At 37.2% G+C, this 72089-nt stretch overlaps 3 protein-coding genes across 6 annotated transcripts; 1 reads left to right on the top strand and 2 right to left on the bottom strand.

Moving 5' to 3' along the window:
* Window positions 1–15177: 15177 nt before the first annotated feature.
* LOC140145935 (chymotrypsin-like protease CTRL-1) lies at window positions 15178–28025 on the bottom strand. 4 transcript variants are annotated; one of them, XM_072167671.1, is made up of 7 exons: window positions 26149–26298; window positions 23119–23374; window positions 22589–22861; window positions 22038–22215; window positions 19866–20164; window positions 18926–19068; window positions 15178–17398 (listed from the first exon to the last, which is right to left on the bottom strand). In XM_072167671.1, exons 1-7 carry the CDS (start codon window positions 26269–26271, stop codon window positions 17228–17230), a joined length of 1443 nt encoding a protein of 480 aa, XP_072023772.1. In that variant the 5' UTR covers window positions 26272–26298; the 3' UTR covers window positions 15178–17227. The 4 variants fall into 4 exon arrangements, with proteins under 4 accessions (XP_072023772.1, XP_072023773.1, XP_072023775.1 ...); XM_072167672.1 differs by lacking the exon at window positions 26149–26298 and adding an exon at window positions 27784–28025 and having other exon boundaries at window positions 15179–17398; XM_072167674.1 differs by lacking the exon at window positions 26149–26298 and adding an exon at window positions 26363–26495 and having other exon boundaries at window positions 15180–17398.
* Window positions 28026–28345: 320 nt separating this feature from the next.
* On the top strand, window positions 28346–45917 carry LOC140145933 (testisin-like). Its single transcript, XM_072167670.1, has 7 exons — window positions 28346–28539; window positions 29236–29488; window positions 30093–30287; window positions 31917–32094; window positions 33846–34147; window positions 39813–39961; window positions 42360–45917. Exons 1-7 carry the CDS (start codon window positions 28504–28506, stop codon window positions 42528–42530), a joined length of 1284 nt encoding a protein of 427 aa, XP_072023771.1. The 5' UTR covers window positions 28346–28503; the 3' UTR covers window positions 42531–45917.
* Window positions 45918–46287: 370 nt separating this feature from the next.
* On the bottom strand, window positions 46288–54220 carry LOC140138464 (pancreatic triacylglycerol lipase-like). Its single transcript, XM_072160354.1, has 7 exons — window positions 54166–54220; window positions 53336–53471; window positions 51641–51797; window positions 50693–50921; window positions 49579–49715; window positions 48981–49056; window positions 46288–46550 (listed from the first exon to the last, which is right to left on the bottom strand). The coding sequence occupies exons 1-7, from the start codon at window positions 54218–54220 to the stop codon at window positions 46288–46290; spliced, it is 1053 nt and encodes a 350-aa protein (XP_072016455.1).
* Window positions 54221–72089: the final 17869 nt, after the last annotated feature.

The following is a 72089-nucleotide window of genomic DNA, read 5'->3' as shown; positions in this document are numbered from 1 at the left end:
AAGCTCTATACTTTCCCATTTAAAGACCAATTACAAAACTACCATTATTTCAAAAAAATTAGCATCGCCTTAATCATTATCGACGACAACGAATGATGATATGTGACGTGGTGTGTGTATCAAAAAGAGACAATTTTTGTTTTGGTAGGTTATGAATTTTGAGTGTTTTACATATCTTAAATATAGAGATATTTTAACATAGTAAAGACGATACGTGTACTGTATACTAACTCACAAATCGTCGTAATGGTAGATGGCAACATCTCGGATCCCTTCCTTTTGCCTACTGGAGTATTGCGGCGGGATGTTCTAGCTTCATCCCTATTCATTGCTCTCATAGACTATTTAATGAAGATGCCTGCTGAGGAGACTGTTGAAACACATCCGCGTCATTCCAGGCGATATCCTGCCAAAGTTTTGAACGACTGGGATTTCACTGACATTATTGCCTTACTTGAATCTTCCATCCCGCGGGTACAGGCACAGCTGACCAGAACAGCAGCTGCTGACTCTCATCATCAGTGTTCCTAAAACCAAGTGCATGACCATCAATTGTAATCCACAGCCACTGCTCCAAGTATGTCACCGATATGTCACCGGTTCTAGTACCAGTGACCTCTCCCGACAAAAGGCACATGCATGGTATGCATTTTGGAAACTGGAGCATCTGTGGAGAAGTCAAACAATCACTGTTGCAACAAAAGTCAACCCTTTTCACACGACATGTGTTACAGTATTGGTCTATGGCTGTGAGTCCTGGGTGATATATCTACTGACATTGAAAATCAGATCAACGCTTTTGGTACATCACCAACACTGTGCCACTTATCAACTCTTGTCAAATCACGACAACTACGATTCCTAGGACATATCCTGAAGATGCATGAAAATAAACCATGCAGAAGATATGCTCTCTACACTCCCATTACATGGTAAAAGAAGACCTGGAAGGCAAAGAACATCCTACTTGTCTTATGTGCAAAAATTGTGTATTGCCATATGCCATTATTACCACTTTGGCTACAAATCGTAGTACACGGAGAAACTTTGTAGAAAGCTTTGCAACCGAATGAAATGAATGAACGTAGCATAAGACTATAAATGACAAAGTGTTGCCTTCTTCGTATCCCGAATATCTACCCATTGTTCAGTTTTCAGTGCTGTATTCTGAGCCTTGATGTTGGTGATATTTTCAGTACTAGTGGTGGGTGCCATTTCAGCAATTTGTTCCATGGTCCCAAATTGATCTTGTTGCCATCTCGAACTGGTTTTTTTTCATGCACCAAATTCTAATTAATTTAATAGAAATAACTGGAAAGCTGCGATACTCGAGTAATGATGAGTATTATACATAGCCGCGCTTGGATCATGGGGAAAGGATACTCCCCTGTCAAAGATTCCCTGGGTAAAATTAACAGAAACAACGCAGTAAATAACGCAGTCCAAATGAATATAATTTTAATTAGTTTCTATCTCTAATAAAATATGCTGTGTCGATTAAGACATATCACGAGAATGGTAAATACGGATCCGTAAAGACAGAAATGAGTCAAGAAATTGACCACATGGCATGGTATGTAACCAAAAACCAATTGTTGGCGCATGATTGAAAGAGAAGTATAAAATATCATGTTGACAATACCAACTGAAAAGTCAACAACGGAGATGCTAACCATGAACAATTTGACATAAATTGGAAGTTGTGGTTGAAGAATGAAGCTGAGAAGAATCACCGCATTTGCAAAAGATTGTCAAGAAAGTAACCATAGAGAAGATGATACTTTCAGCGATGTAGATACTCTCTGTTTTACCACCATGCCCAATTGCCCATTGTCGCTAGTGTTTAAACTGTCCGTTAGGGGCCGGGTGATATCTGAACCACTTTGTGAGGTATTATTTCAAAACTTGTGGAACTGGTTATAGAGGCATTTCCGTTATTTTACCCCCTAGAAATGGGGGGTCTGAAGATATCGAGTTTCCTTGCATTTTTCGGCATAAGACTATTTATAGCAATACAACAAGGTTAACCATATATTCTTTCCATGATATTTTTGTAACATCACATATCATTAAATCTTTTACAAAATTGTATCAATGCTCCTATATCAGCGAGCATTGTCATTCCTTTGATATTGTTACGAGTCGTACTTGACTCAAGGCCAAAATCACGTTTTACCCGAACTCACACGAATGCACAACACAAATACACTGTTCGTTTAAGCTAACAAAATCTAAGTCTTTAATTGAAAGCAAGTTTCGTTTGGTACAATATAATGACTACAAATGCACATATACATTAATCAAATATAATCACTCTTTATCTATTTTGTACTTAGCCAGCATTCTTCTTCTTGGTGATCATAAAGTTCCTGTAATGTTCTGGACGACTGATGTAATATATCCCTATTCACTTGTCCTGCGACAATCAGCGAAGTCCTTTGTACACTTGCATTGATAACTCCTTGCGTATAAAATCCTTACACGAAAATGGTGTTCTCCAAACACGTTTACAACTCCTTGCGCAATTATCCTATACTAAACTCCTTGCGTCGTCCTCCTATGCTAAACTCCTTGCGCCGTTCTCCTATGCTAAACTCCTTGCACAGTTCTCCAAATTTAACTCCTTGCGCTGCTTTCTCCAAACTTGGTGCTATTTCCTCCTTTCACACAATATCTTCAGGAAGCAAGACTGCGATGCAGCTGTCCCCACTTATTTTGACAGTTGCGTTGAATCAAAATACCAGACTTCAGCAAGTCGACAGAAGAATATATTTCCTTTCTTGGAAGAATAACGTTCTTTGACGTATTCTAGATCTTCTCCGACAACACTGGTAAATAGTAGTACTTTGACTACATAAAATATTTCTGGTTTGTAATTTCCTTTCTTTCAAGGAATTGGACTGTAAGCATAGCCCAGATCAACACTATCAACTGTGACAATAATTGTGTTTACATTTCTTATATATCAAGCATGGGAAAAACCCCATTCTATTATGGGCCATTTACTACCTTCACATTATGCTCAATCTGGGAAATTCCAAAGTCTTAATTATAACATTAACCTTTCACATGACATCACTTCCTGAGGGGAATCCCAATCTGAAGGGGGGTTTCCAAATATTCCAAATTAGATATGATTCAACTTGTTTTGCTCAATTTGAGAGGGGAATTCCCCAAAATGTCATCACTCATGTAACTTTGTAAAAAAAGATAAATCATCAAATTAAATTACTCAGGGCACATCACAATATCAAAAACAAGCTTTTAACAAAATATTTTAGCGCATGAGCGCACAGCGAAGCGCGATACAGTATAAGCGCCGTCACACATTATACGCTAAGCATTACGCTTGGTTAAGCGTACAATGTTTCTGCAATACGGGCTGGCACTTACGCTTTGGATACGCGTACGCACTCCAACTTGAAGTAAACATCTTAAAATATTGGGGGGGGGGAGTGACATTTTATCTATAAATCTCGCTATTTTGTGGTAATAGAATAGAAATAAAGGGTGTAGCGTTATTGTTTAACGTTTAAACAAAAGTGAACAATTTAGTGATCGTATTTGTATTGACCTTTAAATGGTCATTTATATAGGAATAATTACTTATTAACAAACTCAATCAATACTTAATACTTTCCTTGATGATGATAATCGTGATTATTAATATCTAGTTGGTTTTAAAGCAATAATCATCAATCATCATGATCATTAAAAATAGGTGCATCAGTGCAAGAGTAATGAATATAATAGCCCTAGTGTATATTCAGTCTTAATTACTACGTTTATTAGCAATATATCAGCAACTTTTTCATGTTTATGACTCTCATTATCACAACCGTCGCCATTGAAACGGTGGCTTTAATGGTATTTTGGGTATTCTTTCCAAAAACTATTTTTAGGTATCAAATTTTTGTCTCATTAAAGGAGAGCAGAGGGAATAGCAAACAAAAGTCTGTACGGGTACGTTACGATGCGTCGAAATTCAAATTGGCAAATTGGCAAATTTGATAATTTTGTTGGTTCGTTTCCATGATTACTATAGATATTTCTCCAAATTTCCTTCCGTATTTTTAGTTACACTGCCTAATATAAAATCAAGCGGAAACACTCTATACCAAGAAAATGTTTATTTACAAATAGATATCTGGCCCAACAAGACAAATTAGGCAGCACTTATGCGTATTAGATATTAAAACATATATTACCGGCAACAGTAACATTACTTTTTCTATTCAATATACACATACATATTGAACTGATGTGTAATGTTGATCCTTAATTTCCTACACTGTCGTCCCTTGAAAACAATGCATAATAAATTACTTTACGTATTTCTTATATTATGAAAAAAGAAACTCCTATACTCTTTTAATTTAGAAAACACTAAAATGGTTAAATCACACTATTTCACAAAATTGTCCACTTTAACATCGCCTTAGTCATTACCCATTTTGTTAATGATATATTAACATTAATTAATTAATTAATCTATGAGACAAATTAATAATAATTAAGTGACATTGAGGTAACATAACCGTAGCGTAGATCAGTATGACCTTACCCTAATATTCTGTGATCCTGGCACATTATACGAAAACTTTAATTTTGGGCTTCTTCTTTTTGCAAAGTCAGTAGTTCTGTTATCCAGTCCCTCTCATTTGATATGAAACAGAAGTAGATGCCATCATGTCATAAACAAGTGTCTAAGGTTTGCGTTATAATAAACCCAGACCGATCGAGTTATTTACTTCAAGGGGTTTCATTTATCTGCGAAACACTTGTTTTAGTCTTAGCTTCTTTAAATTTCAACATCAAAATGTTCTTAACGGTTTTCTTGATCAACGGCTGGGCCAATGCATAACACCATGGGTTCAAAAGACTCTGCGATATGATAAGCCAATTTATTACTACAAAAATCCAATCAGGAAATTCAATAATCTGTCCGTGTTCGGTGCAAAGGCTTATTATGGGCGTGAGAACACCATACGGTAACCAACAGATCACGTAACATACAACTATAAATGACAGAGTAAGTGTCGCCTTCTTAGTATCTCGAACATTTTCCCGTTGTTCAGTTTCCAGTGCCGTATTCTGAGCCTTGGTGTTGGTAATATCTTCAGTACCACTGATGGTTGCCACTTCAGCAATTCGTTCCGTGGTTCCGAATTGATCGTTTCGCCATTTCGAACTGTTTTTTATCATGCACCAGATTCTAATTGATGTAATAGCAATAATTGGAAAGGGTATCCAAAATCCAAGGATTATAGCTGCAATACTTGAATAATGATGAGTATTATACATAGCCGTGCATGTATTATGGGGTAAGGATACTCCCCTGTCAATGATTCCCCAGATGAAATTAAACGGAAACCACACAGCAAATGACGCAGTCCAAATGAATGCAATTTTAGTTAGAGCCCATCTCTTGCTCCGCTGTTTAAAATATGCCAGCGGTCGAAATGTAGCTCTGTGTCGATCAAGGCATATCGCGAGAAGGGTAAATACGGATCCATAAAGACAGAAATGAGTCGAGAAATTGACCACATGACATGGTATGTAACCAAAAACCCATTGTTGGCGCATGATTGCGAGATAAGTATAAAATATCATATTGATAAAACCAACAGAAAAGTCGGCAAGGGAAAGACTAATCACGAAGTAATTGACATAAATTCGGAGCCGTGGTTGAAGAATGAAGCTGAGAAGAATCACCGCATTGCAAAAGACTGTCAAGAAAGTAATTATAGAAAAGATGATACTTTCAGCGATGTAGAGACTCTCTGTTATACCATCATGTCCATTGTCGCTAGTGTTCAAATTGTCCGTTATATCGTCGATATTCGGAATTTGGTGCACGCCGTGATGTTTATGATGAGACATTTTGCTACTAAATGCGACAGTAAATGCGAGGATATCTTTGATTATTGTTGCTTCAATGTACATATATGCGCATGCGCAGCATCTATGTAAGTGGCAAAATAATAGTATAAAACGTCTTTTTAATCTTCGTCATGGTTGTATTAGCACCATACAGCAAATGGAGTTAAGCATGTAATAAAAAAAGTCATATCTTCCTCATTTTTATCTTTATATGACCAACTTTCCTGGTATAAAAATTTTTGGGATATTAACATGGTCTACTAACATAATAGTTCATCGGTGTTCTGAGTTGGGTGACTCCGTAATTAATTATTTTAAAAAATTGCCAGTTGCTAGTCTCCTGATGAGGGTTAAAGCTGTGACCGAGACATTGGGGTATGTCTTAAATTTGTATCAAGACAATCAGTTTAAATAATTAATTATCAACATGGTCATTAAGTCGGTGATAGACATACCTAGCTTCCCTGCAAACAAAAAATGTTTTCGACATTTTTCGTAGAAGGTTAGAAAAGATTGTCAGAAAACGTTTAAATGTCGGGTTATACAAAAGGTATATAAATGATACAAAACGCTTTCATAACATAACATTTAAAACCATTTTTGATAACTTTAATAATTGAAATATTATAAAATAAATTTATTTGTAAACAAAACATTTGTCAAAAATGTTTGTAAAAAACATTTTACAATATATTTTGACAGATTGTTGTATACGTTCTAGAAATGTTTTCATGACCTGTATGTAACTCGACATTTAAGGTTTACCAAAACCAAAACTAAAAATATAACCTGATTAAAGTATTTGAAAAGCGTGTTGTGTTTGTTCTGGCTTTTGTGCTGGGTTTCTGCCCTCCTAAGTAACAGCGTAATGGCAAATAAATGTAATAGCAGATACTGCTTGTTGCATCGTGAGTAGAGCATAGTGATTCAAACACACATAAAAGCCTATATCTACAACGTTATTTACTTGAAGATACGTCATTTTAACATGACGAGCAAACTAATTCAAAAACACCTGTCTAGCATGTAAGAAGGTAGTATCTGTCTTGTAACATTAGAAAAACACAACACAAAAAGAAAGTCCTCACTTATGTAACCCGTCATAAATCTGAATCTGCTTATGTTGTGACGATTTGATTGACACAGTCGTGTGCAGCATCTGGTTAGCTCTAATTTGATACCACAGTGGCAGTTGCTACCAAAACCGCTAAGTTGATAAACATTTATAACAATACAGCCTGTCTAAAAAAAATTGTGCAAGTGAAAAGCGCCCTCTATGGCAATTAGAAAAAACCGTTGTGACATGATGCTTACATCAACGTCAAGGGCGTAGTCTTAGCTCTCAAATGCCGTTTGTTCTGTTCAATTTGCTTGTTTTAATCGCGAGATATGTTTAGTTAATAACGAAAGGGTAAAATCACAATTGTGCCACTTTTACTAGGGAAGATCAAGAGGACTGTACATGTAAATCAATGATAGCATCAAGTTTTTTAAGAGTTCCTTCGTGAAATCAAAAGAACGCATCAATTATACAACAATAAAAATAGTTTTTACTGTTTTTACTGTTTTATCATGACACAGGTATTATATGATTTTCTTTTTCCACTTAAAAAAGGTTAAAAGAGAAATAAATATTTCACATTCTGCTGTAAAATTAATACATGCTTGTCAATGATTGATTTTATCATGGTAAATACTGTTTTCTTTGTCACTCAAGACATGTTAAAAGACAAACAAATATTGCAAACTTATACATAACATTTAAAACCATTTTTGATACTTTAATAATTTAATGAACGCGTATTATTTGTTGGGAGAGAAATTAGACAAAATAATGCAAGCGCGCTGATGTTGATGCGTCTTATGCACGAGCCCCGAAGGGGGAGTGCATTGGACGCATCAACATCTGCTATCATTGATTTACTTGTACAGCCCTCTTCCCTATTAAAAGTGGCACAATTGTGATTTTACCCTTTCCTTGTTTACTAAACATATCTCGAGATTAAAACAAGCAAATTGAACAGAACAAACGGCATTTGAGAGCTAAGACTGCGCCCTTGACGTTGATGTAAGCATCATGTCACAACTGTATTTTATAATTGCCATAGAGGGCGCTTTTCACTTGCACAACTTTTTTTTGAGACAGGCTGTATATGAAATTTGGTGCATTTGTAACAGTTGACATGTCAGTACGCGACCATTGACATAGCCCGAAATAACCGCTAGGTCGTAACGATCGTATCATGCCCCAGTATTCATAAGTAAAGCATTGTAACAACCCATGGGTTGTAAATAAACGATTGAATAAACCAGGCTTTTGGGATAGTTCACAGGTTCTGTTCGTGATCAAACGAGTTTGACCATGCATAGAATTCAAACTGCGTGATTATTTTGATGTGCAACTTTTGACAATGTACCAGATGTCATTACACTGGTAATCTTTGTCAATTTAGAGCTTTTGGTAGCAAATGCGGTATCAAATGGGAGCTAATTAGATGCTGCACACGACCGTGTTATCAAATTGTCATAACACGAGCAGGTTTAATTTATGACAGGTTATGTAAGTGGGGAGTTCCTTTTTGTGTTGTGTTTACTTGGAGCTAATGTATTGTTTACTTGTAAGCGCAGTTTTATTGTTAGGATTCTCGTTACTATTTTCATAGTAAAACGGTTAATTCCTTGCTAATATTCCTGCGCCAGCGAGGAATATTTTCTCCCCTGTTCTAGTGGGCGGATGAATTTAATATGGTTAATAACATTGTATGGAATTCACGAATGAAAGAATTTTGCGATTAGCCCTTTTTTGAGCATTTCTTTAGAATATTAATTAGATTTGATACATATCTCGTCTAGCTTGCACACAACATCACATATAAAGGGAACGTTGTTGACATGTAGTACTTCAGAAATATGTCGAAGCAATATTGTTCAGAGTTTGGTACACATAGACCAATATCTTAAAATATTAAACTACTTTGTAATGATATCAAAAACATTGTTTTACATAATTAATATGTTAACAGAGAAAGCAGATGGTTTGAGAGAGGGGTCAAAGAAGCGATTTACGTGAAACGGGAGGAGCCTTCACTTAACAGGGGAGGCGGCCTACGTCACAACAGGAAGATACCTCTCAGGTTGAACTCAAAGGTGGTGACCTGTGATACTACAACATCCGTTTCACAGGTCAATGAACTTTTGCCGCCACAAAATCAGTAGGGCTGATGATGCGTTCAGGATTGGACGTGAAAATTTCCCACTCAAAAATAGTAAGTCCAGTTGACTAGATTATAGTTTAATATTAATACTGTTTACTACCTGGATGAATGATAATCTTCACAAACGTAATATGTTAACAAGGCAAGTCCTATTACGGCATGAATTACATTGAAACAATGTATGTATCCAGTGCCAGTTATTTGCGTGCGCTTAAAATGATTGGACTTTATGCGTCTGCTAATAGAACAGGTAATTTTTAGGCTACATGTCCTTATTGATGGTATGTAGAACTGTATTCATTTTAACAAATTTAACAAAGTTGAACACTGATGGCGCTATTTATCTTGAACATTGTTTACATCTATATATTACAAGGGGCAGACACTAATATAATGACATTGAAATATCAGAAAAATTAGTAACAAAGTTTCTTTAAAACAATTGTCATGAAATGAATTATATGTAAATAGCGCCCTTAATTTGCACACAAATTTACAATTGTGATGCGATCAAGCAAAATCAGTCGGAACTCGAAAATATTGATTTTGAGATATAGCCAAAGAAAGGAAATATTTGCTTTTTTGTTTTCTGTTGTTTTGGAAGCTCTTTAATTGCTCATATCTTTGGAACTGGTTGTTCAATTTCGATTGGGTTTTCTGCAAAATGCAACTTTGTAAATGCTTGTTACTATCCTATAAGTCCTGATATTACCACCAAAAAGTGGATAAAGAGGGAAAAATCTATGTTTAAAATAGCAAAAAAATGTATGTGTATATTAGTATGATAGCTGTTGGTAGTGTCCAGGTCTAGAGTTGAAAATTATATACTATTTTGTACTGGTAATGAAGGGTGTCTCTATAGGTGTTTCTTATACTGTCTTTTCTAGTAATTGACTAGTAATTCACCTCATGGTATAATTATTATGAATCAAATGTCAAGAATCTTTATATGGGTTATATAATTTTCTTAATCCTTGTGACAATATAGATTAAACTCAAAATAGAGCCCTAGACACACACATTAACCAATACCAGATATCGTCGCTGTAATGTCAAAACCTTTTAACTCAAGGAGGGCAAAAAAACCCCATTACAGTCTTGATATTCTAGCACCAAAGACTGCCTTCCTTTGTAAAGAAACGATGTTTTGTATTCTCTTTGCTACAGTCGTGACTATAATAACTCCAAACAGAAAGAAAGGTACACAAATGGAGTTTCGTGCTTTTGAAATTACAAGGTTTTTGCACACTATAGTTTTAATAACATTCCTTTCGCTATTGGCTGAAATGTGTAATGACAAAACCTCGTAGCTTCGTATTAAATCTTATATAATTAGATAAGAGGTTTTGTCACTTCAACTTTGAAAATCAGGTTAATGTGGGTTTATTGTTACAGATAGATGGGTGGTTTTGCCAGTATAAAGCCTGGCTTGATAGTTACAAAATCAGTACAAAATTTCACTTTCACCGAAAAGTGAGATACGAGGTTTTGCCATTACAGCGACGTTATTTTTGTATTTATTTTTAATGTGTGTGTCATGTCATTTGCTAGATTGTTTTTTAACCCTGTTTAACAAATGGCATATAATTATTTTAAGTTGTAGCACAGTAAAAACAATATAACATTTATATTATGTCATAGATGGCGCTGTTGACGGCTGCATCGTCTTTTATTTCGCTCGTATTTTGTGGTCTATATTTTCTAATTTTCTACGGTTTTGCATCATTATTATAATATTACATGGACTTTGTGAGTACATACAAACATTTTGAAAGACTCGTTTGATCAAAGAATCGTCTTAAATTGCCTGTCTTAGTCAAAACAAGGACTTGCTTCATGTACTTTGCTATTATCGTTGTTGTGTATGGCAGTGAATTCGACAGTCATAAACTCAGTACTTTGTAAAAATTTTTATCATGTGTCGTCTGACTTACTCCAAGGACATGCTGATGGATATTGGCAGAGGTGTGATCAACACTTTTGTTCAGCGCCCATTCACAACTGAAGTATGGGACCGACTCAAAGAATGGAAAATCGCTAGACCCACAAAGAGAGGATACCGCGGAGGTAGGATGCGCAAAACTTTTATTATCCCTACACGCACCACCAGCTCCAGAATCGGATTAACTTCGACTAGATCGGTCAACGAACTGAATCTTACCCGTGTTCCGATATCTAATAACATCACTACACGCATCACCAGCTCCAGAATCGATTCAACCTTGACTAGATCGGTCAACGAACTGAATTTCACCCGTGTTCCGATAAATAACACCACTAAAACAAAGAAAGGTTATCCATCATCACGCCTTGCTCATTGGAACGCTGGTTCGATGAAAAGAAAACAACATCAGTATCTGACTTCGTTATTGACCACAAGATCGATATTCTTGCAATTACAGAATCTTGGTTAGAAGGGGATGGTCGCGATGGCCGTCCACTTGCGGACTTGAGCAACACATTGCCTAATTTTCGCATGCACCATTTACCACGTAAACATAAGAAAGGTGGAGGATTTTCCTTCTTTCACACAAAGGACTTGATGTCAAGGAAAATCACCTCATGGTGTTTAAATCCTTTGAGTACATGGACTGTTGCGTCTCTGAAACAAAGTCTCCGCCATTAAGACTTGTCGCTATCTACCGGCCGCCCCCGTCAAAGGAAAACAAACTTACTGTGACGGCTTTCTTCAGGGAATTCTCCACCCTCCTTGAGGTACTGTCCATTGACCCGGCTAGATTGATTCTAGTTGGCGATTTTAATTTCCATCTGGACGAAGACGGTGATCACTACGCCAACGTCATGAAGAACATGCTGGACTCTGCTGGGCTCCAACAACACGTCACGGGTGCTACCCATCGTCGTGGACATACACTTGACCTACTTATCTCAAGGAAGTTTGATGATCTTGTATCTGATGTTGAAGTCGTAACTGGCATGCCATCTGATCATCACTTAGTCAAGTGTCTTATTGACATTGCACGTCCAAAACCAGTGAAGCAAGTGGTCAACTACCGCGATCTTAAGAAGATCAATGTCGATCTTTTCAAGTACGACATCGAGACATCAGTGTTGTCCACAGATCCGGCTGACGATCTTTCGCAGAGTGTTAATCAATATGAGCACGTTCTTCGCGAAGTATTAGACCGGCATGCTCCTTTGAAGTCTAAATCTATGACTCTGCGGCCCAACGCGCCGTGGTACACAGATGAACTACGTGCTGCGAAGCAGACTAAGCGTCGTCTTGAGCGGAAGTGGAAGAAGTCTCAACTTGAAGTTGATAGACAAATTCACGTTGATCAATGTAAGAGCTACACTCGCATGTTGGAACAGGCGAAATGTGACCACCATCGCGCAGAAATATCTGAGTGTAATGACCGCCAGCTATTTCGTGTCGTCGATAAAATGAGTCGTCCAGCTGCTGCTTCAACACCTGCGCTTCCATCCCACGATGATGCAAAGTCTCTCGCTAACAGATTCGCCGATTTCTTCTGCACAAAGATCAAGAAGCTTCGGGAAGAAATGGATAAATCTACGTGTCCAGAGATATCTGTTGACATTCGCGATACATGTAATAGTGAGTTTAGCGCTTTCAGCCCGGTTTCGGAAGAGACAGTACGGAAGATTATTCTCGAATCAGCCGCAAAATCATGCCCTCTTGACCCGATTCCATCTTCGCTGCTCAAGGACTGCCTAGATGTCATTCTTCCGTGTATTACTAGCGTAGTCAACAAATCTCTGACGACGGGCGAAATGCCATCTGAGCTGAAAGTCGCGAGGGTAGTTCCACTGCTGAAAAAGCCTGGTATTGATCCGGAAAAATTGAAAAACTACAGACCCATATCAAATCTAAAGTTCTTGTTTAAGACCATCGAAAGGGTAGCATCATCACAGATCAATGCTTATTTGCAAGATAAAGGTCTATTTGCACCAATGCAGTCAGCATACCGCAAGTATCATAGCACTGAGACGGCCCTGTTGCGTGTTCAAAATGATCTCCTGCGGGCAGTTGATCAGCATCAAGAAGCCGTGCTGATCCTGCTCGATTTCTCGGCAGCGTTTGACACGATTTCCAACAAGCTTATGCTAAACGACTCAAAGACGGAGGTCGTTCACATGAGTTCCCGATATGTTCAGTCATCACCTCTCCCACCTTTGACGATCGGTGATTCTGTCATTAATGCATCTGAGTCAGCACGCGATCTTGGTGTAATTTTTGATAGCAGACTTGATATGAAGCAACATATTAAGAGCATCACCAAATCTGCATCATTTGCCATCTACAGAATAGGTCAGATACGCAAGTACCTTGATTCCAACGCAACAGAACGCCTTGTTCACGCATTTGTGTCATCACGCCTGGATTGCTGCAACAGTTTACTCTTCGGCCTCCCTGATTGTGATATCGCCAAGTTACAGCGTCTCCAGAATTCAGCTGCAAGGTTGGTTTCGCGGTGCAAATATCGCGACCATATCACACCAGTTCTGGAAGAACTACACTGGCTGCCAGTTCAATACCGTATCGAGTACAAGATACTTCTACTTACATACAAATCTTTGTGTGATTTGGCACCAGCATACATTAAAGACCTCGTCTGCTCATATCACCCGAGTCGCTCTCTTCGCTCATCATCAAAGAACCTTCTTCGTCCGCCGTCAAAAGGAAACACTATTTATTATAGTGACCGTGCCTTTTGTGCTTCCGCTCCTCATCTATGGAATCAACTTCCGGATCACATCAGGCTAGCGTCTTCTGTCACCAACTTCAAAACGTTGCTTAAGACCCATTTATTTAAGAAGGCATACAATTGTTAAACAATTTTTATGTCATTTTGATGTTTGCTGTTATCTTGAGTCATATTTGTTTTTGCATGTGTAATTTATTATGTATAGTTTATGTTAATTTTCGCATAATGCATGTTGCAGGGCTTCTTGCTTTTCTGATCTCGATTTTTATTGTTGCTTTTATGTTGTGCAATATGTATTGTGTGCATTGTTTGCTATTTTAGTGGTTTTATAATATTTCACAGTTAATTGCATTTTGATCATTCTCGCCTTTTTGGGCTTACGCTGTGCAATATATATATATATTGCTTGTCTTTTTAAACTGGTTTTAATATTTTGGTTTTTGTATGTTTTTATGATAGTAAATTCAAATATTGTTCATAAATCTTATTGTATGATTTGTGAAATGTAATTGCAATCGCATTCCAAGGCATTTATTGTTTCCTTGCGCTGTAGCCTATTCACTTGTGAGTGCGTATTGCGGTAACATTTCTCTTATTATTTTTTGCATAATGCATATTGCATGGCTTCTTGCTTTTGTTCTCGATATTACTGTTGCATTTATGTTGTGCAATATGTATTGTGTGCATTGTTTGCTATTTTGTGTGTTTTATAATGTAGGTTAATTGCAGATTGATCAATCGTGCCTTTTTAGGCTAACACGGTGCAATATATATATTGCTTGTCTTTTTAAACTTGTTTTAATATATTGTTTTAAGATTGTAAATTTAAATATTGTTCATATATCTTGTTGTATGATTTTTGTGAAATGTAATTGCAATCGCATTCCAAGGGTTTTTTTTTGTTTCCGTGCGCTGTGTTTACTTGTGAATGCGTATTGCGGTAACATTTCTCTTATTTCATTTTTGCATAATGCATGTTGCATGGCTTCTTGCTTTTCTTGATCTCGAAATTGCTGTTGCATTTATGTTGTGCAATATGTATTGTGTGCATTGTTTGCTATTTGTCGTTTTATAATGTATATTTCACAGTCAATTGCATTTTGTTCGATCTTGCCTTTTTAGGCTCATGCTGTGCAATATCTTGCTTGTCTTTTTCAAACTGGTTTTTAATATTTTGGTTTCCTCAAACTATTTGTATGTTTTAAAATTGTAAATTCAAATATTGTTCTCATATTTTACAAATGTATGTGCTTTTAATGTCGTGTTTTGTAAAGCGCCTTGAGTTCTTTTGATGTAATTGCGCTATATAAGAAATAAATATTATTATTATTATTATTATAACAATTAAAATGCAAAACAACCTTACCAGTTTGTCAAATTGATAATGAAGACAATGTCCATTGTGATATTTCGATCAGTTTCATTTTTAGGAAACCTGGTGTGTATCTTGTGTTGAGTCACATCTTAAGCTTATTATATCAATTTTTACAAACCAGACTGTAAAACGAGCTGAAATGTTACTTTAGTAAAGCATGGCAACTTTGGATGCTTGCATTAAATGTGACGTGTCATGTCAAAAACAGACACAGGTTAATAGTTATCAATTTTGAGATTTTTACATTATCTTAAATAAAGCGATATTTTGCTACGCAACGCCGTTTTCCCCCAATGAAATCGGACATTCCTAAGCGAGGGTATTGAGTTCGTAAGTTTAATGGTATTATAAAATTGGAAATTGAGAATATTAAAATTAACAATATTATTGACAATGTTGAGAGTAGGAATTACCTTGAAAAATGTCTCAAAAAATACAAGACGCCAGTTATATTCCGGTCTGAAACTATCAGACAATATTTTATAACATTAATAACATCACAAATTCGCAACAAACACACATTGTGAAAAAATCACTCCGGGCAGATTTTGTGGCTATTTCTCCATTTACGATCCTGCCCAAAAGTGTCTGTCTGCTTTCGATATACCACGTCACAAATGTTAATATGATCCACTCTACTAATTCAACGCTTACAAACTAACGGCCTTGGTTTCAATCTCACTAAACAGACCGTTTTCCTATTTATTTTTTGCGGAAACCTTTTTTTTAACTGTGTGTATTAACTCGAAAACAGATGTCTGTCATTTATGACAATCCGCAACCATTCTCATGATTATATCTGATCCATTATCACTTCATAATCCCCAATGTCAAAGAGAAATCTACATGTTCTTCACACAGAAGGCATTGTATTTAGTTTGGCTTACTATCGAATACTTTATTTAAAGGGATAATCGGGGTAATGGAGATGTAAAAGGTTGGAGGCATACAACTCATATGGGTGTGTAATGTGGGGGTGTAGGGGTGTATTCATCGGGGTATTCATACAAATGTATAGTTGTGGGTGGGTGTGTGTCAGTACATGAATCCTCGTAACTAAAGAAATATTTAAAAAATATATATTTTTATTTATATGAACAGACACATTTATGTGTTTTAAATTTTCTACCCGATAAATACACAATATTGAGGTAAAAAAGTATATGGCGTACCACTATGTCAGTTTCGACGGATGCTCGTTTTGATTACAATGCTAAACTAATTCGATACCTAAATGGCATTGGGAATTCAGATACAATAACTAGTGAGGCCACATGATGACTATGCAAAATTGTCACACCAGCGATATTATAAGATTTATACTATACTGTATTCGCCACAGAACGAAACGTCCAATGACGTCATTCGACGATTCAACCATCTCGGAAAGGGTTTACTGTAAAACTGCTCATGATCAAGTTGTTAGATGATGAGAAAGAAGCCACCCATTATCACGGGCACACAGAGCATGGTATATTTCCACTGGGAAAAATACGAAAATTCGTTAACAATCACAAGAACCTGGAAACCATGAGAGAACCGTGCCAGTGCATAGATTGGTCACCCCAGGTTAAATAAGAAATAAATAAACAAAATATAAATAAATAAGTGGCCTACAATAATTATGCAAATTATCCAGCAGCTGAAAAGCACATACTTCCAAACGAACTTGACAAATCTGACATAATGTTCAGAAAAATTCAAATTCAATTTGTCAACGTTTTGTGGTTATATTGTTATTGTACAGGAATACGCTTTTCACACATAATATTCAACTGACCAAGTTCTTTTTCTTAAGTTTAGTTTATTTATACCTTTTTTATCTTCCATCTAAATACACCCGTTTATAACCTCACCGATGCGTTCTCTTTATAGGCTAGACTTGCTCCGTGTATTAACATGCAGTGTACCATCGCATTGGTTAATATGTAATCCCATTTGACCCACTTAGCAAATTGCAAATTTTCGATTTGGACATTTTTTGGATATTTTGCCCTGATAAATTCCAGCCGGGAGGGCCTATTATGGTGATAAGAGTCCAGGAATGCCCACCCGACTTTCAACTCTCAGTTATACTGAGCTACATTTGTCTGAATCCACGAAATAAACTGGGATACACGTGTGAAAATGCTAGGCACATTTGGACGACCACATCCTTCTCCGGTACTAGTTATGCCTACGAGATGCCACTGATTATCACGCGTACTCTCACAGGCTAATGGACCACCGCTATCACCCTAAAAGCAAACATTCAAACAAAGAAATTTAAAATAAGTATAGAAACACCAGAAACTTTATAGGTATACTTTAAACCTCGGCCTACGAAGGTGATGACTTTTTCAGGGGGTGCAAGGGGAAAAGATAAATTTCCAGGGTGTAAATTGTCATAAAAAGGCCTCCCTCAGGGGGCAGAGGGGACATAATTCTCACAGGGTGTCGACTACAGACGACAAGTTTCACAGTTGGTTTTTTTATTCCAAAATTTCAAAATTGTACATTTTCATGACGATATTTAGAATCAGCATGAAAATTTACTACAAAGAGTACAAACACGCCTAGTATTGGTTCAGTGGACCTTAAGATAGCTCTTGATATTTTGAGAAAATGTCTCCAAACATGGACTCTTTATGTTGAAGCCTATGGCTAGCACACAAGAGCATTAAGGTTTTTTATCCATCATGGGGTTATTAATTAGCGCTCATATCAATACCGAAATCATAATTGTACAACTATCCTTTACGCTTCCTTTAGTGATCGTAACTCCAACCATTTGAAACACCGAGTCCATGTGTAAGTCCTAGGAATACATATTCTTAACTTGTTGATTAAAATAAGAATTTCCTTTTATATCTTATACCTTTTATAAATATCTGGTGTAAATTGCATGTTCGTAGAATTTTAGCCGAAAATTAAATTTGGCCAATAATTTAGTGTAGGCCTATATCTATGATTTTCCAATTTCGTGAAGGCGCATCGACTTTATGACATCATAACGACATTACGTGGGGGATGTTAATTATCCTTCACGGTACCATTAGAGAATGAATTTGGAGAAAACCTTCTGATAATAAATTACAAACACTCGCTGAGCAGCAAGACCTTCCTCTAAGCTTTTAATCCGATAAGCTGATTATCTATTTGTTTTCATGAATTGGAAGACATTCTTTGATGTATTACTGAGCTCAATCATCTGAAATTACTGGAGCGTGAGTCACCCAGGCTGGTGGCTCAGCATAGTATTTTATTAACAGAAGGTTTTCTCCAAATTCATGTCCTAATGGAATGAAGAGAGACAAGAGTGAGAACGAATGAATGAACAAATGTGACGTACCATGTCAAAAGGAGACACTTTTGGGCAGGATCGTAAATAGAGAAATAGCCAAAAATCTGCCCGGGTGATTTTTTCACAATTTCGGTTTGATGCGAATTTTTGATGTTATTAATGTTTAAAATATTGTCTGATAGTTTCAGAACGGAATATAAGTGGTATTTTGTATATTTTGAGACATTTTTCAAGGTAATTCCTACTCTCAGCATTGTCAATAATATTTTCAAAGGCCGATATCTCAATTTCTAATTATAATATACCGTAAGTTATGAACTCAATATCTTCGCTTAGGAATGTCCGATGTCATTGGGGAGCAAAATAATTCTATATTTAAGATATGTAAAAACTTAAAAATTGATAACCTGCCTTAAAGTGTCTCCTTTTAACATGGCACGTCACAAATGTCATGTCGCAATGTATTTTGGTACAGCATTACCTGACAAGTATCGAATCCCCCTTGAGTAGTTGCGGCAGCACATATATGGTTATCAGTTAGAGTGTCATCAATGGATTGACAAGAAGACGAACCGATCAGGGGAAGATCGACCTCTTGTAAAATATCGGGATATTCAGCAGGATCTAATGAATGGAAGCAAAATAAATAAATTGACCTTTTCGGTAAATCCCAAGCCTTCGCGAGTACACCTGAGATGTCGTTATTTGACGTCACGCCGACTTGCAATGCGCAGTAACGATGTTCGATAAACGTTGTGCGCATAGAAGAGTAAATATATTTTGGAGGATCAGCACTAAAAACATGTGCATTAAATTTAAGGTCGAAATGTTTATGTATAAACATGAAGAGGCAGTAGATTACGTAACGTTTTTTCCTTTTCATACCGAAAAGTGGTACCATTGTTTCGAACAGGGTTCCGCTTTTTAATATATAGACATACTGACCCGACAGCAAACGCTTTACACATCAAGCGAGTATAAGCATAGATTATCTATGGTATAAGTGGCCACAACAAAGTCATGTGTAAGCGCACTACAATATAGCTGAAAAAATGGTACAATTGTTCTTTACACAGCCCAAGCTTGAGTTGCCTCAATGTGGTCGCAAGTACACATACGGTTTATGCGGCTAATTTTAATTAAATGAATGAATACGCAAAACATGACGATACAGTTCGATAAGCCTAATGTATGAACAAAAACACGACTTCATGAACATTGATGGGCAACATTTTCCAATATATCAACGCTCAAAACGGACCAAAATAGATGATTAAAAGCTGCAGTCCATTGATTGAAACAGCTTAGCTACATCAAAGGACTCAAGAACGGGAACACAAAGATCATAATTTATTGGTAAACCAATTTCCTTAGATGGCGCATACTTGATAATATATTTAAATATATATACATAAAGATACCTGCGGATGAAGAATAAGTTGGTTCAGAAAGAGCTCCCCAGCCAATCGCTTTGCAGTTTTGGTATACCGATGTTTCTTGTTCAAGAGTCGCCAGGCAGAGTGGTCTTACGTAGCTGGTAAACTCAATGGTCTCAGATAGGTAAAGAAGACTTATATCATATTCGGCATTTGCACTTTGTGGGTCGTACATGTCATGGTTTATCATAGCAAGTATTCCAGTTTCTTGGCTACTAGAACCTGGATTGGTGAGATCTGTAAACCCGAAAACAACTGTATCTGGTACCTGGTCGTCATCAACTCTAAAAAAAGTAAAGTTCATTCTTCATGACTCTCAGTACTCCATTACTTGCATCCGCGTACCTGTCTTTGTTTTTGCGTCTTTTACATTCACACTCGGGGTGCAATTTTACCATGCACTCCTCTCGATAACACATTTTACGCAACAATTTTTCCTTTGATTGTTTTCAGGTACTCCGATCGCAGCTCACACTTGACATGCATATATATCGTGAATAAATGTGCGAAATTGTTTGAGGTGCACGAAACAATTATGATAACATTTTAAAACCTTTACAGGTATTATAAAGAAGGAGAAAAAACTTCAAAAGTGAACTCGCCGGGAATCGAACCCGAGTAACTAGCGTACGCTGGACACCATAACCTCCAGTTATTTGTCCTGCTGGCGGACCTCGAATTAAACACAAGAGAAGCGAGCTAGTGGAATATCTTACGGGTCATCATACAGGTATCGGAGCCTGAGCCAGGTTTAAGGGAAGACCCTCATCAAAATCACTTTTTCTTTAATAAAGGTGCTATGATTACCAAATTTGGTCTGTAGGACCTTTGCTCATTAAAAGGGAAAACAATGATTTTTACCTAATTTGCATATTTGATTGGCCGCCATCATGGATTTGAAGGTGTCAAATTTCACATTAGTTTATGGACCCAGGGAAATGAGCTAGGAACTTGGTTTTTATTTTAGATGAAAGAGAAAAGTCATATTAAAAAAATGTCGGAGTCAGTTTTTTTTTAACCTTTATTTTGATCAAAAATTGCAAAAAGTTCCAAAACATTAAAAAAAAGCATTTTGGGGGGACAAAAAGGCCCAAGATAAAAAAAAAGGGGGGAGGCAAAATCAGGAAATCTGACACCAACATTTTTTGACAAATGACCTGACGTACATTCTGTCCAAATTTCGTTGAAATTTATTAAAATGTGGGTCCACTGACTATTTTGAAGGTTTAAAAAGCGCAGTACAGTGATTTATAGTGTGCTACGCACAGGCACAACGCCTAGACCTTGATCCACAAGTTAAAAATCATCATTTGAAAAACAATAAAATACATAATAAATATCACTGCTTGAAAACAATAACATACAAAAATAATACATTTGAACGTGCAAGATGCATCACTTCAAGTTGCAATTTCTTGGGAACCATAAGTGCGATTTTTGTGGAATAAAAAGTATGCGAAAGACAAAATGTCTGCTCTTTTACCTGGAGTGACAATGAAATATGACCATACATGGGCGTTTTTGATGAGGGTCTTTTAACAGCATGAAATTAGATGCGAAATCCAATACCGGGTAAAGCAAGTTCAAAACACTGAATCTGTGCAAACAAGATTGCATGTGCAGGTATAGATAATGGTGTAGGTAAAGGTAATTTTTAGCTCCTCAATACTTCTGTGTCACCCTTTTATCAAAGAATTTTAATTCCAACAAACGGGAAATAATTAGGCTACTGTTTTCGGCATCGACGTTATAATAGGAACACTAAATGAACACTAAAAAAAGACCCATTGTCAAAGCACTGTTAATTAACACGTATTTTCCATTGTAAGGCCTATGTAATAACCCTAAGGATATAAAATATTACCAACTCTTACAAGGAAAACCACTGCGCGTGCATGCATGCCACATGATGCCATTGCGCAATCACCCTAAGTCATATATACCCACCAAATCGCTGACCGGTCCAGCGTAACTCCCGTGGCATGAGGTCGGTGATCGTGTGCGTGGCATCTGAGGGGACCCAGGTTCAATTCTCGAAGGTACCAAGTGAAATCTGTGTTCATCTTCTCTCTTTTTTTCGTTCCTTCTCTGCCTTCCGATAGCAAAAAAACCATGGTCCTTGTTAGGGTCAGTGTATAAATGTGTGGCACTACTTACATACAATGTGCAGCTGTAACAGCCCAACGACTATTGATAAGCGTTACTCCGCAGCCATGACTTGAGTCCGTCTGCAGACTACCTATCCAGGGCCCGTGTCCAAGTTCTGCGTCGGTGCCTCCTAAAATGCGATTATTTAGAACGGGACGAGTTCCGCATATACCCGTATTAAATATATCTGTGGATGTTTAAAATAAGGAACACAGGACTCGGTTAATATAGCATTGGTCAAGATAGGGCAGAGGAAGAGGTAATAGAGGCACAAGGAATCTCACCCTCTCAACTCCCCGTTGACTTTCCTAACCGTCTCCACGCAGGTGTCGACTGCAGTTTATCAGCATGAAAAATGCATTAAAATGAGTACAAACAAGCCTAGTATTGGTTCAACGGTTCTTGAGACACCTCTTGATATTTTGAGAAAATATTTAAATTTCATCCATTATCATTCATTCAATCATTCATTCATATTTCATATTTCATATTGCATTCAGTACATGCTGGTAATGAAATAAGCAGATGCTGCATTTTACTTGAGAGGGCAGTGTACTTACCACCTTCCACCACTGGCGGTGTCGTTATTAGTGGTTGTGGTGTTTGTGAGGCCGGACGCTGTGGTTGTTGAGTTGTTTGAGGTCGGGGTGATTGAGTCGTATGCGGTGGCTGAGGTGGTATTTGTGGTGTTGTCGGCTGTGCTTGTTGAGTTGTTTGAGGTCGGGGTGCTTGAGTCGTAGGCGGTGGCTGAGGTGGCAGAGTTGATTGTGGAGCAATCGTTGGTACTGGAGCCCTGGTTGTGCCTTGACTGGTTGTATTAGTATTTCTGGTGCCTAGTAAACGATGCCATCAAGTTGGATGTTGGTAATTAAAAATAACAAACGATTTAAATGCACCTGCTTTTTTTCCTATGGCACATCTTATTTTTATTATTATTATTATTATTATTATTATTATTATTATTATTATTATTATTATTATTATTATTATTATTATTATTATTATTATTATTATTGTATCATCACCAATTCTAGAAACAACAAGATATGATTCTTAACCAAGTTATATTCTTGTATCAAATAAAATTTACCTAGTACTATCGCAATCACTGCTCCGACAACTAATATCAACGCTAAAACACCAATCACGGATACCATTGTACACAGAAGTAGATTTCGACGTGACTTAAGTGGGGTCACAGGTCGTGGTCCGTACGAAGCAGAAGTTCTGGATGTCTGAGTACCGTGGAATCCCTGGTTAACGTGTCCTTCGGGGGCCCTGTGAGCTCCGGTGCTCCTAGGATAGTAGGAACTTCTAACATGATTCCCGGAAAGGTTGTATACTATCTGAAAGAACATGAAACAACATTTAGATAGAAACAACAACACCGGATAGAAGAAGTACAATTTTGCAGGGCTGATATTACGTCATGCATGCGGTTCCCTATATTTTTCTACTCAAATAATTATATAAGCCAAAGGATGTTTAACACAAAGTATAAAAAACAAACCTGTTTACCTCTAAATTAAAAGGGGACTTTATCTGATAGTAAAAAAATAACATTGTATACCAAAACACATTTTTTTTAGATTAGTCGGGGTTAGCTGTATTACTAATAGTAAATAATGGTATTAATTTACTATACACTCAAGTGTACTAAAATACCACATGAAATACTAAGTCTGAAGTACTTTCATCACAGTAAAATGTAAGTTTTTATATTAAATCCGGAGATCTCCGGTTTTATTCCGCTTTCACCGATCGAGTGTTGGCTAAACACATCGTGTGCGTGTGCCACGATTGTTTGATGGCATGTAAAACTACGTCATTTTTAAGAAAAAGTAAACACTGATGACGAAATGTTAAAAATAGCTTAAAATATATGTAAATATTAGTGTGACAGTTGTTGGTATTGTATTACTCAGGTCTAATGAACATTATTATAAAGTTTTGTTAGAAAGTTTAATAAATGATCACATCAAACAACCGTGGTGTATCATTGAATCATTGAATGCTTATCGATATTCGTGTTCACGTATGAACGGTGTGCATATCGCTATTCGTCTTACGTCCTGTTTGTACATCCCAGCTGCGTGAGGCTCCGCCAATATTCATGATTATAATAGGATCGATACACACATTGTAGGGGCTAGAATGAAATAGCAAGTTTCTTCGTTTAACCACATTTAATCAGTAGCTATCAGTGAAAACTAACTTAATAGGAATCTATTTTTATGCAAATCTCACATGTCTTTAAAGAATATGAACTGACCTTATGCTTAATATAATCAAATAATGAACTTGACTATTACTAGATAAAGCCAATAACGATGCTATTGCGTTCTGTGAAATGTTACGTTTCCATGCAGTAATTCTGTAATTAAGGGTAGACGCGGTATTGTTGGTCGAAGCAGCCAAAATATCGATTTTCATTATCTAAATCAATATATTATTGAACAATAACACTTAATGTTTTACAAAAGTTCATTGTACTGAATCATATACTTTGAAAACTTGCTTGATTTATTGTTGTTAATGAGTAATATGTACGTTTCAAAAAAGTGTTGTTATTTCAGCGCTCTTTACAACATAACTCAAGAACCACAGCACCTACAAAAGAATATCTGTAATATTTGAATTCTTCACAGTCGCTATGAAATGATTATTGATTATTGCAATTTTGCCAAAGACCACTACCATTCGCAAGATGCTGTGAACTACCAAATCACAACAGTTAAAAAAATGGCTAACCTTAAGTACAAAATATCGTACAATACGTCCATAAACTTACTGGTTGTTGTCTTCTCCCGTAGTTATATGCCATCATTCAAACCCATCCATTTACTCAAACAATAATGTATAATGAAGTTTCATAAGCTTACAGTATTCCTTTCACCACACCGATGGAATTCTTTTTTTTTTTTTATTTAAAAGTTGAATAATATTGAGTGCAGTATTGCCAGAAGATTCCACTACCATAACATGACAACCCATAACAACAAATGCGCCCACAACCTCGTTTTATCTTAAGGTTAGCAACTATTTTAAACTATTGCGATTTGGTAGTTCACAGCATCTTGCGAATGGTAGAGAGCTTTGGCAAAAAATGCATTGATCATTTTATAGCAGGCGTGTAGAAAAATTTAAATATCACAGATATAATTTTGTAGGTTCTTGAGTTATGTTGTAAAAAGGGATGAAACAACAACAATTTTGTAAAACGTACATAACTCATTAACAATAAAGCAAAAACGCTTTCAAAGTATCCGATTTGTAGAATGAACTTTTGAAAAACATCAAAGTATTATTTTTAAATAATATATTGATTTAAATAATGAAAATCAATTTTTTTTTGCTGCTTCGACCAACAATACGTCGTGTACCCTTCAAACGCGGCTTCTGTAATGTTGGAATATTCCGTTCGACAAATAGCAGTAAGCACCGACAAATATTTTACATAAACCATTACGTTTGTTAGACCAAACGTATTGTACAATTAAGCAACAGTCGATGTAAAAGAGCCCAATGTGGCGTTTTATGAATAGCGTTGGTAAAAGATGTTTTGTAAACTTGAACTTTGTGTAAATTTTACACTACGCCTCTACACACTGGTAGTTCTTTCTTATCCTTACAAACATGCTTCGTTGACTCACAAAGGCAAGTCAAACTGGACAAATAAATGCTTGCCTCAAACGCCTCTCGCAAGTCTGATTACGTGAAACGTCGCATCCGAGCCCTTAATATATGCCAAGAAAAGGCAATAACCATCGTGTCACGTGATAATGCCATCTCCAAAATATTAATCTTTTCTCTTGATCAATGGATTTCATCAATGGATTGTTTCAGTTTAGGAACAAACCAAAAGATCGATGACGTCCTATATAAACGTAACTGGTTTCGTATGGGGGGGGGGGAGGGGGTAAAAATACTCGATTACGTTTGTTGTACAAAAACATCGGTCTGAAAAAATGTGTCATTATTATTATTATGTCAAAATTTTCAAAATTTTATTATTACGTTTCTGGCAGGGAGGGAGGGGGTCGGCTGAGAAACGAAACCAGTTACATTTAAAGGACGTCATCGATCTTTTGGTTTGTTCTCTTACTTTGTATTAATTTACCTTCTGTCTGTATGATAAAAGCCGTTTCGGGTACGCTATGGTGATTACCGAGCGCGTAAAACAGACGAAGTCTCCAGCCTTTCTACGCGTTTGATGACAACAGGTCAATCGTCTTGTTACCATGATAGTTGATCTGGCAATCAGCGTGATTATTTACCCATTTACACACTCGACGTACGGCACACAACTCTGAACATTTATTAAATTTACTTACTAAATCAGTCTTAGAGGTTTCAGTGTGATTTTCAGTCTCGAAATTTCATATTTCTACTGGTCACTTTTTGACCAGATTGGTCTTATTAAATAACCTTAACACTCTGAGGGGCCTTTAGTAGGGTGTTCCATGTCAGTTATCCATCCCTTCTCATGGAGGGCGAAACACCCAGCCGGTGTGATCTTGGGGTATTGGAATACGATTGGGTTAAATAGTTGTAAATACTGCGTTGTTACTTTGAGCGTAAGTAAACTGGTTAGAATTTCTTTTTGTTGAAGTAAAACAAATCACAGTTTTGGATATGCGTTTGTACTTGGTAGATCAAGAGAATATATCTTCCCAGAATCCTTTGCAACATGATGCATCACTTCATTACAGCCAATGAAGTGCACACTATACTAGGAAAATGGGTTTCGATGGTGACAATGTTGATGTTTTGCCAACGACTATTCCCCAACGACACTTTCCCAGGGTGGACCGTTGCAACGGTGTGGCACTTGTTAGTGTAACAAGCTGTGATTTTTCCAATTTTGTCATCTTCCAAGAGAGAACTACACCAGGAGTGCTCATCTAAAGAAGGGTGAAATTAGACTCCGAAGACGACCGCGCTGGTGATCTACCAATGAACTACCCCCTATTTAATATTTTGTACAGGTTCCCATTGTTTTCATGTAAACATGCTTTGCAAGATCTACATGTACTCTGTCCATTAAGGTACTTGTGTCACTATCGACAGATGTTTCATGATGACATGATCCTTACATCAACGTCAAGGGAACAGTCCTAACTTTCAAATATCAAAATACCTGTACAGTACATTAATAAAAGAACATTCATTTGTAGGATGAGAAGTGATTATGTAACAATTGCTCAGTATGTAAATGTATTGAAGACGATGGCAGCAAAATGCATTGCTATAAGCGGCGGTCACATAGAAGGAAGGGGGCTCTGAGTGACCCATATACAAGAACAATGATGCTAAAGACAAACTGTAAAATGGACTTAAAGTTAAAACTGTTGATTTCAAACAATGTCGGATACAGCTGCTGCACACTCGGAAATATTATAATTTGTACTTCAAACGTATGTGCAATATTTCGTTGACATGATTTAATTTGACAACAGATTGTGCAATATTTGTTTGTCTTTTGGAAAAAATAATACCTGTATCATGAAAAAACAGTAAAAAATAGTAAAAACTATTTTGTTTTATTGTGTAATCGATGCATTCTTTTGATTTCACGAAGGAACTCTAGATAAACTTGATGGTATCATCATGATCATTGATTTACATGCACAGCCCTCTTCCCTAGTAAAAGTGGCGCAATTGTGATTTTACCCATTCTTTGTTTACTAAACATATCTCGAGATTGAAACAAGCATTACAACGGCATTTGAGAGCTAAGAAGAGTAATACTAACAAACTTTTTTGAGACAGGCTGTAGATAACAAATCAGTATATGAAAGAAATGCATTGTGGGAAGTGTACGATATATTCGCTAGGGTAGGTAACATGTATCTTTCGCACAAATTTGCCCAGTGACTGCACATAACACAACAGAACATAATATTTAAAGTTGACCTAAGTGAATGCGCAGATGAATTCAGGTGTACCATTTATTTGATGTGCTTTATCATGACTCAATGAACCTGATCTGTATGAATGAGAAGAAGTAACGATTGTGAGGCGTAACTCGCAATTTACACAAAGTTCAAGTTTACATGACAACTTTTGCCGATACTGTTCATAAAACGCCCCATTGGGCCCATTACACCAACTGCTATGTTTCAAGGAAACACGTTTGTCTATCAAAACAAATGGTTTCAGTAAAGTCACAGTTGGTGATGTTGTCCTACAGAATGCTGGTACTATGGAAGCGCCTCTTAAAGATAAACGTAGTCTTGAACACTAATTATAACTTATAGTTTTAATGATTGGGCGCATTTCTTGTCATGTGTTGCCACATTTTGCCGTTGCAATGCTCGGGAAACAGGCGACTCAATATAAAAATATCATTGAATAACATTGTTGGTGATAAAAAAAATAGAAATTTACGAAGATGGTGTAAAATTAGTGTTGCATGCTTGTAAGACATCAATATTTACATAATATATATGTTTGAGTAGATAGGTGGGTTTGAATGATGGCATATAACTACGGAAGAAGACCACAACCAGTAAGTTCAACATTTTATTGTATTAAACAACTCTATCTATACCTTTGTACAGAAGGCACCTGTTGTTAATCCGTGATGAATCCACCTTTTTACAGCAGTTGATACGCGAACGCAAATTAACGTAAGCGAGCATACGCGTTATTGCGTAATAATTTGCCATTCCTGGAACTTGTGTGCGTTTATATACGCTTACATTAACTAATTATTTCGGAGGAAGCGGCTAAACATTGCCATTTTATCATGTAGTTGTATTGCTGATATCAACTGAGAAATCACTGAAATTTTAATATTGAGTGGCAATGACTAAACTGAACCAGAGCTGAAACGTGACATTCCTCGGGAAATTTTCATATGAATTTGACGTTCGTTAGCTTGTTTTCGTTGTTTAATAATCATGTTTCACCATTTTTCACCACCGTTTAACAACTCTCGTCCGGCGCGTCTGCGTGGTTTACATGACTCGGCAGCTGTCCTCGCGAAGTAAGCCACGCAGACGATGCGGACGCATTGTTGTTAAAGGGTGATGAACAACGGTAAAACATGATTGAATCCCTAAATAATATTTTGTACATAGTTACATAATTGATGCATGCGTATTACATAACGCAATGACCAAGATAGGGCTATATTTAGTAGTTGAAATGTTAGCAACTGTTCTTGCATACCGTAGTGTTATTTTGTTTCTTGTATTTTCAGAGAGTATACAACCTTTCTGGGAATTATGTTGGAAGTTCCTACTATCCTAGGAGCACCGTAGTTCCTAGGTCTGCCGGAGCATATGTTAACCAGGGATTCTACGGTGCTCAGACACCCCCAACTTCGGCTTCGTACGGGCCTCGACCGGTAAACCCGCTAACGTCACGCCGTAATCTTCTGTGTATATTAGCATCTGTGCTTGGTATTTTGTTCTTGATATTAGTTGTCGGAGCAGTGCTTGCTACAGTACTAGGTAAGATTTAATTGAAACATTATAATGTTACTGACAGAATTGGTGACGAATCCCGACCAGACCTGAACCACCATCGATTTCAAATTCAGTTGTTGATGACTTTATATGAGTTATGCTATGATCTGCTTGTAATAGGCAAGAATTATTCTGTTTTTGTTACTGCGAGAGTCAATATAGTCACAACTTACGCCCGCGTAAATTCACCAAAGCGCGCGACAGTCACTGAATACGCAAATCGCAGTTCGCGCAGGTGCTGCGCCCTGCGCTGTGTGTACGACATTACCAACTGATTAGAGTATAGTTGATTTGCCGTGAATTAATGCACATCAACGGGTGTTTAAATAATGTTTTTCGACTATATTGTACATGTTTCGTGTTCAAAAATACATCATCTATTATTGTGAAAGAGAATATCAAGTAATATTCATTTGTCTAAACTTCATGTTTTGCGCCACGGAATGCTGCCATTCTGAAATTGGGTAACATTGTAACCTTGACCTTTATACCCCACAGAGGTGAAGGAATCAACTTTGTAATATTAAGTGGGCAAAACAAATAAAAATACATAAATACACTTGATCTCGTCTAATTTGTGGTTGTATAGGCTCCAGAAATACTGGTACAACCAGTCAAGGCACAACCAGGGCACCAGTACCGACGTTTGCTCCGCCAATTACTCAGCCACCATTGCCACTGCCTGTGACTCAAGCACCTCAACCTCAAACAACCCAAGCACCACAACGTCCTACAACGCCAACACCACAACCACAAACTACGTCTCCGCCAGTGGTAGAGGGTGGTAAGTACACAGTTACTGCTCTTTCTGGTAAAAGGCAGTAACTGCTTTAATATATTACTAGCCGATACTACCGTTTTCTTTGGGAGTAAACAGACAGTGAAAAGGTTGCGATTCTCGGTGCCCGGTTTGATACCGATGACTCTTTCTCTTACCATGATGATGTAATAAATTGCATCAAACATAATAATTGTCATTTGCATAGTGTTCTCATATTTTATTTAAATACGGTACGGTAAAGAGCGATCGGTATACTGTTGGGCCACCGATAGCGCTATAGGACCAAATTTGATGTTGTGCCTTGCCCCTTGGCATACTTAAGCCAGTCTTTAAAACTATTAAAGAGAATTAGGGAGTACGGTGGATTAACGCTTAACTGATGATTATAAAGTTGTGGGTTCGAGTCACATTCCGGCCAAATTCTTGTGTCCTTCAACCATGTGTGGATAGGTATGGCTTAAAATCTGGGAAGGTAAATAGACTCGTTGTGCGGGAGCAATAGCAGATCCACCACCAGACAAATTGTACACAAAGAGGTCTGGCCCAAAATTGGTTTGAAAGAGATAGACATTATCTTTTTTTAACTATTCAAAATCACGTGATTTCTAATAGTTATACTGCTACTGATTTTCAACTAACCTCTAGGTTGAAATCAGCTTGAAATCATGTTGAAGTCCATCAAGTTGAAATCCATTTGCAAATACAACGTGATTTCAACCTGATTTCAACGTCGAAATTGATTTTGATTTCGAAATTTCAACGTGATTTTAACGTGATTTCAACGTCAGGTGTGCCCACTGGGTAAGTACCAAGGCGTTAGTAATCCACCCCAAAAGTATCTGATATTTTATTTACATACTACATATAATAAGGAAGAGAAGTAAACCATTACCGGATGTATAATGAAAGACAGAGATAAAAAAAAAGACTTTATCGCGTCTGACGTCACTGTCAATTATTACGATCATTGATTGATTAATGGCGCGTAATACGAAGGCCAAATTATCTGTTGCCGATCTGAGAAAAGGAATAGTAAAAGATTCCTACTATAAAGACCTAACTTTTGAGATAGTTTGTATGTTTGAAGCTGCAAAATAAACAATAAGGCGCCCGGTTATACCGCCGCGTTCAGCAAGTCATCATCACGATACTTGTTAACAAACCGTGCTCGAGTTTGATTGACAGATGACGTCAGACGCGATAAAGTCTTTTTATCTCTGTCTTTCATTAGATGTGCTTTTATCAGGTGTTGTCCATTGTAAGGCAAGCCGACAGGGCGACACTTGGGAAGCAATAACGAGAGAACCATGCATTATGGGGAGTGTGTCTCACTGCATGGGCTTCAAAAGTAACGAATAAACCATGTATGTCTCACTGCATGGGCAACGAAACTTGGCTTCCCGGCTTGGCTCTCGTTAGTCCTACCTACAAAAAGAAATAGTTACCCTACCTAAATTGCTGAAATAGTATTAATAATAACGAAGGGCTCTGCATTTTACCGCATTAAGAAAGTAAACGGACAGTTGAGAGTGTGCGATTCCTTGTACTTAACTCTATCATCTCTTCCTATCCCACTCTCTTGACCAACGATTGTTAACCGTCCTTCGTTCCCTTATTCAAAAACATCCACAGATATATTTAATACCGGTGTGTGTGGAACTCGTCCTGTGCTGAATAATCGTATTTTAGGAGGCATCGACGCGGAGCTTGGACACTGGCCCTGGATAGGTAGTCTGCAGTCGGACTCAGGTCATCAGTGCGGAGTAACGCTTATCAATAGTCGTTGGGCTGTTACAGCTGCACATTGTGTGTAAGTACGAGGGGCAGTCTGAAGGTTCGTATAACAAGGTATGCTACTTTGTCACACGGTATTAGATTTGGTCTCATTTGAAAGCTTGTTCCTCAAAATATTATCGCAAAAATATTATATTTTTGCATCACTGTTTATGGGCAGGACACTCTTGAGAGGAAGCCTATCTCCATGAATTCATAGGTACTACCAGAAGTGAACACATGGTCATCATGGAAATTTCTCCCGACGGCGATGAAAACTCAAATGAAATTAAACAATGTACAGTTGTTGTAAATGGTGATGAAGTCCTTGGTGGTCCTAAATGTTCCAGGATGGAATGAGCGTCCTTGAAGATCATCCACGGTCCAAAAGACTTGCTGACGTCACCACTAATGATATACGTGCTGGTAGAGTGGCACCGATAATAAATAAAGAACTGAACAAGAAAGATGACAAAATATGACATATCTAATGAAAGTGTTTTCAACATAAATCAATTATAATTTGGGTATTCCAGTGCGTCTTCTATATGGGAGTCCCCGAATCTTGATGCACAAAATTGATACCAGTTGACATATTCAGGTCCACACCCTCCATACACTTAGAACGAGGACCGATATAAGTTTAATCTATATTTGGCTAAAGGTGATAAGATATACATTAATCAATGGAATTATGAGTCCAATCAGTGGAAGCACCTGGATCTCATACCCATAAGAAGATCATCACTCGGTCACCATAGTGGAAGGTCTTCATCGCTGTTTTCTTAGATTCAGGGAGAGTCTTGATAACGATTCATTTGCCAAATGAAAGTCCAATCATAGGTATATATCATTTTTTTGATAGCAAAATTGAGGCAAGCCATCAAGTAAACAAGGTTGGAGGTAGGAATGGGGCTGTTCTCGAATTGTGCCCTGTGCCCTTTTCCCAGTTTGTCAAGCTGCCAATCATGACAGAGGGGCCAGTTAACTAAATCAACCATATTGTGGTCCAGCCATGGCCTCTAGTTAGTGAAGCCCATTTTAGAATTTTAAGTCCTACCTTCATAGTATCAGGGTTGGTGGTGATCAATGCTCGTGAGCCTTCACTGATGAGTGGCTCATGGAGCAGTCGGAAGACCATGTTCAAAAGTGAGATGGAAAGAATTTAGCTAGTCCTCTTTCAGGTTCCTTGTTCTACGAACTTATTGACCGCCCCTCGTAGTTATAGTCTTTCCTCATTCTGAAAAGCTTGCTCGACAAGCTTGCTCGATTGCTTCTCTATGCTGACATCAGGACTCCAGTGGCAAAATGGAAGACCTGAATTAGGTAAAATATAACTGTAGATGGCATAATCAGTCACTAATTACTTTCAAGTGTCTGAAACAAATAGTCAAACTCTGAATACCCTGATTGTTCATGCGTGGAATATTTTTACTGGTAGAACAACCTTTCATTATAATAGAGCTGCGGTCCTCTGGAATAAACTTCCGCTGAACATTCGTTTAAATTTTGGTCACCAGTATATGTGTATTTAAAATTAGCATACGGTCTCGTGCACCTAAGTTCATTCAAACATTTCTGCACGATGTTTAGGCCATTTTCAATTATGAGCTGCGATGCGGTAACTGAAAACAAAGAACAAATATGGTGTGAAATGCGTGTGCGTGAGGCGTGCATGGCAAGTGCCCGGAGCGTGAATGTAAAAGACGTAAAAACAAAGACAGGTACGCGGGTTCAACTCCAAGCCAACTGAGAGACATGAATAATGAAATTTACTTCTTTTTTTAGAGTTGAAGTCGAACAGGTACCAGTTACAGTTGTCTTCGGGTTTACAGATCTCACCAATCCAGGAGCTAATAGCCAGGATACTGGAATACGTGATATTATAAACCATGACATGTACGACCCACAAAGTGATAATCTCGAATATGACATAAGTCTTCTTTATCTATCTGAGACCATTGAGTTTACCAGCTACGTAAGGCCACTCTGCCTGGCGACTATTGAACAAGAAACATCGGTGTACCAAAACTGCAAAGCGACAGGCTGGGGAGCCCTTTCTGAACCACCCGGGTCTTCTGCTTCAAGCGGTATGTATTTTTTCTACCTAAAAAGTAGGTCATTTCATGAGATTGGTTTTTGAATCTGAGTTTAAAATAACTGGAAATGGATTATATAACGAAAACTAGTTGCAGCAAAAATTCAACGTCATATAAAACATATCAAACTCTGTACCAACTGCCTGTACCGAATCTGAGTACTAGAACTGTGTAATAGTCTGCGTCACAAACAGTGCAGGTCAGAGGACAGTTGGCGGCTGTGCAGCGCCCTCCACGTAATAATAGTCTGGTAATCACCTTTTTGTACCGCCGACATGCAGCTGTCAATCACCATGCACAACGGAGATTTAATGGGTTAAATCGGTAATAAAATTATAAAAACAACATTTTGTTTTAAAAGGTAATTAGATAATCTATGAAAGAGAAAATAAGTCAGAAAACGTCAGAAAAGATGACAAAAGACGTTTTTATTGCGGCGTTATAGATGGCGGATAACTTCAAAATACGCCCAAGATAATACGCCTAACCTTAGACGTCTAAGATGCATTCTTAGGCGTCTAAGATGCAATCTTAGGCGTCTAAGAATTGCGCGGTATACTTAAATCAACGAATCACAGGACCAGAAATCCTAAACAACCAATCATCTTAGGCGTATTCAATTATTGACCAATGGAATCTTAGACGCCTAAGATTTTACACGCCTAAGATTTCTTACACGTCTAAGATTGATATTTTAGTGGTGGACGGTATCACCAATGTGATAGCTCGCCTAGCTCACAAAGCACCTTAGAAGACTTCTAGCAGCTCATATTACAGATACCATGCGCAGTGATCGATCATAAATATTCTTACTAGTCCCGGGACTTGAAATAAGTCTACGGCTCTAAGTCGATGAAGCCCTATAAACGAAAGTCCTTTCGTTAGAAGGCTAACCCCCTCCCCCTCCCCTCTATTAAACGTAAGTGTCAAATATCGAAAATTCCAACCCATATTCATTGGGCATATGGCCGTCGCTTTGGTCGATGGGGTTGTGGAGGGGTGCGACATTGCTAGGATATTGATCACGTGTAAGAAACAATAATTCCATTTATTTCGAAATATCTTTCTTCATAAAAATTAGGACTTGCTGGATTTTCAAATAAAAAAGAATCAAAGTGCGGTAGGCTTACAGCTGCTTTTAAAAAATGCAGTTTGCGAGTACTGCACTCTATATTTAGTTGAAATCATTTTGAAGCAACCACTGTAAAATGTCAATATCGTAATTCAGAAAATACTAAAATTTTACAATGTATAATTTATGAAATCCTTTAAAAAAAAGATCAACTTTGACCGATGTTTTAACTACTTCTTTACAAACGTAATCGGACTTTTTGACCCCACTCCCTCCCTAACGAAAGGATTTTCGTTTACAGGGCTTCATCGAACTTTTGGGTTGTTACCTAACACTCAGGCTATCATGGTCAGTGGTGTTTAATCACAGGTCTGACCATTAACTTCTACCACAGATATTCCAATATCTGTGCTTCTACACAGTGGGTCTGACCATGCGGTCTCTCAGTCACACAAAGGAACACGTGAAGACCAGCAAACGTAGCGGGAAGCGAGCAGATTCTTGGACAACTACCAGTATTTTGTAACTCAGCCGAGATTCTGCTTTGTGCGATAAAAAAGGGGAATTAAAAAAGGGGGAAATTTAATATTTTTAAAAGGATAAATTAATTTGAAGAAAAAAAAAGTTAACATTAAAAAAGGGGAATTGAAAAAAGGGGAAAATATTTCAAAATAGATAAACTATTTAATATGTTAACTGTGTTAATATATTTTTTTAAAGGGGGGGAATGAAAAAAGGGGAAATTATTCCAAAAAGAATAAACTACTTTGGAAAAAAAATATGAATAAATAAATGAATGAAAAAAATAGATATTAATATTTTACAAAGGAGGATTAAAAAAAATGGTGGAATTGAATTTTAAAAAAGGGGGAAATAAAAAAGGGGAAATAAATAAAAAGGGAAATTAAAAAAAAAATCGGGGAATTGAATAATAAAAAGGAAATAAAAAAAAAAGCGGGGAATTAAATAAAAAAGCGGAATTAAAAAATAATCGGGGAATTGAATACAAAAAAAGGGGAATTAAAAAAAATCGGGGAATTGAATAAAAAAAATGGAAATTAAAAAAAATCGGAGAATAAATTAAAAAAAAGGGGGAATTGGCGGAGATGGTACACCGTAATATAGGCCTAAGTTTCGAATATTTTATTCACTATTATCAGGGAAGTGCCATTATAATCCGGCAGAATTATGGCTAATCGCCGCCCCATGTTTGTATCAGGTAGTAGATCAGTTTGACCAAATAGCACGACCGCCAACCATGCCAACACAACCTGCAGCATCATCAGGGTCTGACCAACAACAACAGGCGCCAGTGAGAGCATCTCTACAGCGTCCGTCGTACGTTTTGATCAAATTTGCGATACCGTCCATCACTAGTCACGGTCAAATGGTCAATCTTGGACGTCTAAGAAAAATCTTGGTTGTTTGGGATTTCGGGTCCTGTCATTCGTTGATTTAAGTCTACCGCGAAATTATTAGACGTCTAAGATTGCATCTTAGGCGTCTAAGGTTATAGCTCTGTCACACTACGACGGACTTGATCAACGTACATCACCGAATACAAAAATATTTTATTCGGTGGAAAAATCACCAGTCCGGCAGAAGATTCGGTGGGATTTGGGGTCCGATTCCCGTTCGTCTCTCTATGCGTTGTAGCCGCTAAGAATCCTGCAGGCGTCTTATATCCGATCGTTCAACGTCCGACAAATGACCGGAATTGGGGGTCAACGTCCGACAAATGATCGGATTTGGGTCTCCGATTCCCATTCGTCTCTCTATGCGTTGTGGCCGCTAATAATCCTGCAGGCGTCTTATTAGACTTCTCCGTAGTCCACTTGTGCATACTCTGGCTATTACGGGCCCTGCATATCGACGGGCCGGCAGTATAGGTCTTCCGTACAAGATACGGATGGTATTTTAGTAAATCCGTTGTTGTTCGTCAATGATCGTTTTATGTTCTTTTTATGTCCTGCTATCATCCGCCAAATGCGTTTCGTGTTAGGTGATGTTCGTTACGTCCGTCGGCAAGTTTTGTGCATGCACAAAACTTGAAACGGAGTAGTACCGAATACACATGTTCGGTATTTATCCGATGATGTGTTCGTGTGGTGCATGCACAAAACATATTGCCGGAGTTTGTTCGCTCTCCTTTCGTTCATGTTCGTTATTTGTTCGTTGCACTCGGCCCGTGTTCGTTGCAAATACGTTCCTGTGAGGCCTTCACCACCGGATAGCATATTTTTGCATTCGGTGATGTACGTTGACCCAGACCGTCTTAGTGTCACACTACACCGGATCGGTCTTCCGCATAAGAAACGGATGCTATTTTAGCAAATCCGTTAGTGTTCGTCAATGTTCGTTTTATGTTCTTCATATGTCCTGCTATTATCCGCCAAATGCGTTTCGTGTTAGGTGATGTTTGTTTAGTCCGTCGACAATACGTTTCAAGTTGTGTGCATGCACAAAACTTGAAACGGAGTGTGCCAGAATACACATGTTCGGAAGTTGTCCGATGTGTGTTCGTACTGTTCTGTATATATACCCTGGGTTTGTTCGTTATTCGTTCGTTTATATACCGCAGGTGTTTGCAAGGTTTCGCAGGCGCTTGTGCCGGATGTAGGCCTATGGCGAACATGTGCATCGATCATGGGGGGGGGGGGGCTTTCTGAAGGGTGTGTGACGCAATATCATATTTCCCCCAGTACTTTAGTGACTGACAAGTAGAAAAAAGGGGGAAAGGAGAGAAAAAAGAAAAGAAAGTGAGAAAAATTGAAGAGAGAGAGAAGAGAAAAAGTTAAATTGCACGTAATTTAGTAGGCCTATGCATGTAAGTAGTATTGAGGGAGGGGCACTTTCTGAAGGGTAGAGGACGCAATATCAAATTCCTACCAGTTTTAGTGATTGACAAGAAAAAAAAAAAAAGAGAAAACATGGAAAAGGTTAAATTGTACGTTATTGAGTAGGCCCAGGATAGTAATAAGCCTAAGTATAGGCCTGTGATTATTGTGGTTCCTTGGCCCAAAAGCCTGTGAAAATTACTGCCGGCCCGTCGATATGTAGGGCCCGTGACATTTTGTCACCAAAGTCAGTATTTAAGACGGACTTAGGTCTATTACTGACTTTAACATATCAATCCATGCATGCTTTACCTGAAATTACGAGTCTGAAGTCTTATATCTAAGTGTCAATGGATCAGTGTAACATTTTAAATTTTGCAAACTCAGTTCGGGCCTTCTTTGTTTTTTGTTTAAGGCAATAATAATGTAAAAATGATGCACCAAAAATTTTTTCCAAATTTTCCATTTTTAAAACTAAATTTTTACACAATAGGCCTATACCTAATAATGTAAATAGGCCCTACAGTCCCCATGCAAATGGCTTCAATTGGACCTTCATTTTGAAAAATGGACAAGTCTTCCTTTTTGCTTCTGCTATGGACACCCACGTGTTATTTTTAAAACAATTGTTTATATTATACAATAATGGTGAAAACTCTTCAATGGCTTCAATTAGGCTTTCGTTTCACCAATTTGCGGCTGTTTCAAACTAAAATAGTACCCATAGTGCTAAAATTGATCCAAAAAATGACAAATGGCTTCAATTGGGCCTTCATTCTCCAAAGGTTTCTCACCTCTATTGCCCCCGGACGCTGGTTGCCCTGATATATCAGATTTGTAGCCCTTTTCTACTTATTAGCCAATATTTGACCATTTTCGTCAAAGTTTTCCACCTTAAAAGTTGTCTTTCCCCACTTTGTTCACCCTCTGAAAAAATGCTTGCTACGTCACTGCCTCTAAGGGGTCAAAAACCCTCTCAAACACCCTCTCCTCCCCCACTTTTCTGATAGGGTGGACGTCCCTGTTGGTGCCACATGCGACGGATTCGCCGGTCATTTGTCGGACGTTGAACGATTGAATATAAAACGCCTGCAGGATTATTAGCGGCCACAACGCATAGAGAGACGAACGGGAATCGAACCCCCAAAGCCGGACATTTGTCGGACGTTGACCCCCAAATCCGGTCATTTGTCGGACGTTGAACGATCGAATATAAGACGCCTGCAGGATTATTAGCGGCCACAACGCATAGAGCAACGAACGGGAATCGGACCCCCAAATCCGGTCATTTGTCGGATGTTGAACGATCGGATATAAGACGCCTGCAGGATTATTAGCGGCCACAACGCATAGTGAGACGAACGGGAATCGGACCCAAAATCCCACCGAATCTTCTGCCGGACTGGTGATTTTTCCACCGAATAAAATATTTTTGTATTCGGTGATGTACGTTGATCCAGTCCATCGTAATGTGACAGACCTATCAGTTCGATCAGATCAAATTGGCCCCAAGTGAATGCACTATGCCGATGACTGAATTACACTATTTAGCCTGCAACTCCAAACTCCACTCAATCGACACATTGCATGCTTTTGACTAATATAAAGCATCATGTTCCAAACACAATTGGGTTTCTTTTCGAATTTGATGTACAGATTTTGACAAAGGGGTATTCACTTTTTTAGATTATGTTGCGGACCAATTGATCAAAAATTAATATTGATTAATTTGTTTTGCTTCCATTAGATGCTGCAGATGCAGAATATCCCGATATTTTACAAGAGGTCGATCTTCCCCTGATCGGGTCGTCATCTTGTCAATCCATTGATGACACTCTAACCGATAATCATATATGCGCTGCCGGAACTGCGCAAGGTGGGATTGACACTTGTCAGGTAATGCTATTCCAAAACACATTGTAACACGACATTAGGTGTATTATATTATGCGTATTTCGATAGCTTCATATTTGGCACGATGTGACTTAAATATCCCAAGTTAAACAATCATATTCGGCCCAGGCGGCGGATGACATGATCGAGCCGGCAACTCGTGAAACCGCCCGGCCGTATGGCATTTTCCATATACTCGGTTAGTTTTGTGGGGTTCATTATCGAACCCCAACGGTTTTATCTTGTATTTATATTATTTATCAACATAGGCCTATTTGTTTGTGATATTTCAAGCGTTTTAAAATTTCAAAATAATCCCATTCAATTACACGGTTGACGATGAAAATTTACTGAATTTAGGGACTGCACGTCATACACCACCTGATTCGGCCGATTCACAATACGATGCGCCTCCAGCGGTAGCTGGGTAAAGGCCAAAATACGCAGTGCATAATGGGAAAATGTCGACATCCAAAGCCCACGTAATACAAATACAACACAGGAACATATCATTGTGTGCTTAAATGTCAATATAATTAAGTTACACGTGTGCTTTAAACAGCAGTTTACAGTAATTGTTGTAGATCCATTTTTGATCTATTGATCACACGGAATCCATCGTGGAGCTGTTTTCAGCATTATTATTATCACAATCTCGTAAAAATCCAACGGTGGCTAAAAAGGCGATGTCCACCATGGAGGTCACAAATTGGACTAGCAAGAGCAACCGTTGGCGGCGCATTGTATTGTGAATTGCGAGAATTATAAGGAAAAAAGAGCGTTTCAAAGTGACAACATTTACATAGACTTTTCTCTCGAAACACGCTAATTATGAGCACGGCGAGTGTTTATTAATATTTCACGCTGTAATGAGCTTGTTACAATAACCGATGTGAATCACTCTGAAAGAGGAAATATCCCAAATTTGTCATACAATTTAAATTGGTATAACTTGACGATTAAAGTCGCATGGTACCGAATCAAAATACGCAGAACAAAATCTATTGACATGATGCAGTCATGTCAACAGTAGAATTCATCTCGACCTTTGCAGGACTTAAACCCCATTAAAAGCTATGAAACCAAGATAACACTCATTGAAACAGCTCAACTGATTAAATCGGATCTTCTCTGGTTGTGCACAAGTGTCTGTTTTACATGTGCGATATCGCAATAAAGCTGGTATTATAGCTTCAGTTGGGTAACCGATTATAAAGGAAACGAAAGGAAACAATGGTATGTGTACCTTTGTTCACGAAATGAGACAATGGCGTGCTTTTCGTAAACCAGCATTCTTGAAAATGAGCAACATAATGATTGTTGACTTAACACGGTTTGGAAATAATTTCTTCATATTTTTGGTGTTATCTGTCGTTTACATATCCTTCCTAAAACACAAAAGTGCGACCCTCTCCAAACACCTAAATTAGCTAAAAATTTAGGACATGTTACAAAACTATATTTTCTAGAATTTCATAGAATAATTTAAATGTAGCTTGTACCGTTTTTGTGGCATCCTTCAGAACGGAGCGGTCCGTTACCAATATAGCTCAATATTTTCGGTCAAATCTCCATTCAATTAACACGGGGAGTTGGCTAGCTATGAGCTAGCTATGCTTTGCCCTCACTCATATTTTACAAAAGTGCGACCATTTCTGAACATCTAACCTAGCTGTAATTTTAGGTCATGTTAGAGAAAATATAAGTTTGGAGAATAAATTAAATATTGGCTGGTTATTTTTCACACAGTGATGTTAACTAGGCAAGTGTCCATTCTTCCAACATACATCATTTGTAGAGGTCACGCGTCAATGGTGAGAGCACTGTGTATTGTGTATAGGAAAACGGACAGTAACTGCAGTAACTTTATTAAGTAATTTAGGTTGAGTGTCCTTAGCTCTTTTTGTGCGCAGTATATAACAGTGAGGTCGATTGGGACAGTCTGACTGACTACGAATGACTGACTGCGATTACCTGTACACGCAATTTGTGAACGAGACCGTCGCGACGGCTTGAAGTCGTCTCCGAAGAATTGATTACTCACATGGTTAATTTTTAGGGATAGATGAAGAAAGAAAATACAGCCATAATATGCTTTAACATAAAATGTCAAATATTTGAGTTATTATATCAAAATATCAAGAACTATACTAGGCTTGTATGTATTAGTTTGAATGCATTTTTCATGCTGATTCTAAATATGGTCATAAAAATGTACAATTCTGAAACAGTTTAATTACAAAACAAATAAAACTTGTCGTCTGCAGTCGACACACAGAGGGTTAAAATATTATAAAAGCAAAAATAAATCAAACATTTAAACCTCACCAATATTATCTATGTATTATTTAAGTGTTTTCATCAGAATGTTTGTTTTCTTTGTTTGAATGTTTACATTTAGGCTGACAGCGGAGGTCCATTAGCTTGTGAGAGTACGGCTGATGATCTGTGGCACCTTGTAGGTATAGTTAGTTCCGGAGAAGGATGTGGTCGTCCAAATGTTCCTGGAATTTATACACGCGTGTCCCAATTCATTTCGTGGATTCAGGCAAAGGTAGCTGAGAATGATTAACATTGAAAAACAGTGGCCTGATCGACGGAATTATATATATAAACGGGAATTATCGGATTTAACTTGTTGGGGCCCTGGGCCAGGCCAAATTTCGGAGTCCCCAAACTCGCCGTGAGAAGGCATGTGCACTCAAGTAGCCAAGTTTTCATTTACAGATAGGGGACCTACTATAAGATCGATTTTACTATATGGGACATTTCAATTTCAGACAATTCAGTCCAAAATGAAGGTGAATTCGTCGGCTGTATTCCATAGTGGCGTAAAGTGGGGGCGCCGCGAATAAACAACTTCTCGAGAAAATCGGGTTTGAAGAAATGCCATTTCAAATCGAGTTGTGTAAATCAGACATTCATTATATTTTGTTAATGATGTGAAATTTCTGTAGTAAACTAAATATGTTTTATTTTTATATATCTCTCAAAAGAAATAAATATATAATATTGTTGGCAAACTGAAAACAAAGAGCACAAAACTATACGTCACTATGGAAAACACGCAAAACGCAATACCCTAACCGGCAATCATAACATTAGCCTTATATGTTAGAAAAAGAATTATCAAGCATGAATCACATGGTTTTATTTAAAACAAGCTCACATTGATCATAAAAACAAATAAAAACTATCGGCTCTCAACACGCGATATTCAAACTTCCCGCCCCGAAATTGTCTAAGTGCAAAGACGTAATAGTTGATTGTGCTCAGTTGTCGTCAGCCTTCATTGTATTACTGGGACGTCATTGCACTCGACAATTTCGGCGCCCGGGAATTTTGAATATCGCGTGTTGAGAGACGGATGTTTTTATTCGTTTTTATGATCACTATGAGTTTGTTTTAAATACAAGCACGTGATTCATGCTTGATAAATATTTTTCTTACATATAAGGAATAATGTTGTGATTCCCGGAGATTTCCTTTAACCTTACGCCACCTCGATCGCCGTGCAATCCCTGTGGCGTTACTTTTTGTCGGCTTAATCCATAGAGGCGTATAGGTCCGATACGTCACTATGACATGTAGCGAGGTGTACGCCACTATGACATACAATGTTTTTCATTTTTGCCGATATTTCATAATTATAAAATGTGTATAAATAGTGGCGTATGGTCGATACGCAACATTTAATTAATTAATTACTAATTAATTAGCTAATTTTGACTAAATATTACCATAAATCACTATACGCCACTATGGAATACAATCGACGAATTTTGCTATGAAAAGGCCAGCGCACGAGAAGCGCACACACTTTTGCAATTTTAGCATATTTTGGTCCACAACATAATGTTTTCGGGCTAAAGAGAAACATACACATAGCCACAATGGGGGCTCCCAAATTTTGGGGGTCCTGGGCCCGGGCCCATATGGCCCAATGGTAAATCTGGCCCTGGGAATTATATAAATAAACATTGACGGGAATTATGTAAATAAACATTATATGTTCTGTATAAATATCTTTGAAAATTGCATTGAGCAGAGAATACCGGCCTGTAATTGAAAAGTCTAATAAATATACGTCGTAGAAGACTTTATACATAATGTAAATTAATTAATGCTTTTACTACTTATTTGTAGTTGCACGAATTTCCAAACAACAGTTCCTATGCTCACGATGATTAAACTTTTGATATCAAATTTGGTATCAACCTTCGAAGGAAAGTGTTTAGAAAATTATTATAAATTTATAAATCATTTTGCCATAAACTCATCAGACTCTGATTAAATGGGGATGGAACTAGTGGCGACTTTTTAATTTGGCTGTGTTTATATTAATACATAGACTTTCCTTTGTATGTTCAATATACTGAGTCTATTTAAAATATTGTAAAAAACGGACAGTTTTTTGTATCTTCTGCTTGTCTGGAAGTTCATTTCATATTCAATACTGGTTAACCAACCTCCGTCACAGGAGAGTGAATAGCTATAATACGGGCATACGATCACGATCTCTAAGATGACAACGTATACACCCTGTAATATAATTGGTGGGGATTTTACGCACGTACTAGCCTTATACCACGCGACCTGCACGCATATACTAACCTGGTATAGGGTTTAGTGGTGCGTAAAATGTACTTATCAGTGTTATAAAAATCGACGCCATGCTGATAAAATGTCATCTGAACTGTTTAATAATTAGAGAAAAGGTATACAATTTCGACTCATCAAAACATTTTCCTCACCAAAAAATAGTCCCTCGTTTGATTTATTTTATTTACCCAAATCTATAGGTATTATTTCATCTAACATTGACGAATACGAATAAGATCGTACCAAAACCATATGATTAAGCAATATTCTATTATACGGTTTCAATGTAAATATTGCTAATTTCGTGCAGAATTTGTAATTATGTTCTACATTCTCACAGTTATAAGCAAGCCAAACCAGGTAAAAGTATATAAATATAGATCCCAAATGACCAAAAAGTCGGCCAAAAGTTTAACTTGAAACTGAACCGCATAATACAGTGCGCCCTCTAGGCTGGAAGTTTCCGAAATGACGAGTGCAAAATTACTAAACTCGATGCTGTTCGGATTAAGTTTGGTAATAATATTTCAACTTGTCAAATAATGAGAGAAAACCTATCATTTCAAAACAATAATCTCAAAATGTAATACAATTACCACTTAATATAGCATTTATCAGTGATTATAAGGCAGCATTTTTTCAAATGGGCTACAATAAAATAGTCAATCATATGAATTTTATGCATACCCAGCTCTAATTTGTATAACCATTTGTATTAGCCTATATGGTGTCAGATGATGTACATGGTGTCACTGAAAGAACTGTGTTATCGGCAACTTAAACATTTGGGTATATTAAGGTAAACATATAGGAGGAAAATTAAGGTGTTATTAATGCCCAATACAAACACAACTAAATAACTGATATTGTTCAGGAATAAATCTGGTATCAAAAACTTTTTAAATATTGATCAAACTGTTCTTAAAATGTAAGAACTTTACAAAAGTAACAACAACAACAATGGCGATGCAACGTGGAAACGCTATTCCAAGCTGTCTTTTTCAAGACAAATGGGATGATAGTGAGAGTAAATTCGAAGGATTTAGGGAAGAATGAAATTCAGGGCAACTTTGGGAGCGACTCGGAGCCCGTATATCTGTTTACAGCGATGAACAAGCATCGGAGAGACACAAGAGGGCGAGATGGCCGAGCAGTTAAGGCGTTGCGCTGTCGGCCGGGAGATACGATCGGCGAGGGTTCGAGCCTTGGGCTTGCCTTAGGTGAAAACTCTCGGATTTCATTGGAATTCTTCGGAACACCGCCATTATCTTGTTTATACTACCATGCATTTGTTTATTGTCGAGTAATGATATTTTGAAAATGTATAAATAAAGGTTGAACACCAGCATTCTGAAAATCAATGTTTGAACACGTGTCATGTGTTAAAAAACCGTTACATTTCTTTCATGTGTCCGAGGTGTTCATAGATAGTAATTATGAACACCAGTGTTTAAAGGATTAGAACACGTTACACTAGTGTTCTTAGGTAGTAACACCTGTGTTCTCTACATTAACACTAGTGTTCTCTAAATAAGTTGAACACGTGTCATGTGTTAAAAACCCGTTACATTAATTAACGCGTTCCATGTGTTCTGGACAATTTGCAGTGTAGCTAATTCATCCTGCAACCATATCAACTATTTAGTTCTGGCTGGTTCCGGCCTTAAAATACCCAACAATTAAAGTTCCCGACAATACAGACCTTTCAGGGACACCTGTTGTAATTTTTACGCTTCATCTAGAACGCAATATGGGCTAACAGAGCCAGTATCTAAGTAGAGCAGCCCATTTGCTCGTGATCTCTCTGCGTAGTATCCCATCACAGGGCACACTCCACGACGTCCACAGTCCGAGCACAAACCAGCTTGAAAGTTTTCCCAGCTTGAGCACGGGTAGCTGGTTAATTCACAGCCCGTAGTAGGATCTAAACTATCAAGGAACAGTAGTGGCGCTCTGCTGTGACTGCACCCACTTGTCCTAAAAAAGTCATCTGCATGAAAAAAATAAAGAAAGAAATAAACATAAGCAGGGGTGTGGCCATAGGGTACCACACACCCCAAGCTTGACATTTGTCAGTTGAAAAGTCCACTTTTAGCTCGGGGAATATAATAAGTCAATTATTGAAGAGTTACTAGTCCTTACAAAAGCATTATTTATCGAGGGTTGAGAACCAGAAAGCCAGTTGCGTAGCGTGAGTCATCTTATGAGCGTTGGCTATGGTACCGACCATGATTGGGGGGACATATCGCATTGATTTATAGTGCGCTACGCACAGGCACAACGCCTAGACGTTGATCCACAAGCCTCAGCACACTTTACATGTTGTCGCTGACCGCTTTGGCCCCACATCATTCCATAGACCATTGAACAACAACAACTCAAGGACTTTGCTGCTTCAAGAATGCACGCCCTAAACATTCCATAAATAAACTTCGCAACCAGGATCAGCTCCCCGAGTTTTGTACGGGTTAGAACGAGACAATTAGCAGTGAATTCCTTGTCTAGGGGAATTTCAAGCATACTACTATGTACCGCCAGGCTTCGAATCCGCAACCTCTCGCACCATAGTCGAACGCCTTGTCGATTAACCATGTTAACTGGGCCCACAAGCCATTTTCCGGCAATATTCCTGATATGGGATTTTCTAAATCGACTGGGGCCACGTATCCCTATACGGGGACTGCTCTATAATCCGAAGGTTCTATAATCCGAAAGTCCTTTAGTCCGAAGGTTCGCTAGTCCGAACACGTGTTCATAGCATTCGCTATTCCGAATCTTAAAAGAGGTTCTCTAGTCCGAAAAAAATAATAAAAAGAGGTTCTTTATTCCGACGATTCTTTATTTCGAAGGTTCTGTAGTCCGAATTTTTAAAACGGTTCTCTAGTCCGAATATGAAAATAGTCTCTATAGTCCGATATTTAAAAAAGGGTTCTATAGTCCGAATATAGAAATAGGCTCTATAGTCCGAATTTTAAAAAGGGTTCTATAGTCCGAATACAGAAAGAGGCTCTATAATCCGAATTCAAAAAAGGGTTCTCTAGTCCGAAATTGCTAAACGGTTCTATATTTCGAAACTGAAACCGTGTTCTTTAGTCCGAATTAGTACAAATGTTCTATAGTCCGAATTTTTAAAACATTAACATAACCTCTAGCTTCAGAAGACTAAAGCAGAGTTTATGGTAAACGAGATAAACGGGCGTACACCACCAAATCACGATGTAATGTAGATGGATTCCAGTAAAAACAAAAGTCTTTTTAGAGATATTTTGGCCTTTCTGTGGAAAAAAAGAGGCACGTTATAGCTTAAATAAATATTTGAGACCTGCACATGAACTTGGATCGCCAAAAAAGTTGCATAACACAATTTTTGAATAAAGCAGGCCCTCGGATTGAAAAATGGCCAGAAACGGGTTTTCAGGGTAGAGTACGGGTCGAAAATGATGATGATTTAATCACAAGACTACCTGTACATTTTTAACAGTTTACACCCCGGGCATCCCCCCCCCCCCCAAATCGCAAGATAAAACTATACTTTAACTATTCTGTAAATTAGTTTGTTTAAATGACTAAAATTTGTTTAAATGAAAAAGCCGCAGCATTTACATGGCGGGAAGGCTCTATGAAAATTTGAACTCGACAATGCCCGAATACATCGTAGAGTATTACTAATATATAATATTATAATGGAATGTAAAACGGATAAAAATGAAGAAAATATCACCAGAATAAAGGTGAACGTCAATGTACGCTACAGAAAATATCCAGAGACGCCAACCATGTTGAACAGCAGCGGATTTGTATTTAACAATTGATGATTTGACACTGAAACAAATAAAATGATAAAAATAAAATTCGGACTATAGAACCCGTTTACCAATTCGGACTAAAGAACACGGTATCCGTTTCGGACTATAGAACCGTTTTGCAATTTCGGACAAGAGAACCTTTTTTCAAATTCGGATTAGAGAACCTATTTCTATATTCGGACTAGAGAACCTTTTTTAAATTCGGACTATAGAGCCTATTTTCATATTCGGACTAGAGAACCGTTTTTAAAATTCGGATTAAAGGACCTCTTTTAATATTCGGATTAGGGAACCTTTTTTTAATTCGGACTATAGAACCTTCGAAATAAAGAACCGTCGGAATAAAGAACCTTCGTAATAAAGAACCATCGGATTAAAGAACCTTCGGACTAAAGAACCGTCGGACTAAAGAACCGTCGGACTATAGAGCTTCCACCCCCTCATTCGCCTGTGACGCCACTGCAGAAAGCCTTAACTCACAAAGGTTCCCCTTGGTGAGTTACGGTTTTCTGGTTTTCAACCCTCGATAATGTTGATTGACTGACAGATTGATTGATTGATTGATTGATTGATTCATTCTTTCATTCATTCATTCATTCATTAGCATTTCTTACCGATGTGGTCAGTAATATTCTTAGGACACCCTGCTTGTTCTTTGCCTCCATTCGGGTAGAAATCAGCATGTCCCATCTGGACAACAAACAAAATTGATATTAAAATTTTATAATATGAATAAAAGATTTCATGGTACTTCTGAGGTATTTATAATACAATTCTTAATTTATATTAGTAATTATTTTATTTACTTATAACTTCTTATATAGCTACTTTATATTTGGTGAACACTGGGTGCGCCATTCATTCATTTCAAAAGTACATTAAGTCTTAAATAAACAGCGCCCTCAATATAGCAACAACTTTGTGAAATTTTCTAATATTATGCACAACCATTTAGGTCAATTAACTTGGTGATTCATCAGCTAGCTATCAGTATTATCTTTCATGCAATTTATCAAATGGGGCATGACGTAATGAAACTCAGAAGCCACCCGAATGGAAATGACAGGAAGGTCTTTTTAATGGCGATGGGCTGCATTTGATACATTCAATTGTGAAACCTATTCATCATCTACCATGTCTATTGAGTCGGACATAATTATTGCATACCACTTACGGACACAGAAATGTGCACATACAAATGACGTAACTTACCGGCTGCAACATTCCAAGCCCAAGTCTTAAAGCACTCTCAGCATCGGTATGAATCACGTCTACAAATTCTGCATCGGTTTGATCCAGTCTTAAGGCCGGATCCTGTCCTCTGAAGAATGGGCCAGCAGGGTCGAAAGCTTACAAACAGGAATTGAAATTGACAATGTGAAACTCGTTTGCTAACAAAATTATTGTCACACAATATCCATGCACGAGGTCGGAGCTTAACCCAACGGTTTTCATCCGTCATAAAAAAATATAACAAAGTACGTCTTTACGCCCAAACGACTTAAGCTAATCGTAGATTCATACTTTGAACTCATTTTAGTGATAAAATGTTTACACCAGCACCTTACCTAAGGGTAGGATCAACCATCAAAGATGACCATAGGGGAGTGAAGCCCACCATAGATTTATGCAGTAAAATCCATGATTTTCATTTCCCTCTTACACAATTATTTCAAGAGATATTGACTTTGTACTTCTTTGTGAGTTTCCATAGTTATTTTTATTTATATTTAGAAAAAATTTGGTAAAAATTCGCATGTTTGTAGAATTTTAAAACCAAAAACAATTTTGCCTATACTTTTGTTCATAGCCAGAATTTCCCAATTTTGAAAGGGATACCAACATTATGACATCATAGCGACATTATATTGGATTGTTTGTACTTATTTTGGGATTGTTTGTACTTATTTTCGTATCACTGAATAGTCAAGACTAATAGCTATAGACGAATCCAATTTCACGCATTCCTATATCTTAATGGCTGCCAAAGTTGGGTCACCGTCGGCTCAATCTTACCTAAAATGTGACATAATGCGGCCTTGGAGGGTATTTTAAACTGCATTCTATCACCCGTGTTACACGTAGGCAAAATAATGATGACAGTTTACAACACAAAAGAATCTAACATTGATTTTTAAGCGGTTTTTTGGTGTTGCGGGGACCCAAAAATGGCCGACCAAATCCTGACCATGACTTGGCTCGTTGGATTCGCCTATACATTAGTATCAAATATAATGGTATATGTCGTTTGAAAATTAGGGATTGCAACAACCCCCCTTTCGTAGTCTGTCTATGGCTCAATAGATCTAGAGTTATTGAATCTTACCACTGATTCTGCCAATTCCTGGTTGGTTCTCCCCGACAAAACCACTAGCGTGAGCTCCTAAACTCGACCCCATTAGATGGAAACGTGAATACGGTATATCAGTCTCATTATGAAGGAATTGTATGAAATAAGCAACTTCGCGCCCGGTGATGCGAGCATTCTGGATAGCTTGATTGTATGGGGCATCCGACCCACCTGTCCAATCAATAATGAAAACATTGGCATTCTCCTGAAATATAGAGGAAGGAAGAGATGTTTAATATGAAACGCGCAATATCTTGGGAGAAAACTCTAAAATTAGAACATCATGTATAGTGCCCATAGCCTATGAGACATTTGCTGGGAGTTTATTTAACCATTTCGTCGACCACAACACATACCGTAGTGGCGTACGCGAAAGACAAAATACGCTTCCAAGATAACGCGTTAGAAGGATATGTTGCTAATAAGGGTGTCGACACTCCTCCACTGTTATCTCTCAGTGGTCCGATTCCATTTGAAATTAAAGTTTAAGGTTCAAACTATTAAACGGTATCTTTAATAAACTGGGCTAAAAAGAAACTTATAATTTTTCACAAGGTCATATCTTAAAATCCTGTCCATAAAAATGAAACCAAAATTCTTCAATACTTTTAAAAATTGAGAATAACGCCGTGGTGGAATTTGCAGTGACAGTTTCGATTCGCGTAAAAGAGGAATATTTACCGTTTGATGCAATTACATTTTGATTTCATTACGTTGACCACAGCCTTAAAAATCGGAAACGCCCGTGAAAAAAAAAAGAATCATTGGTCATACATAATTTAACCAGTCAATAGACTTCGTTCTATTAACAGGTTCAAAGAGCTGAAAGATTAATATTACAAAATATATATGATCATTGATTTTGGTGTTTTTGTGAGTCTTTCTGCTTCTGTTCTAGGGCACTGACCACCTTATGTAACCTACCGCATCCAATAAGGCGTTTGTGAGATCCACAGCAAATGAACTCTTGTAGCCAACATTGTTCCAGCCGTGGATGTATATCAATGTCTTTCTGGCTGGGTTAAATAGAGATGTGGCTAAACTTTCTGGTTCTTTTCTGTCAACTTCCATCCATAGATCTCTGTTACAGTTGAACAACGTAATATAATACATTAAGTATGAGGATTTAAGCAGATATAGATATGTTGATGTAACTTTCCACTTTAAGTGATATCAGTTAAAGTGATATCAGTTAAAGTGATATCAGTTCAAGTGATATCAGTTCAAGTTATATTACTTCAAATGGTTGAATATTAGCTTGCCAAAATAAAAACTATAGCCTATGTGGTTTCATGACTTCGAGTGTGCTGAGTTTTTCTAAGTTCCATGTTGCTTTACACGTGTTGATGTTGTACACATTTACCACTTGAAGTTGATGATCTCACTCATTTTTAGATGATTCTTCACTGTTCTTTTCTATAGGTCACTTAATGTGTTGTACGGAGTTAATTCAGCAACGTGACATATAGATTTAATGTATAAATGGCATACGCATTTTAAAGACGAAAATACACTTCCTGTTGCATCATTTTGACCCGGTATTATCGGTGGGACATATGAATATACTTTATTTATAAGAGAGACTGTGCATTTAGAGTCTACGGATAAGGTATGCGGGTAACGCGCAATAATGTGACATTTTACACTATTTTGGCCCATTTTCGGGGTGAATTTAGTGGAAAGTGGGTTCCTTGTCCCTTTTTTCTTTTACTTTTCTGACTTTCTCTCTATTTTTTCCAGGGCATTTTTCTCTTTCATTTTATTCAGAGGGACACTCTGCCCCCACCCCCACCCCATCCTCAAGATCGATTTAAAATTGTTTTATACCTACCTATACATGGGGAAGAAGAATCACGCATCGATCACTAGCACAATTAAGCATGAAATTACAAGTCCGGACATACTTGCCTGTGCGGGGACTTGAACCCCAGACCTCTCCCTTGCGGGGCGAGCACCCTTACCACTGAGCTTAATTTAATTAATAATGTATTGATATACAGGGGAAAGAAGAATCACGTATCGCACACTGGCACAATTAAACATGAAATTACAAGTGTAAACATAACATGCATAGGCAGATAGACCAGAGTAAAGAGATCAACAGGGGAAAGAAGAATCACGCATCGCACACTAGCACAATTAAACATGACATTACAAGTGTAAACATAACATGGCTCAGGTCTGGTACTTATGGATATGAGCAGTCAGGGTAAACAGTGCAAAAACACATTGCAAACTAGTGTACGAGATGATGCTTACCCGCCAGCATAATATAATCATACAAACAAGGGAAGAGGCTTACGCATCATACACTTGAACATAGAAACATTCAAACATTGCAAACTAGCGCAAAAATTAATGATGCTTAATCGTTATTATTAATGTATTGATATACTATACAGGGGAAATAAGAATCACGCATCGCACAATTAAACATGAAATTACAAGTGGAAACAGAGCATGCATAGGCAGATAGACCAGATTAAAAATTCTGGACATACCTCCCTGTGCGGGGACTTGAACCCCAGAGAGAGTTCTAACCACTCGTGCGCTAGATTGTAATGAGATTTGATGTTCCAGTGTATGATGCGTAAGCCTCTTCCCTTGTTTATTTTGTACCTGTTCAATCGGGTGTACAGGAAGAACCTCACGTTGACTACGTCTGGCGACTCTGGCGGGAAGCCTGGTAGCAGGTCATAAGGGGGATCATTGCTAAAACACCCTAGATCATCGTAACATACCTCTTCACATAAAACTGTAACATTAAGCCATATAATTTCTCAAAATAACAACAACATACTCAAAAATGAACCCATTTATTTAGACGGATCAATATTATAATTACAATCATGTTCAGACTGCCCATCCTTCAGTACTATTCAATTCTTACATATGTTACATACAAAAATAGATAACTTAAGGTGGTATTATATACCCCTTGATAAATTTGACTATTTTTGTATTTTTCTCAAAAAATAATAAAACATTGGTAGCAAAAGTTATGTGTATTATAGGGCACGGAATCCTGGTACTACACTAGAATTTCAGTGACTCAAGACAAGCGGTACGTTAATTTATGATAATAGGGTACCGCTAGAATGTAAATCCTTTCTTAACATAGCTGTATAATGAACCACTTGTCTTGAATCACTAAAATATCCGTGTAGTAATTGGATTTCTTGTCCCTATAATATACATAACTTTTGCTACTAGTGTGTAGTTATTTTTTGAGAAGAATGCAAAATTAGTCACAAAATTTATCAGGGGTGTAGTACCACCTTAAAAAATAACTCCATTAATAAGTTAAATCCATTAGTGTGCTTCTTGTAGTGTTCTATAAATTAACACGGAGATATTTGTTTCTTTAAATCTAACACATGATACAATTATAGTAAAACTTTTAAAGTCAGTATAACATAGAGAATGTACTATAAGAGGATCATACATACCAGATATAATCGGCAGAATCGCTACAATAATGCGGACAATGATTTTAGTAGCCATTTTAGTTTCCTGAAGTGGCAAGTAGGAAGACAAATGAACAAAGACACTTACTTTCTCCTTACATCAAACTTACACGTCTAATTGATAAAAGAAGAACCCAGCTGTCTTCTTCTCAGATTAAAATTAACAGAATTACGCAATCTATGTGTTGTTATCGTAATTCAAATACACTGCACTAAACATGTTGAAATTCATATACCCCGGGCATACACCCCAGATGGAAGACGTGACCTTATTGTCCCACACAGGGAGTGTGAAATTCAAATGGGGTTAACTGAATGGGTGCTCCATTTGAAACCAACACACCCCGGAAGCTTAAGGTCGTGTCTTCAATATGGTGTGTATGTGTTTCAACTGGAAATTCCCAATTTTAATTTTTCTGAATTTATTTTTAGTTTAATATTTACACAGATCGAGTTGGAATATGTTCGTGACTCTTTCAGGGGTGTGCTAATAATTATGTTAATTGAGAAGTATGCTAGTGTGCGATGCGTATTTCTTCTTTCCCTATATATTTAATTTATTATTTATTCTTTAGCATGATAAAATTAATCATTATCATACAGGGTGTCTCTGAAAGAACTGCCGTCAGACAATTTTCTTCTTGCGTGGCAAAGTAGCTACAACATACATTTTTGAGTTTTTACAATTGACCTATCCGTTTTAGAATTATAACAATATTTGAAAATTATAAAATAATGTGCAATGATCCAGCCATGTCTTATACAGACTTGATCTTTAGTATGGAATATTTGTTCGCAAAATTCCAAGACTGGTTTGGAAGGAGTCTGCATAAACCGCACGGGCTAAATATTAATTTGGGTGTGTCGGGAGATGTGTGCTTTCCATGAGTTTACATTATGGGGCTCAGAAAAGGAATAGCAGAAAATGGTGAAAAATTACGTACTTTTGCAAGGCAAAACGCAACTTTTCTAGGCATTGTTGACATGATGCCTTCGAGAAAGAAAGTTTCCTACTATAAAGACATAACATAAAATTAACAATAAGGTGCGACACTTGTAAACAAACCGTGCTCGAGTTTGATTGACAGATAGCGTCAGACGCGATTTAGTTGTTTTTATCTCTGTCTTTTATTATAGTGTCTGTTACTTCTGGCAAGGATTTTCGAGTAATAATATACTGTATGATAAGCCATACGATTACGCAAATGAAGTCAGTCACATACGTAAGCGATTAAATTGTGGAAGAGGTGATGCATATGTTTTTGTTCTGTAAAAACACCTCAATGACGAAAAATGACAAACATTTGGTCGTTTCCATGCGAGCCAAATTATTTTTCCATGAAGACCCCCCGCGTGCAAAAAAATCTCTTGTCCCCTCCTTTCGAACTTTTTTAGATTTTCGAGCTTAGTGTGCTGAAAAAAGTCAGTAACAGACAAGACCTTTTAACACGATTTGATTTGATACTACTTTATTTGGAAAACATACACCTTTATAATAGATAATAACAAATATAGATTTTCGAATTTATAGAAATAGTACTGTAACTTAACAAGCTGTATGTAAAATAATGTAAAATAATAATTACATAATAATTGATAATAATAATAATAATAATAACATTAATGCATATCATAACTAAGTAAAATACATACTATTTTACTATGTAATATTGAAATAGTTATGGTGAGTATGCGCGCGCGTCTTGTGTAGGATAGAGTGGAGTACTTAGATTTACTATACCTCATAAATATTTATTTCAGACCACTCTTATTGGCTAATTACGCCAGCTTCCAAGTAGTACGGTATTTTGAAGTTTTTTAATCTACTCCCCACGTACGCGCAATGGCACAAGCCCGGGGAAGTAGCGCAATACTACCACACGGTATCTCAACCCGCGCATCGGAAAGTCTGCGTGGCATATCCTCGTACCATTTGTTTTTCGAAAAACCTCCCCGGTCCAGCTTGTCTTCGTTCCTTCAGACGTAGCAGTATGTTACACAACGGCGATTCTGCAGATGCGTTTCGTGAAAATGGTGTCTGCTGCAATTATCATTGCCGAGATTGACGTTTTATGAAACAAAATGTTACTTATGGAGTGTGAAAAAGAAAATAAATCAGGTAAGTGGTTGTGAATCAGGTAAGCCGCAATATTAAACTTATTTATACCTTGCCGACCGGCATGGCGACCGACACCGGTGTGTTTTGTTTACTTTGATAGTGAAAATAAATACGAGGTATAGTAAACCAAGTACATGTTCCATTTCGGGAAAGTATTCCAAACTACTGGTGTTGAATAATTTAACTACTTCCCTCAAAACATGTTGTATTTGTATAATGTTCCTGACATTTGAACGCTTGACGTTACTCTATCGTTGTCCAAACGTGCTACAAGGTGTCCCTAAAAGAACAGTATCGTCGGAAACTGAATTATTTGGGTATTTTAGCGCATAATCCAAACATAACTAAATAACTGATGTGGTTGAGGAATATATTAGCTGTCACATACTTTTTGAATTTTGACAATTGACCGCTCCGTTTTTGAAATAATAGAATTTTACGAAACTACCTCATTTATCAGTCAAATATCAGTCAATGACAATAAAATTCTTATATTACACGAACGGTGTGGTCAATTGTCAAAATTCAAAAAGTATATAATAGCTGATTTATTCTTCAACCACAGCAGTTATTTAGTTAGTTTAGTTGTTGCGTTAAAATACACAAACAATTAAATTTTCGACGATACAGTTATTTCAGGGACAGCCTGTATTTGGTCCCGTACACGCTAACGTCAAGTGCCACGTGTACAGGTGCCGCTACATACAATAATCTTATCCTTCTGTATACCCCTTAGATGCTAGTTCATCACTTTCTGACACAGTTAACAAGACACCATCAGATTTATAAGCTGTCATACACGTTGTTCTTTTTTAACGATATTATTATAAGTTAAAAATATTTATCATTTAATTATTTCTGAATTATTATTTATTACTGTATAAGTCTGTCGGTCATTAGTCAATTATAAGTCCTTCGTTCAGTCATTATTAATCACTTATATTTAATCTGATGGTGACTTGTCAAGCTGTACATGAAATATGTCTGTTCTAAATTCTCTCCAATGTGTAAGATCCAAACAAGTTCACAAAAACAATAATCCAAAAAACAAATAAACCCCTTAACTGCGCTCTTGCTACAGAGTGAGTGGCGGTGAAGTAATTGTATTTAAACGCATTTTGTAAGCTTTACATGTTTATTTGTTGTTAAACTGCTACACCTCGCACTAGCCACTATCGCGAATCCGGCTGTATGCTACAGAATCGACTTAAACAGTGGATCCGACGTCACCCTTACAATCAATGATTTACCTTATTACTGAGGTAAGTATATAATTATTGTTACAACTGAACAGTTCCATAAAGCTCTGATTAAGTTACGTACGTGCATAATCACCATTACTAAACTGGTCTCAAAAAGACACTTATAATACATGAACAAAAAATACACACAGGATTACATCAATACTCTACTCTAAACACATTTCAGTAACCAATCAGTTGTCCAACTGACACAAAAGTAAAATATACTGACACGGAACAGCTTCCGGGATCATATTCACAGGCGAATAACTGGAACCCAGCCAAAGAAATCTGTTGCGCTGTGAATGTGGTCCAGGAAGGTGTTGCATATCAGTGCATTTTGCTGTTGTGTTAGTTGGACAACTGTTTGGTTACTGACCAGTGTTTAGAGTAGAGTATTGAAGTAATCCTGTGTGCAATTTTTGTTCATTTTTATGGAGAGGATTTTAAGATATGACCTTGTGAAAAATTATAAGTTTCTTTTTGAGGCCAGATTATTATTAGTTTGAATATTTTTTACAGGTACACAAAAATGTGGAATTCTCAGGAATTCTCAACCTTACTGAAATGAGTGATTGTTCTGCTAATGAATAAAACCGATCATACCGAAACATGTGTAACCAACTCTCATTACAGCCATAAACATTTCATGTTCAGGAAAAGGAGGAATAAATCTCTTCTTCTTTTTCCCTTCTTTTTCTTTGATAATGGGTCATTCTTTAAAGTACAACATGAGAAACCATGTATCAACTAAATTGATATAAAGAGCGTTGGCTCTTTTTAAGTTGTTCTTTGTTGTTCGAATGAGACACTTTAAGATCATAACAATCATGTTAGGAGGGCGTCTTGTTTTAGTCTTCAAAATCAATATTTCCTCCAGAATTTCTTTAGTTTTGTAAAATATTTGTCTTGTTTAAATGGACTGTATCTTCAATAGTGGTCTGGCGCCTTGATGCTTATTTTGTGGGAGCAGGTTATTGTAAGTTACGGCTTCTGATTCGCAGCCCTCGCTTTAGATGAGTTGGCATGTTTACATTTGATACGCCCTCTGTTGGTCTGATATCAAACCTGCCAGGCAAAAAACACTTTACAATGAAGAAGTTGATCAAGCTTTATACATAATATCGCACAAAACTTAAAAGGTTTTTAAAAGATGGGTTCTGAAAAGATTTATGTGGTCTGCCATAGACACTCCTATGTTTTTTTGCCTGGCTTGAAACAACAGAGGGCGGTCTGAATGTAAACATGTGATATCATAGGTCAACTCATCTATACAAACGAAAACAAAACATTGCATTGGGAGGTGGTTGTATAAATCATATTTTTAGCATATTCGACTCCGCTTGCCGTTGAGCGGCGTGACGCACGCGCATTGCAGACAAACGGACAGATTCAAGGCTTGTCATTGGCTGGTATGTCATGCTGTTTGTCGCAGCGGCAAGCGGCAAACCTTTGAAAATATAGGAAATGTTATTTACAACAGTAAGCCATTGAAATTTTATCGGGGTCTTATTTCATTAGCAATTACTATTATTTACAAACAGTAAGCCATTGAAATTTTATCGGGGTCTTATTTCATTAGCAATTACTATTATTTACAAACAGTAAGCCATTGAAATTATATCGGGGTCTTATTTCATTAGCAATTACTGTTATTTACAAACAGTAAGCCATTGAAATTATATCGGGGTCTTATTTCATTAGCAATTACTGTTATTTACAAACAGTAAGCCATTGAAGTTATATCAGGGTCTTATTTCATTAGCAATTAGAGCTGCAAGTAAATTCATATACCGTAAACTCGCCTCTACAAGCATATAGAGTGTTTGTAGGCGTAAATATGCCAATAGACCAATACAATAGATTGGTTTTGCCATGGTACTTGTTTGTATATATATGCTTGTACCGGTAATTTATTTGCTCAAACTCCATAAAGTTGTAATTGTGTTGATGGATGGCGCCTGGATTAATGTAGCTTTCATCAAAAGTATTCTATATGCTTGTAGACGAGGTTTTACGGTATTTTACAAAGATGGGTATAAAAAGATAATAAATACAATTAACTTCAATATCATTATTGTATTGTATTTACGAATATTTACATTTTCGTGTTATTGCTTTATATATAAGCACTTCTATTACGAGTAATGTTACTCATTATTTGGCGTTTAAACACAAATTGCGCAATCCCATTATACGAGGTATAAAATATTATAATATTCAGTTGCACTTTCTATATTCTTAAGTCAATTATCAATAGTACCTAGAACAATATCTAAGTGTTTCACATGTACAAAATATACAAATGTCTAAGGCATACATTTAATGTTTCCATATAATTAACTAATTGTATTTTATATATACTACATTTACCAGTTAAATATTTTATTTTATCAGCTATCAGCGAATACAATTTTGTAAAATTACTGTTTGATCTACTGATATTTGATGATTGCAACACTGCTGTGTAATTGTCTGTAATTATCTACGGGTAGAAAAGCACAAAAATGGCAAAATTTACAAATTAAAATAACGACACAAAATCAATCAATCAATCAATAAACATACACCATCAAATATATCAGTTCAGTTCGATGATCCATCAAGTATAGGTGATGGTCCATCAAGTATATGTCACCTGACGAAGAGGATAGCACACTACTGTCTGTTAGATTAACTTAAATTATTGGATTTTTAAAAGATTTTTGAAAGAATAAAACATTGTGGTCAAAGTCGTCAAAGAAAAGTGTTAGCATAACATTAGATTCAACGTGATTTATACTTTTCAAATTCTGAAGTTGAATTTGAAACCTCCTTTCTTTTCAATTTTGCTCATTGTCCGGCAAACACCACTGTTGAAACATTACGTTAAAATAAAAATGTGAAGATGAAGGTTTTCAGAACATATAGACCCAGCTTATATAAATACATTCCTTGAGTATTTCTTTCTTTCACCTATCAGCCTATAGACCCTATCCAATAACCGGAACGGTTGGTGTACAGATTTTTTTGTGTTAAATTCGATAGGGTTTGTGCCCTAAATTAAGAATTGGTCGCGAACCCTTTTGGTGGACCCAAGTAACTGTCTAAAAATATATGCGCGCGTGAAGCTGAGACAAATGAGGCATGTGTTTAAATGGTTTCAATCTACGGCCCAAATTGATACTTACGTTTTATATACAATTGACATGCTACCCTAAAATAGTACATCAGTCGGCGTCACGCCATCCCTGTTTAACTCAATTGCAAGTGGCTGGTCACCTAGTGTCATCATCTGTAGATTCAAACCAAAATAGACTTGATTAACTGCGTGCTAGCCATAGGCTTCAACGTGACAGTCAGAAGACCCTACCTCGGGTCCGTGGATAACGACGGGTAATGTAGACTATACATTTATTAATCAACTCAAAACACGGACCCTCCTAGTCCGCAGAGATTCACCCATTAAATTCCCATAAATGTAATGCAAAGGTGTTGATACATGAAGAGGCTTTCAAACTTTTATTGATAATCTATTGGTATCAACCAACCGCGCGCGTAAAATAACAATATGGCTGGGTTATGCAGTATTGACAATGGGGTGGGGCTTTCATAATTAACAACAAAGTCATCGCACATAGTTTGACAACAATTTGGAAGTAATAATTATTTGTAACAAAATGTAGAGCGGTTAGTAAATTTTCGCGATTTCAGTTATCGTCAACACACGGTCTTCAAGGTACGATATAACTTTGTGGAAGGTGGTTTTAGCTCTGAGTATTTAGAAGTGGATGTCACATAACTTTGTAATATTTATTTCAAACTGCCTAAGTCAGGAACACAATAAGTCGGGATTTGTGCTTCTTAGTTACTTCCGTAGAAGGGCGTGTAGAATTACGTGACGAATGTCGAATATGTATCCCAGGTCAAGACAATAAGCGCCATTGGCGACCATTTTGTTTCCTACATGATGTTATTACAGTGTCGTAATACTATTACTAATCTACAAAAATGCATTTTGTTCACATTTTTACAATTGTTAAATAATAAGATTAGAAAGATAGGTATATAACATGTTTCGTTGTAAATTAATGAATATGATGGTGATTTTGAGGTATTATATGCTTAATTAAATTAGACTTTCTGCCCAGCCAGTATTCTCTTCCGCCCTGAGCATGATTCCACTCACTCCACATCATTGCATAATTATGTGTATCATATCATATCATATGTATCTTGTATCTTAAGTTGAGCATTGTTTGTCACCGGCCCCGATATTTCCCGTACGTAATCTCTAAGTTCTTAACTCACCCCTGTTATTGTTGGAGCAATTGGCGTTAAAGCACCAGTCGTTATAAGATCATCAGTAAACACAGGTAATGTTGTATCTACTGCAATATCTGCAGTAGCCCACTCCAACGGCCTTGCTAATGCAGCTCCTTCAATGCCTGGCTGCTGAAATTGAAATTCGGTCCACGTTGGTTCGGGTTCCGGGTTATATTCAACTGCTTGTGCTGGGGATATTGGAGGCTTTTGGCGAACACGACGACACATGTAGAACCAGCATAGTAACAAACCAATGATAGTCAGAACTAGGATGATATCCATAAGTATTAGGCTCCAATTAAGAACTGATAATCCGCTTCGTTTGCCCGAATCTGAAAATTTAACAGAATATTTTGATGGTGAAACAATTAATTAATTAATTGGGCGGGAAAACCTCGTGTAATTTCAAATGCAAAACATCGTATGTCAAAGTTTGGACTACTTACATAAACCTCATATGTGACGATTTTGTCATTTTTTTTATACGTAGGCGTGTGTGTGGAATAAGTAATGGGTGGGAAATGCCGGCATTTATTGGCAGGTAGCCTGCAGGTACTCCTATGACAAACTACGAAATACCATGAAATACTCAAGAAGTCTCATGTTGAAAGCTGCCTTTATCTAAGAAATGTATGCTAATACAGGAAAGAGTTAATAGTGATTTTTAAGTATAAAATATGGGGGTATTTACCAGTTTCAAGTAATACATTATAGTTTTACGTATCAAGAAATCTCAAGTTCGCAAGAATCTTCTCTTATTCTGTACTTTCATACGCAATGTTTTCCGTCTCGTGGAATGCTTATAGTTAATATTTATGTAATATAATCTGACGAATGAACTCTAATGTGTGTATGCACAAATCAAGTTAGACCAGGTCTAACGTTAGACCTGGTCTGACTATGGAGGTTAGACATAAGGAGGGATCCCTTTACTGTTTTCTTTTCCCTCCTTCGCTCCTGGCAAAGTTCAAAAGTTTACTGTAGTCATCTCATATTAAGCTACATGTAGGTGCCCCCGGAATAGGCCCTTAACAGGATCTAAAATAACAAAAATCCTTCTCTGTTGAACTAATCTCCATTATTAGACCACGTTTAAAGTTAGATCTATAGTCTATATCTACCTCGAGTCACCGGTATTAGCTTTGAAGTTCAGCTAGCGTGTGCTGCGTTGGCTTAGCGTGGTTTCTTGCGTGTACGTATGCGGCACGTTGATCGCGCGCGTAAAAGTATGTACACGCACCAAGTAACGCTAAGCTAGCGCAGAACACGCTGAACTTTAAGGCTAGTGCCGGTGACTCGAGGTAGATATATACTATTCTTAGTCAGTGGGAGTGGTCTAATTTATTACGTAGACACATAATCTGATTGGACAATCGCATGATTTTTGGTGTCGTTTATCAGGCTGTAGACGACCCCACGTCATCATGAGTGCGCAGAATACTCGCACGCGCTAGCAGTACGCGCAACAAAAGATGTGTGAAGTTGTAAACAAGTGTCGCTCATTTTAGAAAAAGGGGAGATTTTATGAAGGTATAATTTTTGCTTTAAAAATAGTTTACAGTTATTAAAACAATATTTTTAACTGACTAAGAATGAGAATAAGCGATAGGAATTTTTGTTTTGACTACCCTCTACCTATGATAGACGACAGGCAGGTCCAATATTGTTATCATACGCCGGCATTCACTACTCAAAATATTGGTCCTGCCTGTCGTCTATCACACGGTAGAGGATAGTCAAAATAAAAATTCCTATCGTTTATTCTCTAATAGTCTAACTTGTTTTGTGCATACCGGCTTAATAATCAAACTTACTTGATATACTTGGGTCTGTAATGTCTTGACATCTATTGCCATAGAAACCCGGTGGGCATCTGTGTGGAATAAAAAACAATAGGGGACGGTTCAATATGTACGCCAAGGGGTGGGCGTTTTGAGGGGGAATTCCGACATTTTTTGAGAAGAGGGGTCTTGAGGGGGGAATTTTAATTCTTTTATTTCAACCATGAATGTTAAGTTTTAAATGGTGAAAATTGGGACAAAAGTGGAATCTCCAAATTTTGTGTCATTTTTTCTTCAAACCTCGTAACCCCCAGCGTAAATATTGAAAGGTCTTTAACACTTTGTCATGGTCGTACTAAAGCGGGTGTACAATCAGCAAATGAATCCCCCATGCACTCAAACGCTCTTATTAGCCACCGATTGACTTGGACAAATCTGGGCACTATCCAATTGTTTCATACGCACTATAAAGGTATAGGACATTTCTTATTATTATTTTGGCTATAGCTCCCTCTTAAACATTTAATTATTCGTACTTGCTCAAGTACCACTTGGTGCGAATTTTATTACACAATTATTGTACGGGGTTTTTTTATCAGCCTTTTAGGTGCCTAAAATTGCCTAAAATGATGCCATAGCACCCTTGTCAGCTTCCTCTAATCTTCATCACCATAGACTGGTATATATGGAAGTTTTTAAAAATAAAATACATTTACTGGTAAAGTTCACTGATTTTTAGAGAATAAAGGTATTATTTTTAGCCGCTGGAGTGCAAACTATATGATCATGAACATAATAATGTTTGTGACAGATCTCATGAATGTCCAATATTACTCATACTAACACATCACAAATAGTAATTGCCTATTCATTATGAGATTATAACTCCAATTATATGCATTAAATATAAGACAGAAAAAGCACGTTGTTGTTGTTATTGTACATTTTGGTGTCGTAATAACCAAACAATGTGTTGACATGGTGACCATTTGAATGAAAAAGATGTAGTATTAAAAGTTGCACCTAAACCCACTGAAAATGTGGTTTTGCTGTTTGAGTGTATGTTTGTTACTAGTTACCGCGGTCATCTATCACGAGTCAAGTATAGAAAATCTAATGGTACACTGAATTAAGTATCTTTTTTAATGCAGCTTTTGACTTTTGCATCTTTTTTCATTCAAAAAGTCACCATGGCTAAACAAATGAACGACGCAGATGAATGAGGTATCAACATCTGCACAACTGCGTTATTGTCACCATGGCTAAACAAATGAACGACGCAGATGAATGAGGTATCAACATCTGCACAACTGCGTTATTGTCTCGTAATAAACAGGGGGAAATTATTTTTGAACACGATTTTATCTTATTTCTTAAAAGGGCATTTCGTGATCCACAGCCTCATCCTCCCACTTTTTTCAAAAAAAGATGAGATTTTTATACCACTGGAAACCTCTGGCTACATAATGTTTATGTACAAAAACATTTTTGCGGATGAATTACGTTCTAGTATACCAGAACGTAATACAACACAGTGGCATAGGGAGCAGTATAATGTAAATAATCATGCATACTTAGCAAATCAGAATCAGTGGAAAGTGGGTGAATAAGCTTTTTTCGTGGATATCTACTAAAAAAGAGGATGCTAGGATCAGGAGATACTCCTTTAAGTTATAGATCTATCACTTACGTGCATCCAAAGGACTCTCCGGTGACGTAGCACCTACCGCCATTAGCACATTGAGAATCGGAACATCGTACCTCTGTAAACGTAATTGATCGAAAAAAAGAAACATTCCACAAGCTGAGAATCACAGATAATATAAATATCAATATAAAACTCGAGTGTTTTGTGTTGAATCCATAATCGATAAATTGTGTTGAATTCAGAGTTGATAAAAGTTTCTGTACGCGGTACTGTAGGTGAACCGGTTCCAGATTTTATAGATATTAATTAATTAGACTTCGAAATAAGACTATCAAAATGGATACACTTTTCTACACTTTGTAGAAAAGCAAATCGCATATTACGATATATTCAAACTCATCTGTGGACAAAGTGAAAAACAGGTACATTTTTTAAAGAGAGCATATCTTCAAAAATTGTGAGCCGTTTGGAATAATTGTTTTGGTTTATTAAAGCTATCGATTTAAGGTTTCTTTAAATACCAAAGGACATTTGATCAACTTTTCATAAATAGGAGAAAGAGAGCGCAATGAGGATTCTGTTTTATTGGGACACCTTGTATATTAAACCTTGGATGGTTTTGATGAAATTATGAGCAGACAAAATGATTTTAGATTTGCAACAAAAAAACTGACATTGGCGATCCATGTGCAAAAGAAAATATATTAAAGCTTAAGGATCATTCCATAACCATGCGTAGTCTCATTGCTCTATCTATTGCAGGGAAATAATTGGAAGAGATTTCCGATTTTGGGAGGCGTAATGGTAGTGTGGCCCCTTAGCGTGACGCTGGGTGTCTTGCGCGGTACTGCCAGCTCACAATACGCGTTAAGATCGTCATGCCATAGAAAATAAACAAAATTGTAGCAGAACAAAGATTGATTTTCAAATACCATCACGATTTTTCCTATCGTTTGTATTTTGTTGTGTCAAAACAAGCTAAAAGAATAGGCAAACAGTATGCAGTTCCCGTGCAAACAAATATTTTGTGGTATTGAAGTGAAAGATGACAAAACCGCGGAGAAAACACACAGTATTTGGTGTTTTCACTTTGCCATGTTTGCGGGCACGCAGGAAACGCACGTGTTGTTTGTTTACATCTAAAACCCCAATATCGATTAAGTAAAAATCGATATTTACATCTAAAACCCCAATATCGATTAAGTAAAAACAGCCACTGCCACTATAGAACTGTTTTTTCGTGTATTACGCAATGTCGATGTGTACATGTCCGGCAAGTAAATCGCCGAGGCGGGCAAAAATTGGACGGACAGAAAAAGTTTGTTTAGTATTATGATAATCGGACCAATTCCAGTAGTTGCATGACTGTTTTTCAAGAAAAACGGGAAATTTTACGTGTGGTTTTACAAATTTTGTTTCAACAGATGAAAGGAAAAGCACTTACCTGTAAGACGTAGTCTAACATTAGTGTCGTCAATGAAATAATTACCGTCCACATGACTATAAAACTGGTCTAAGGCTTGTTCAGCTGTCATTGGTGTATTGACGTCATTGTTTTCTTTTACATACAAGGCGTATGTGACATTGATACTTCCCCGACTCAACTCCGTGATTTGACAATCCAAGATATTAGGATTATTATGTATATCGTCGCAAAGCTGTATTTAAACAATAAGAATATAAGTGCAAAAATTCTAGGTTTATTTGAATTAGTTCCACATCACATTTTTTAACGTATCATCATTATCTGTCATCAGTCGTCCGTGGACGAAATGTAGGGAGGATTAGAAATAAACCAGGTCCAAATTTTTCTATCTTTCACGATATAGCACAATGTATCTTCATGGTGTCAGGTTATTTTAGTGGACTTTTTTTTACTTTATTGTTTCCCATTGGGAGGGTCTATAACGACACAGGGGGATTGTCACCATATACCACATTGTAGTCTCGCCAGATGACATTTATTTGCAGCACCCATTGAGTTGATCCTCCATTTTCTAAGTAAAGGTAATTTTTTTTTAAGTTTCTGAAGTCACAAAACGCGTCTGGTACATAATGCCCCAGGTATTTCAATTCAGAGATATTGTTCTAGTTCTAGGCCCTGCTCCTTTCCTTAAATCCATAGTATAACATTTGCTGAGGAAAACGCCCTCATTTTTTTTAATTCATATTTTTACACGATTTTAATGTACTTTAGTAAACAAAGATTCCCTGCAAAAATCAAGACTTTAGGGGGTGTAGTTTTGTGAAAATCCGAGATTTTGAATAAACCGCCGGAACCGTCGTTTTATTATTACGATAGAAATATTAGTCGAACGCGTATGCGATGTCAACACACCCCTACGTACACGGCATGCGGGACACCCCCCCACGCGCCCCCCCCCCCAACACACACACACACACACACGCGCCAGAGGATCGTACCATATTACAACCGCCGGAGTAACATGCATTGGCACTAGTAGTAAATTCCAATTTTCTTTGCTTTACCTTACTTGTTCGGCTCAAAATTAAAAGGGAACATATCTGACAGTAAATGCTAACATTTTATTGAAAATGAATACTAATCTATTTTTAAAGAAATGTTATAATATGGCTTTAAACTATCTCTATCGGTTTTTTGTGTATCGTATGTTTTATTTTACACAATTATAATGCTTCATGGTATACGTATAAAATACTTCAGAGGTTGTATTGGCAGGTATTGCACATCATACTATAATACATTAGAGTGACATTTTAAGGGCAGAGTAATGGGAGAGAACATGGACCTTTTCGAGCTTCATTATTTCTGAATTGTATGTCCAAAGTATATAAAACTATACATTTTTGGAAAGGAAATGAGTCAAGGAATCCCATGGTGACGTCAGATTTGTTCAAAAATCTCAAGTTTTTGAAAAAATCACAAAAATTCACTTTTTTACCCCAATTTTTTTGTGACAACTTAGAAAAAAATCCGTTCGGAGTAAAAAAAAATCAGTTAGCTTTTCATAAAGAGGAGACATGAACTTAGGGAAGGTTTTTTTACTTTTTTGAAATTCGTCTCTTTTTTCGAAATATTGAAAAAAACATGTGAAAAAAGCCATTTTGTCACTCTATTAAGCTAAAAATTGCACATAATGGTGTATATTTTTGTTTAAAACAAATATTTTGAAAAAATGAAAAAACCTTCCCTAGACTTTGATGTACTCTAAAGGATAGTGCAAAAAGTTTACCCTTTGCTTTACCCTTTTTCGAGTTATCTTGTCACAAAAATCGCGCAATATTGTCAAAAGTGAACTCTGAGAAATCGACGTTTTAGTAAAAAAATGGCAAAATTATGCACAAAACTTCCTTAAATTTTAAAACGGTAAGACTTTCACACTTGTAAAAGCTGTATCTGGTGCATGGTCTAAATATGCATCTATTTGCACCAATGAATCTATAATCTCTGCTTTCAGTGCGCCAAAATTCAAAATAATTAAAAAATCTAAATGGCATTTTTACTGCAAATTTTTGTTTTGTTTACACCACATTGGCTGGCGATTGACCTTTTGACCCCCTTAATGACCTTTGACTTCAATGGAAAAAAACCTTACGTACACCGACAAAATGCATTGTTCCAATTTTAATTAAAAAATTCTACTATGTTTAGTTGTTGAGATAAAAATTCTTAAAGTTATTTAGCTAAAACAGGAAGTGACCCCTTAATGACCTTTGACCCCAAAATAAAAATACCATGCATACATCAGGTAGCACTGATTCATGTATGATGGTTATATTACTCTGGTCTGTTTATATTACTCTGGTCTATATTCATGACCAGAGTAATATAATGAGTCTGATTCATGTATGATGGTTATATTACTCTGGTCTGTTTATATTAAGAGATAAATTTTTTTGAACATTTTTGATAATTTTAGTTTTTGACCGGAGGTAACCCCTTAATGACCTTTGACCCCAAAACTGTAGGCATCCTAAAGACCCTGGCTAGTAGCAATGCATGTGTGCTTATGGCGACTCTCTGCTATGTAATTTGTAAAGACAGTGATTTTTTGAATATTTTTTAGACTTTGACCGGAAATGACCCCTTAATGACCTTTGACCCCTTATCTGAGCACACCCTATAGACACCGACTAAAGTTGAGTCACGTGATATAACCATGTTCTCATCGCATGAAATTTGTGGAAGGAGTAGCATTTTTTGTGAAATCACATTTTTGACCATTATAGCTAGGTCAAAGAAGAAGAATTGGAAGAAGACAGTACAAGCCGACGTTCGTCGTCGGCTTGTAAAAACAAGTATGTTCGTATGCTTTAAAAAATCAAAAGAACTAATCCCTGGACCTCATAGTTGTAAATCAATATACCATGTCCAACATTCCCATAATCATTTTTTAAGGAATCAGTCACTCACCTTTGCACAGTATGTTTTGTGGGGCCTGAGAGCACATCAGACACACCAAATTGCATTCTGAATACGAGGAATGTCCTTCTGATATCAAATAATTTATCCTTATGTAAACTTGCGATATAATACAAATTCTGTGGCAAATTATTAAAGATTAAGTTTCCCAAAAGACCTAAAATTTGTATTTTTTATCGTGAATTCTAAACATATCAAGATTATTTGAGATCATCAGGACATTCCTAGTATTTATAATGCAATTTGGTGTGTCAGATGTGCTCTCATCGGGTCCGACAAAAAATTATGTGCTAATGTGGGATACATAGCCCTTAAAGAAACCTAGACCTCGTCAAAATCGATGCGAAGATCATTACTGCGCATGCAGGCTGAATTATGCAGTTCAAAGTGCACTCATTTGTTTCATAAGCATTAACACAGGCCCATATTATATGAGGTTTCGATACTTAACCGCTATCGAATCGATAGCGGTTAAATAACCTTAACGCACCAAGGGCTTTTTAGCGACTGGACGGGAAAGAAGGGAGAATAAAGAGAGAAAACAAAGAAAGAAGTTATTTGCTCCCGTCAGGAATCGAACCCGGCATTGCTCGCATGTCAAGCACTACCATGTCGGCGACCGGTAACCACGGGTATTTCGCTGGCCCGGCCAGCGGCAGCGTGCCTATATATATATAGCTATATATGGTGCCCTTTCCATCCATCTGTAATGCTAGTTTCCATAAAATAGAACCCCATTCAATGTTGTAATACAATTTGCATAAAATGCTAATTGATCAAGTGCAATATGCAATGCACACATAGTGGCTATACAAATTATGTTTTCTTGTATTGTCTATTGTATGTCACTGATATGTATGGTCACTTCCGAAATAAAATGTCTATCTGAAACATAGATATGTGAACAGTCAGGATCTGCGATTCCTTTGCAAAGGTTTTAAGTTCAAAATGGGCCATTCCATTTACAATCCGTACTACCCCTGTGGAAGATTTAGCTATTACGTCTGAATTACCTGGAGAGATTTGATCATGTCTCACCTCCTTTTTCAACCAAATCGACGGTAATAACTCTTGTAGTGAGGGATCAACTACTCACTACAAGAGTTATTAAACCACAAATTGCCTCAGGCAAAACTCACTTCCTGGGAACCATACCACACAAGGTCGTGTTTATGTAACTCATTGACCCATTTTTGTTATATACTGCCTCTAGCTATACTGACATCCTTGTGATCTGGTCAACTCATTGACAGATACGAACCTCAGGTGGGAATTCAATTTTTGATCAATTCTCTCCAGGTAGTGAAACATAATGGCTAAAGTCCTCCACAGGGGGAGTATGAGTTTTGAATACAATAGAGAGTTGGGTTTGAAATAGTCACACCGTTTGTGTATGATATGGGTAAAGCCATAACACAGGTTTCAAAATGATTAACCCTGACCAATTACTTTTGAAAAATATACTCCCTCTATGGAAATCTTCCACCGGGGTAGTGCGGATTTCAATTGGAACAGCCCAATGTAACGAAAGTTGAATTTTATACTTGCCTTATCTTCTATAATTGGTATATATTTTTGCATTTCGCTATGATCTCTATCGGTTACACGTTCTCCAGGGTTGACTGCCAAGGTGACTGGTATTCCGCCAATCTCCTCCACTATAAACCACAAATAGAGGAGATATCCACCTGCGTAGAAAACATTACCGTACTTGTTACTCTTGTATCATTGTGTGCCTTTTCAATGAGTTAATTTCGAAAATGCTCACGAGTTCATAATAAGAAATAGAGGGTAATGGCCTAGCAATCCTTTACACACAAATAATGCATTCGAGGCAATAAAAACGTAAATAATAGGAAAGAAAAAAAGCAAGGTACACCAACTTGATGTGGGGAAACAAATAAAATGCAGACTAGACAGTACGCAGGGGGACAAAAACAGCAAATGTAGGCATAAGAAGTAGGCAAAGTTCGATAGCCAAAAATTACCAGTTCCAAGGCCCACAGAAGTGCTGAACCTGCAAAAACAACAAGGTTCAATGGTAATACAAAACTGCACTAGAACAAGTAATGAAAATCACTGTGTATATAAACAGACACGCTAAACCAAACATCCAGAGTAGGCACAAAAACAGGCAAAGTTCGATGGCCAAAAACGGTCAATTCCAGAGCCCACAAAAGTGTCAGGAAAACAGTACACTGGAAGTGATGAAAATCACTGTGTATATAGCAGTCAAACAACACCAAACAGACAAAAAAACACCGACGTTTCGAGCAGATAAACTGCTCTTCTTCAAGGACAGACAACAAAATATAAAGCAAACAACAAGAACTACATGATGTAGTTTAAAAACAAATTCAAGTCGAAAATCGAAGGCAAGTTCAAATTGAACTAAGTAGCAAATACA

Source organism: Amphiura filiformis, chromosome 2 (assembly GCF_039555335.1).
Source record: "Amphiura filiformis chromosome 2, Afil_fr2py, whole genome shotgun sequence".
NCBI classification, from domain to species: domain Eukaryota; kingdom Metazoa; phylum Echinodermata; class Ophiuroidea; order Amphilepidida; family Amphiuridae; genus Amphiura; species Amphiura filiformis.
The sequence above is the reverse complement of the archived record's forward strand: the minus strand, read 5'-3'. Positions and strand labels throughout refer to the sequence as shown.

Coding starts and splice junctions, on each gene's coding strand:
- LOC140145935 (XM_072167671.1), bottom strand. CDS start 26,271: ATGGTAACAAGACGATTGACCTGTTGTCATCAAACGCGTAGAAAGGCT. Junction 22,862..23,118: donor AGTGATTGCGATAGTACTAG/GTAAATTTTATT, acceptor ATCGTTTACTAG/GCACCAGAAATACTAATACA. Junction 17,399..18,925: donor GGGGATTCGATACTTGTCAG/GTAATGCTGTAC, acceptor GTTTGCTTTTAG/GGTGATAGCGGTGGTCCATT.
- LOC140145933 (XM_072167670.1), top strand. CDS start 28,504: ATGATGGCATATAACTACGGAAGAAGACCACAACCA. Junction 28,540..29,235: donor ACGGAAGAAGACCACAACCA/GTAAGTTCAACA, acceptor TTGTATTTTCAG/AGAGTATACAACCTTTCTGG. Junction 32,095..33,845: donor GTTACAGCTGCACATTGTGT/GTAAGTACGAGG, acceptor TTCTTTTTTTAG/AGTTGAAGTCGAACAGGTAC.
- LOC140138464 (XM_072160354.1), bottom strand. CDS start 54,220: ATGGCTACTAAAATCATTGTCCGCATTATTGTAGCGATTCTGCCGATT. Junction 49,716..50,692: donor AGGAATTGGCAGAATCAGTG/GTAAGATTCAAT, acceptor CCTGTTTGTAAG/CTTTCGACCCTGCTGGCCCA. Junction 46,551..48,980: donor GAATATTACTGACCACATCG/GTAAGAAATGCT, acceptor TTTTTCATGCAG/ATGACTTTTTTAGGACAAGT.